Here is a 72,089-nt window from a genome sequence, read left to right on the forward strand (position 1 = left end):
CACACATCTTGCCCCTTGGAGTAATCAGCCTCTGAAGTGAATGGCTCATGGAATCGATCAACTTTTTCTGCAGTTGTTCATTGTTTGATCTTCCTTGATGCCAAATGTTTATTCACAAGTAAAAGATATTTGTTTTGAAGATGATAATCTAAATGCAATGCTTATGCTAGCTTCGAAATCAAAGTTATTAAAACAAAGTTGTGACATTCAGTGTTTGAATTATTTGTCATATCGATACCAACATGAATGGTAAGCACACATCTAGGAGTCAGTTTTACATAACTTGCTTTTGAAATAAACCCTGCTTCAATTAGGTCTTTTAAGGGTTGTAACGTGGTCTGGTTCACGGTTTTAGAAAGAAAGGATTTAAGGCTCAAAGTCTAACCTAACCCACCCATTCTTCGTGATGTTCTCCAGTCCTAAGTTCAACTTAACCTGATACGAGCGTCCATCCTTCAAGAGGAGTTTGAGATGGTTGAGGAATCAATGAAGTTCTTGGACATGGCAGCCATTTACTTTTTGTTTTTGGGGTCTGATCACACGACTTTGTTCTTTTGACGATGGTCTTTGTTTTGTAATCCTCGTTTTTCGCTTCTGCCTTCTTGTTTCCCTAACTTTTGCCTGGACAAATTCTTTTGAATTTTATTTTGGAGTCCAGCGGGATGCCCTAATTTTTGCCTAAGTCACTTGTTTTCAAGTTGGTGACTTAGCGGGCTCTCTTTTTTTTTTTTTTTTATTCACTTCTTCTCTTTTTTTTTTTTGAACGAGTCGTGTGATCCTGAATCTCTGATTTGTTGGAGGTGATTGTGACTGCCTCATTCTTTGGTTGATGAGGGGTTACCATTGTGGTATTCACTTTCCTCAACCTTTTGAAGGATAACCATTATCGTATCCTTAGATGCATACTCCTGATGAATTTTGAATGCTCGATCAGATTAATTGAACGCTACCCTGCCCCTGGGTTAAATGTGAGGGTTTTTTTCTTTGGTATAGAAAATAAACTCCTACTTCAAGGCTCAAAGGGGTTAACGAGGGTCTATCTCCCTTATATCTCCTGTGTTTGGGGATTTGAAACAATGCCTGTACATCCTCAGCGGGGTTTTATTCAAAAGCACATGATTAAAGATTTTTGCAATTATTATTTTTTCATCATTCTCCTTTTGATATTTTTTTGCTTAAACCAGAGTTTGATATCGATAGACAGAAATATGTGAGTGAACACGAATGGATTGATTTGAAACTAGTATATGCAGTGCATTTTTATTTTTATTAAAAACAAACAAGTTTTACATGGAAGTAACTTTTAACAAAACAAGGAAAATTACAAATGAAAATGCAAAAATGAATTGATGATTGCCATAGTTGAGGAGGCTTGACTCCGTCTGGACTTGTTGATCTTGAATACTTTTTGCAGCTCCTTACAAACACTTCAGATTACTTCAAAAGAAAACTCCGACGAAGTCACCCAAGAGTTGTAAACTTTTGCCTTACTTTAGGGATTCGAGCAATGCGAGTGACGCAATGCTCAAGATAAGAGTATGTCTTGCTTACCCCTCGTGCGGGAGCCCCAAGCATAGATGTCGGAGAAGTATTCGCCTTTATAAAATGGAAAGAATCTGGTATGGTCATCAAACTCAGGAGAGCTACTTGTGGTGAAGAAGACCCAATACTAGAATCTTAACCGATTGTGATTCCAACAAATGAGGAAACGAATGAGCACAAGGCTATAGAATCACGTCATATTCTTCTTGTCTCTGTTAACTAGCAAGGCCATTGAGAAGGAGATCTTGAGAAAAGGCAACTGATATATGAAGTAGAACCTTGAGAATGAGAAGCGTTGTGAAGAACACTCTTGATTACCACATGGAAGAAGATTTTGACAAAGTCACCCAAGAATTTGTAATGCTTTTAGGGATTCGAGCAATGCAAATATCACAATGCTCAAGATAAGAGTACGTCTTGCTTATCCCTCGTGCGGGAGCCCCAAGCACCATTCAATTTATGTGAAGACCATTTGGAGTGAATGATATCGCTTTGGATTCAATGAGATCTTGGACTTTGCGTTTCAGAATATTACAATCTTCAGTTGAATGTCCAGATGCCCCGGAATGGTACTCACATTTGGCATTTAAGTCATATCCTTGAGGAATCGGTGTTGGAGGGGGCTTAGCCTCCCTTAGTTCGACCAAAGATCCATTGAGTAAATGAGAGAGCAGTTGACTATAAGTCATAGGAATCGGGTCAATCTTTCTTGGTGGTCTTCTCGGCCTTCGTGGACCTTGTTGTTGGTAATTTTGGTGATAGTTAAGAACATGAACCTGAGGATAAGCAGGGACTTCCTCTACTCCATTCTCAGAAACTGCATCGGTCTCACTTTTCTCTTCTTCTGTGAATTCGGAAGCATTAGCAATGTCTTGGATTTTACCCATCCTTAAGGCGTTTTCAATTCGTTCTCCTACGACAACCAAATTTGAAAATTCGGAGGAAGCACATCCAATCATCATGTTCAGATAAGGATCTTTCAGAGTATTCATGAACATGTCTACAAGCTCTCGTTCCAATAGTGGAGGTTGGACTCTGGAAGCTAATTCTCTCCACCTTTGTGCATACTCTTTGAAAGACTCATTAACTTTCTGAGTTAAACTTTGGAGTTGTAGTCTAGTAGGAGCCATGTCACTGTTGTACTTGTAATGCTTGAGAAAGGCCTCTGCTAGTTCATCCCAAGTGCGAACATGGGTTCGTTCAAGTCGTGTATACCACTCAAGGGATGTCCCACTTAGGCTATCCTGAAAGAAGTGCATGAGAAGCTTATCATTTTCTGCATATGGTGCCATCTTGTTGCAGAATGCCTTGATGTGACTCATCGGGCAAGTGGTACCCTTGTATTTCTCAAAACTGGGGACTTTGAATTTAGCAGGAATCTTGATATCAGGAACCAGACACAAATCAATAGCATTTAAACCTGAGGAGCTTCGACCTTCTAAAGCATTCAACCTTTCTTCTAGGAGATGGAATTTTCTCTCATTTTCCTCGATCGGGAACTTGAAAGCTTCAAATTCAGAATCGTTCTCATGATGTGAATCCTCCTTATTAGGAATTTCCACGAGCACAGGTTTTGATCCCCCATTAGCAACAGTGGTCGGAGTACCATTAGTCAACTTAGCAACACTTTGTCTGAGCTCTTCTTGCCCCTGAATGACAACATGAAGAGTCTCCAAGAGTTGGGTCATCCTCTCCCCCATAGTATCCATGTCCTTACGAAGTTCAACCTGATTTTGCTCAAGACGGTCCATGATTCTCTTCTGATTAATCCTTGTATGATACAGATGTAGGGAAGTCAAATTTGTTGATGAAGCAGAAATCTGGATTGAAAGAGGACCCCAATAAGCTTCTGATAGAACTATGAGATGCATGATATTATGAATGCAATGTTTCGTTTATGAGAGATCCTAAAGTCTTTTCACAATCTTTCATTTTCTTTCTTTTTTTTTCTCTTTTTATTTTTGTATAGAATATCTTTTCCTTTCTTTTTCGCTTTTCTATTTCCTTTTTCTTTTTCTCCCTTTTTTTTGGAAATAGACTTTAGGATCTTTCATAAATGGAGTGGATACAACAATGATGTTATGCAATGCAAAGGCATGGGATCAAGGTCCATATAATCTTAGTAACCACCATACAAACTTCTGAATAACTGATACAGGTCAAATGTCACAGGATCAAAGGTCCGACGCCTTTTTGGATACCAGGAAAACCAATAGTCACCAATAGAACAGAATAGTCACCAACGGTACCTGTCATGTATACCCCACCCCACTCACAGGTGAATCTAGGTCAAGGTAGGTCAATGGCTTCTAGCGTTATCAGTTCTCCTGAAACACCATCATTGTCGCAAATACATGCCAACAATGGTATTTCATTTGAACCTCGACTGGTCGTGGGTCTCATGATCGCAATCAACAGAACCTGACATTCTGTTGGCGTCATGACTATCCACTCTATCCTAGGTATCCTATGTGTCACTCTGGCCTGGGTATTGGGCCTTTTACCTCATAGAACATCCCACCCAACCTGCAAAACAGAACAGAAGACCCCAAGGAACACAAAATATAATCCATATGCATGATGTACAAGCAGAAATAAACATGATGTGCAAGCCGAAAATAAACAGGACATGCGAAACATAAAACAAATACATAAAATAAATAAATGCACGTATAGACAAAACATAGCACACCCAGCAAATAAACAAACAAACGGATAGGCTAGGATCGACTCACTAAGGACGGACCAGCAACAGGTCTAGCAACATCCCCAGCAGAGTCGCCAGCTGTCGCACGCTCGCGAAAAATGAACAGAGTCGCCACCAATATATTTATCCCATAAGGGAAAGGAATATCAGAAAACCTAACAAAGGAAGGAACAGGGTCTTGCGACCAGAGAATCTAGGTGCGGGAGTCGGTTACGCGAGGGGAAGGTATTAGCACCCCTCACGCCCATCGTACTCGATGGTATCCACCTATGTTTGTTTCTATCTAAAGGGTGTATACTATGTCTATGTCTAAATGCAAAATGAATGCAAAATGTAGGGAAAATAAAAGTTGTACTCGCACGGGCCCTACCCCGCTGCCTACGTATCCTTTTCAGGAATCAGAGTTACCGTAGCTCGGCTAAAGATTTTCCATTTGTTTTTGTGTTTTTTAGTTGGGCGGTGTTAATGTTCACGTTCTTGCATAAGGGACGACCTACGATGCGTACGAACGGAAATGACATTGCCCTTAGGCGCCAACGAGGCAAAAGAAAAAGGAATGATTGGTTTGTGTCTTTTAGGATAGATGAGTGGTGAACAGTTCCCAATACCGGGCCACTCACCACTTTCTCTACTTTGCTTTAGTCTGAACCATTGTTAGGTGTTTTAAAGTGTTTTTGGTTGGGTATTTTTTAAGGGAATTTACTTCACGATTCGAATCACATAAAATGTATAATGATTGAGAAGCAGATTAGGGAATGAATCCCACTCACTTCCATCCCATTATGTAATGTTTGAGAAACAGATTAGAGAATGAATCTCACTCATTTCTCTCCCATTAATTAATGTTTGAGAAACAGATTAGGGAATGAATCCCACTCGTTTCTCTCCCATTAAGTAGTGACCGAGAAACAGATTAGGGAATGAATCCCACTCGTTTCTATGCCACTAAGTGATTGAGAAATAGATTAGGGAATGAATCCCACTCATTTCTCTATCACTTGCTTAATGTGATTCGCATCTTCCGTTTATTAATGTTTTAAAGAGTTGAAAAGAAAAAGAATGCAAGAAGGGAACTAATCCTATGTTCTAATCTACGTTGTCTATACAAGTCTAAATCCTAATGTCAACATGGGATAGATTCTAAAAGAAGCATTAAGATGGTATTAACAAGATAGGCCTAAAATAAGGCCAAAAATACGAGCAATAAAATCACACAAGCATCATACAAAAATGAACATGGAAATAGTACAAAACGATTCAAGCATTAGTACAAAAATGAAACTAAAAAAATACTACTATTTTTTATGGGTTTTTTTTTTGGGAGAGAAAATGAGTTCTAATTTGAACAAAAAAAATTAAAATGATTAGCCTAAAAACTAATATTTTTTATGAGTTTTTATGGTGAAAAATATCAATTAAAGTTCTAACAAAAATTATGATTTTTATTGTAACTGGTCACCAAAAAATAAGTGGAAAAACTATAGAAAAAAGGCCTAATTCTATTGAAAAATTATGTGAACCAGGGGTGTAAATTGAACGTGGTGACGTGGGTAGTAATGGCCGCAGGGCCCAAGCATGGCCCAAACAGATTTTTGTATCAGTTTTTCTTGGCCAACAATGGCGTGTCATGGGCCATGGTGGGGGTGAGAATCGGAATTATGGCCCAAGAGACGTGTTTTCGGTCCATTATCATTCAGAAGTTTACTCAGAGAAAACTTAATAGCTAATTAAAATAAACAAAAAAAGAAAATGAATGAAAGAGGGGAATTAGGGTTAACCGTGTGGCGCATCAACTTCTCTCTCGTTTCTTCTTCTCTCGTTTCTTCTTCAAACGAACACAGCGACGGCTCTCCGATTGTTACTCCGGTGATGGTTCGATCATGATGAGAAGAGCAACACGAATTGAGCCCCCTCCTCACCTCTTCGAATCTCCGATGTGCGAACGTAGACGCGGTTCGTCGTCGTTGCGGCGCGAGGACGTCGATTGCAGATTGGAAGTTCTCGATCCTTTAGCTTCTTACTCTTTTCGTTTTCGGACCCGTCCTCCTTGATTGATGGTGATGCGCCTTCGATGTGACGATTACGGATGTTGTTTGTTCGGTTGAAGACTATGATGATGCCGAGGCGTGACTGAAGATTGAAGTCGTGCTTGAATGGAAGGAGGCCTTGAAGGTTCCTTTTGTAAGTTCTTGCTTCTTTAACCTCCTAGCTTCACGAATCCTTCATCTTCTTCTACTCTTTCTTGTTTTTCCTTCTGCGTGCAGTTTCTGTACGATACGTATTCCTGAGTTGTTCTTGCGAGTCAGAATGAATTGTAGAGAGATGATGATTGAAGGTGAGAACTGAGCATGAGTTTGCAGAGAGTGAGAGTGATTGAGAGGTGTTGATGGAGATGACGAATGGTGAGATATCTGAGGGAAGAACTGAGAGTGGAGAGAGTGTGAGTTTGATGAAGAGTGAAAATGGTGGAGGATGTTGAAGATGGATGTGAGGGTGATGAAGAAGATGATTGAGAGAGGTGAAGGTGATGATGAGTGTGTGAAAATGGCGTGAGCTTTTGGATTGTGGAGGGAAGTTTGAATTTATAGAGGTGGAGGGAAGAAGTTAGTTAAGGGGAGAAGGATTCTGAGCCATTAGATTAGAGAGAATCGGTTAGGAGATTGAAGGGTGAGATCGAGAGTTGGTTATGATCAGTTATGAATCTGTTTTGGTTGTTAGAAGTGAGCTAGTTATAAGAATGAAGGCTGGTACTTCTGTTATCAGTTACTGATTCTGTTAGTGATGTCAGCTAGTTGTTATGTTAGTTACCGTGACTGCAATGTTAGTTATGGGTTGAGAGTTAGGTTGGTTTTCTGTTAGAGTTAACTGGTTAGAGAATAGGCTGAAGGTTATGAAATGTTTGGGATTGGTTATTTGATTGAAGGTTAGAGTATTTGTGTGGTTGAATTTGTAGAGCTGTTAGAAAGAGTTAGTTGCAAATGGTTTTGACAGTTAGGAATCGGTTAGGTTGTTAGGAATAACTAACTTCTGCTATGAGGTGGGGGGTAGAGATTGAGGTGGTTTGCAGTCAGTTAGATTGTTAGTTATAGGAGTTTGCTGAGCTGGAACTTTTCTGTTAGGTTCTGAGAATTGGTTAGGATCCGTCAAGACCAAAATAAATGGATGGCGGTTTGGTTTAGGAACTGTATGCAGGGCTGACTCGTTAGAAACGCTAGTGTGGGTTAAGTGTATGTGTTTGGACTGTATGCTGACTTTGTACATTGGTGAGTATTTTTGTGAAGTTTGATTGTTGGAAAAGGTTAAATTTTTATGGTTTTGTATAGGGCTGGTATGTGTAACTTGTTAGGGAGTTAATTGAATAGTCTGCAGTGGGATTTTGGATTGGTGTGTGTCAATGTGTGTGTATTTGGTTTTATTTGGAATAGCTTCTTTCTTCTGTCAGTTTTGTATGTGTGATTGGTTATTGTATGGATGTTGTTGAACTGTATGGTTTTACTGGGTTTAACAGGGGCTGAAGCTTAGATTAGTTAGTAGATTAGAATGTTAATTGATGGATGAAGTTCTGTTTTGAATTGTAAAGAAAGTGGCTGAGTTTAGGGACTGATTGAAACTGACTTTTGTGTGTGCTGCAGGTTTGGAATTAATGGGCAGGGTTCTTTTTGTGTTGCAGCTTGATTCGGGTCTGAAAATACTGAGTAGGTTGCTTCGAACTCGAGGTCAAATGGGTGATCAACTGTGGATATTTGTATTGACATGGTTTTGGTCATGGTTCATGGTGCAAAGCATGGGGCATGGAGCTTGAATAAGTTTGGCTTTGGCTTTGGATTAGCTTATGGTTTATTTTTCTGTTGAAATTTTGTAATGAGGTTTTTGGTATTGACTGTTTGTAATGGACTGTAATGAATGCTGGATTTTTGTAATAATGTGAGGTGTTTTGCCTTTTGAATACAAGAATGCATTTCCTCTTTTTCTTTCTTTTTGTGCGAGGCTTGATTAGATCTTGTAATGACTTTTTCTTGAGTTTCAAGTGGCATCATCCATGTAATTCCACAATTCTATGTCCGAAAAGAACTCCCTCCATTTTTACAAATTGAATTCCAACTCTTCCTTCATTTGAACTTCATGCAAGATTTTGAGTGAATTATGAAATAAGATGAAAATCTGTAAAAGTTTTAATTTGGATTTTGATCAAAAAGTCAACCGTTCCCAGTTGACTTTGATAGAAATCAACGCTATTATCATCTAGCTTTCGACGTTGAAATGATCCACCCAAATAACATAGAAACTCCAATTCTTGCATATAAACCCAAGTAAGTGACTTGCAACCCAAGTGATAGCCTGATCCACTCATTAATTGATGAACCTAACCCAAATGCTGAGTGAAAATACTTGATGATCTTAAGACCACGCCCCTAGATCCATCTGATAATCCCAGACACACGGAGTAGACCTGAAGGACCTCAGTTGAACAAAACTGCATAATGTAGAAACCTCAATCGCTGTGAAACCCTAGATCTTTCCATGACCGTTGATCCAATGTTCCAGGTGCCTTATTGATGAACGAATGCAAAATTATGCAAATGACCTAATGCAGGTATGCAGATGATGTAAAAGTCTAAGCCAGTTAAAATTAGTTAGGGGTAGGACAAATTTGGGGTATGACAGTGGGATGGAGGTATGTTTTCCTGCAAAACAAAATTTCCCAACCCCTCTCAAAGGTGTGATCTAGTACAAGGTAGGTCAAAAGGTCTCCAGCGTTAACAGTTCTCCTGAGACACCATCATTGTTGCAAATACATGCCAACAATGGTATCCCATTTGAACCTCAACTGGTCGTGGGTCTCATGATCGCAATCAACAGAACCTGACATTCTGTTGGCGTCATGACTATCCACTCTGTCCTAGGTAGCCTAAGTAACACTCTGGCCTGGGTATTGGGCCTTTTGCCTCAAATCAGAAACATCCGATCCCAACAGACAGCAGAATAATAATCATAGTATATGAAAATAAAATGCGATGCATAAAGAAATAAAGCAATAAAGTAATAAAGCAATAAAGCAATAAATAAACACCCAAAGAAAATAAAACAAACACAAGCTAGGATCGACTCGCTAAGAAGGGACCAGCACAGGTCTATCACATCCCCAGCAGAGTCGCCAGCTGTCGCACGCTCGCGAAATATGAACAGAGTCGCCACCAATATATTTATCCCATAGAAGGAAAGGAATATCGGAAAACCTAGAATAAAGAAAGGATAAGAAAAGGTCTTTCGACCAGAGATAGGGTACGGGAGTCGGTTACGCGAGGGGAAGGTACTAGCACCCCTCACGCCCATCGTACTCGATGGTATCCACCTATGTTTGTTGCTATCTAAAGGGTGTATAAATCTAAAGCTTAATGCTAAGGGAATGCATGCAAATGAAAGAAAAGAAACACGGGGAAAATAAGGTTTATAAATAGTTGTGCTCGCTTAGGCCCCGCGGCCTAATGCCTACGTATCCTTTTCAGGAATCAGAGCTCCGTAGTTCGGCTCTTTAGTTTTTGTTTGTTTTTGTGTTTTTTAGTTGAACAGTTACATTCGCACTCCGCTGCTCGACCTCTGGAGTCTTAAGCTGGGAATGGAGCGGAAATAACGTGTCCGATTAGGAGAAAGAATGCCCTGAAGGCAAGAGAAAGAATGCCTCGGAGGCAAGAGAGAGAAGAGAGAATATTGGTTTGTGTTTTTTAGATGTAATTCCATGATGAACAAAACCCAATACAAGGCTTCGCATCACTTCCTTACTTTGTTTAGGTCTGAGCCTTTATTAAGTGTTTTAGATGTTTTTTTGATTGGTGATTTTTAAGGGGAATTAACTTTGCGATTCGAATCACATAAAAATGTATAATGATCGAGAAGTAGATTAGGGAATGAATCCCACTCACTTCTATCCCATTATGTAATGTTCGAGAAACAGATTAGGGAATGAATCCCACTCATTTCTATCCCATTAGTTAATGTTTGAGAAACAGATTAGGGAATGAATCCCACTCATTTCTCTCCCATTAAGTAGTAACCGAGAAACAGATTAGGGAATGAATCCCACTCATTTCTATGCCACTAAGTGATTGAGAAACAGATTAGGGAATGAATCCCACTCATTTCTCTATCACTTTCTTAATGTGATTCGCATCTCTATTTGTTAATGTTTTAATGTTGAAAGAGAAAAAGAAGAAGAAAACTAGCCTATAATGAATAACTAGCTTAATGTTATAAAGGGAATTTCTAATTCCTAATGTTGTCATGGTTTCTACCTAAAGTTAGGAATTAAAGAGACATGAAAATAAAGTCACAATTAGAAGTCATAAGTAAGATACATGAGCAAAATTGAGTAAGGATACAATGGTACAAAATTATACACAAGCATGAAGTAACAAGCCAAAAAATATAGCACAAAAGTGGCCTAAAAATACTACTATTTTTATATTGATTTTTATGGGAGAAATTGAATTACAAATCAAGTAAAAGACTAAAATAAATAGCCTAAAACTAATATTTTTATGGATTATTATTTATATGTCAAAAATGTATTGAAGTCTAAAAACAATAAGAAAAGTCAGCAATTTTATTACTAAAAGAAATGACAAAAAATCTAATTAAAATTTAAATTGTTAATTAATTAAGAAGGAGACAGGGGGGTGCAGCCTAAATATCGGTGATGAAGAGCGACTGGGCGCAGGCCCTGGAACTTGGCCCAAAGGTGTTTTTTTGTTTCAAATTTTACTGCCAGCAATAGGCATGGGCCCGAGGGGGTGAGGTTAGCAGATTTGTACTAGGCCCAGGGTTATCTTGTTTGATCCAATTCTAAATTTATTCAGCTTTTAATTATTGGTTTTATTAAAAAGAAATGAATTTAATAAAATAAAAAATAGGAAAAAGGGAAATTAGGGTTAGTGTATGACCTTTCGCCTTCCACAGATTCAACTCCCTCACTCTCGTTCTCTTTCTCTCGTTCCCTCCGACGGCGGCGCGGTGGTGATGTCCTTTTTCGATCGAAATCCCGGCCATAGTTCTCTCTCTCTCGTTCCTCTCATATACATGTCTAACAACGAACAAGCTCGGAGACCGGCGATTCGTCCATCGCGGCAAAGACGAATGAAATCCAGAAACTCCTCGACAAGGTATGCGACGTCAATTCATAGTGTTCGTACCGATTTTCTTCTTTCTGAATCTCTGTTGTGAACTGTGAGTGGTTCTTGTTGTTGATTGTTTGCAGAGAGTGTGAAGATTGAAGTGTGTAGATGAATTGATGATGATGTTGCAGAAAGAGTGTGAAGATCGAATCAAAGAGATAAAGATGAAGGTTCTTCTGTCATCAGGTTGGTCCTATTCGATTTCCTTCTTGTTATCAGATTTTCTCTTCTTTCTTTTCTTCTGAATTTTCCTTGGTTATTGATATATGAAGGAGGAGAGTTGAAGATTGTAGTTGTGAAGGATTTGGAGATGTGAAGAAGAAGAAGAATGGTGGAGAGGGTGATCGAGAGAGAGATAGAAAGGTGAGAGATGATGAATGTTGAAGTGTGGCGATGGATGAAGATGGTTCAGAGATGGAGAAGAATGAAGGATTGGTGAGCGAAAGAAGAGATGGATTGTGAAAGTGAAGAGAGTGAAGAAATCAATTCTGAACAAAGATGGAGAGTGAAGATTGGTGAGCAATGGTGAAGATGATGAATGTTCAAAGAGTTGGACTTTGGTGGATGATGAAGATGGAAATGGTGGAGGTCAAAAATGGTGGAGGAGCTGAGAAATGAAGAATGGTTCTGTTATATAGATAGGAGGTTGTGAGCAATCAGTTGGAGGTTCAGCTCAGGTTAGTTGGCTACTCAATTTTCTGTTAGAATTTCAGTTACCAATCTGTTAGTTACACAAACAGTTAGGAATTAGTTGGTTACGGGTTGTTACGAATTTGTTAGAAATTGGTTAGAGGAGGTTATTTCTGTTATATGCTGTTAGGAGTAGAGGCAGTTAGGATAGTTATGTGGTTATAAGGTTGGTTAGAAGTAAAGATGTGAAGAGAAATTAGTTAGGGAAGTTAGGATTAGGATTATAAATGAGCAGGGTTTGAATATGTATGGAATTGTTTTGGTTTATGTTATAAATGAAAGTGTGGGGCAGCTGAAACTTGGTTATAGCTGTTAGACTCAGTTATGAACAGAGGTTAAATTAGTAGTAAATGAATGCTGCTGGTTTTTGAATGGTTTAAATGGCTGCGAATGGACGGTATAAACTGAACTGGTTTCATATGCGTAGCTAAGCTGAAAGTGTGCCTTTGGTTTCTTTGTTTCAATGTATGGCTGCTTTGAAAATGCTGAGCAACTTCTCTCTTTTTTTGGATAGTTTCATGAATAGAATGATGATGTTGTTTGCACTTGATTATGCAGGTTCAGATTGTTTTGGCAGCAGATTTGTATGCTGATGGACATATGAAGGAGACTTTTGGAGCATAAATAATTTTAACATGAAGGACATGAAGATTAGGACCGATCTCTTTTCCTTATTTGATATCTTTGGTGTGAAATCTTTGTGTAATAAGGGACTGGTTTTGTAAAGATGTAATAGTCTTGAAAAATGTAATGGTATTATACTCTTCACATGTGATATTTGAACTTCAGATTTTCCTTCAATGCTTCAATTTAAATTCCCAAATATTTCCCCACATTGCAATATAGAGTAATCCTTTTAATCAACTCTTGACAACACACAATTGTCTTAAGAACTTCAATTCACTTTGATTACCTCTGAACTCGAATCCACTTTGAACTTTAATGAACGATTTTCTAATCCATTTGTTTCTTCAATAAAGCTTTAATTAAAAAGAATCCATGAATTATATGTTATATCCTTGCCAACTTCTTGATTTGATGACAAAAATAATTCCCCTTAAGAAATTCCATCGGTGATGAAACTTGAAGACATGAGACCTTAATCTCATCTTTAATTGATTAAACTCAATAAGCTTAGGTAGAGAATATTTAAAACCCTAATATTTCAACATCCTTGATCTTCAGCCATATATTAATTGATGATGCATGATGTTAGATTACCTAATAGATGTATGCGGATGAAATGCGAAGCTTAAGCCAGTTAGAAGAAAAATTAGATGGGCAAATTTTGGGGTGCAACAGCTGCCCCTATTTAATCATCTTAAACCTGAAGGAGAGATTGGCGCTAGCCTTTCGATCATTCAAGGTGGAAGAAGATTAAATACCAAGTGAGCCTGAAAATTTGCCTGATGAGATAGGAGAAGAATGGTGTCAAATCCACTGAGGAAAATCGCATCAACTCTAGGTTGAACAAATTAACTCTGGGTTAGGAATGAAATAAACGTCAACTCTGGGTTGAAAAAGAAAAGTGGGTCAACTCTGGGTTGAGAAGGAAAGAAAGAAGATCAACTCTGGGTTGAGAGAAAGTAATTGGATAATGACTATGGGTTGAAGGTGGAAAGATGAACAATTAGAAATAACCGTCAACTCTGGGTTGAGTGGGAAGAAAAAAGGTGACCGTCAACCCTGGGTTGAGTGGGAAAAGACAAAAGATAACCGTCAATTCTGGGTTGAGTGGGAAGAAAAAAGGTGACCGTCGACTCTAGGTTGAGTGGGAAAGACAAATGATAACCGTCAACTCTGGGTTGAGTGGGAAAGGGAAAAACCGTCAACTCTGGGTTGAGAGGGAAATAAGAAAGGATAACCGTCAACTCTGGGTTGAGTGGGAAAAGGAATCAATTCTGGATTGAATGAAAGATGATTGTCAACTCTGGGTTGAGAAGTAAAAGATCAACTCTGGATTAAAAAAGGATAACCGTCAACTCTGGGTTGAGTGGGAAAAGACAAAAGATGACCGTCAACTCTGGGTTGAGTGGGAAAAGAGAAAAGATAACCGTCAACTCTGGGTTGAGTGGGAAAGAAAGACAAGGATCAACTCTGGGTTGAATAAAAGATAACCGTCAACTCTGGGTTGAGTGGGAAAAGACAAAAGATGACCGTCAACTCTGGGTTGAGTGGGAAAGGAGATTAACAAGGAATAACCGTCAACTCTGGGTTGAGTGGGAAAAAAGATAACCGTCAACTCTGGGTTGAGTGGGAAAGAAAGACAAGGATCAACTCTGGGTTGAATAAAAGATAACCGTCAACTCTGGGTTGAGTGGGAAAGAAAGACAAGGATCAACTCTGGGTTGAATAAAAGATAACCGTCAACTCTGGGTTGAGTGGGAAATACAAATGATGACCGTCAACTCTGGGTTGAGTGGGAAAGGAGATTAACAAGGAATAACCGTCAACTCTGGGTTGAGTGGGAAAGACAAAAGATAACCGTCAACTCTGGGCTGAGTGGGAAAGACAAAAGATAACCGTCAACTCTGGGTTGAGTGGGAAAGAGAATCAATGAGAAATACCCGTCAACTCTGGGTGAGAGGGAAAGGAAACAATAAGAAATATCCATCAACTCTGGGTGAGAGGGATAAGATAATTAACTCGGGGTTAAAAGATGAAAGGAAAATCAACTCTGGGTTGAACACAAAAACATCAACTCTGGGTTGAAGAAAGATGAACATGATTGACTTTGGGAGATGACACCACAATGGTAACTCTGAGTGATCTAGTGGAATATCAATTTGAATACTTGTAGGGACCTCATCTGATGAGTAACTTGGCTTATGCTTCACATGCAATGTTTGATTTATTTTATGCACTTCTGGAGATGCAATGGGATGAATTCTATATGCAGTGTACTGATTGATTGTTCAGGGTTTCTGCTTTGTGTGGGGAATATATTAGGTGGAGTTCTGACACTCTGTTTGAGAATCAAGGTAGAGTGGATGCCCCTGATTTATTGATGATTGGATTATTGTGGGAGAAATGTCAATGAGAATGCAATGATATGCATGATGCATGCATGACTATGAATGGAATGATTTGTTTCCAAGGTACCAGGGATGGATGGAGAGTGCCTTTGTAGAAATGTCATAGCTTGAAGGATAGCCCTTGTGAAGGTGAGGTGTTTAGCTTGACTCCTCGACACTTGTCTTGATATCTTACCCTTGATTGAAGATGAAGAGATGAATTGTTACTAGCTTGCCCCAGCGTGTATGATCTCTTGAGATAGAACTTTGATAATGCTTGAATCATGGAGATTTGCGATGGTCTGCCCCAGTGTAGATCATGGAATGGATGCCCCAGATTGAAAGGAACTCTTCCACCCAATGGATTCTTCAGATATTTGCTAGTTGATGACCAACCTTTGCCTTTGTAAGATTACTCGATGGAATTTCAATGTTGATCTTTCCTTGGTATCAAGTACTTACTTTCAAGTTTAGAGACAATTCTGTTTTGGAAAGATAATGAGAATGCAATGCACATGTTAATCTCAAAGTAAAAGTTTTTATTTGTCAAAATGTTGTACTGATACTAACACAAATGACACAGCAACATTAGCAGTCAGTTTTGACATGATGTCACAGTTTGTATGCTTTCAGAACGAACCCTGCTTCAATTAGGACTTTTGAGGGTTGTAACGTGGCCGGGTTCACGGTTTAAGAAACAAAGGATAAAGGCTCAAGTTCTACTTAACCCACCCCTTCTTCGTGATGTCCTCCAGTCCTATGTTCAGCTAGTTCGACACGAGTATTCGCCTTTCAGGAAGGATTGTGATGGATGAGGATCCTTTATGGTTTTGATGGAGGTGGAAGTCACCCTTTGGTGCTTTCGTTGATGATTATAACAACTTGTCCCTTGGAGGATTTTTGTTCTTGTTCTTTTCTTTTGCTTTCCCTAACTTTTGCCTGGACAGAAGGTTTCTTTTGATTTTGGTTTTTGTTGTCCAGCGGGATATGCCCTAATTTTTGCCTAAGTCAATTGCTTCAAAGCTTTTTTCTTTTTTTCTTTTGACTTAGCGGGCTATTGTTTCTTTTTTTTTTTATCATGATTCATAACTTTCTTTTCATTCTCTCTTTTTTTTTTCGTTCGGGAACAAGTTGTATGACTTTGTTGATTGACTTGACGAAAAGGTTGTGACTGCCTTCTTCTTAGTGGATGAGAGACATCCATTGTGGATTGTACTGTTCCTCTTTTTGTTGTGAGATCTGAGATATGATTGATCCTCTGATGGAATACCTGAAATTTGAGCGCTCGGTCGCACTAACTGAAGACTACCCTGCCCCTGGTTAAGATTGAGGGTTTTGTATTTTTGAAAAAGAAACTACTACGCCTTAGGCTCAAATGGGTTGACGAGGGTTTCACTCCCTTATAACACCGGTGTTTAGGAATTGAAACAATGCCTGTACATCGTCAGCAGGATCTTTGTTCCAAAAGCATACGGTTAGTAGTGCATGTATTTTTTATTTTCATCATTCTCCTTTTTTAGTTGCTTAAGACAAATGAGTGAAGTATCAATGAACATAATGACAAAGATGAAATGATTTGAGAAAAACATGTATATTGCATTATTTTTATTTATTCAAACAGAATGGGTTTCTTACAATGAGAAGTACTTGATAACAACAAAAGCAATACAATTGAAAATACTAAAGGAATCTATACAATGGCAAGCTTGGCTTTATTCTAATGCAAATGAAATGTTCTCTGACAAACATAAAGTATTTAGGCTCCATTGGTGGAAGGTACCCTCATGAGGAGGCATGATTCTCTGATAGTAGCTTGATTTTGTTGTAATTCCCCATGATTCTTTTTCTGTGAGCTCTTGTCAGATATCGGTGTTGAGGAATCGTCTTGACTGATCTGATGGAGAGGAAGAGTGGTAAGAGTCTTGGTAACCATGGATGCGTATGCATGAATGCAGAATGTTAATGATGATGCAAATGTATCATAAATCAGGATCAAGGATCAAGGCCTCTTGGATAACAGCTTCTCATGGTCAATAAGATATGGTCGACCCTCCAGATTCAGAGGTTCGACGTTGCTTTATGGATAAATAGTTGGTGCATAAGTCAAAGATGGTCGAACCCTCCAGATTCAGAGGTTCGACGTTGATTCTGATAGATAACTGATGTAGAACTTCTGTATAAGTCAAAGATGGTCGAATCCTTCAGATTCAGAGGTTCGACGTTGATTCAGGATAGATAACTGATGTAGAACTTCTGTATAAGTCAAAGATGGTCGAATCCTCCAGATTCAGAGGTTCGACGTTGATTCAGGATAGATAACCTTTGCATAAGTCAAATAAGGTCGAACCTTCCAGATTCAGAGGTTCGACGTTGATTATGATAGATAGTATGAATGGGCATAGGGTGGGATGGAGGTATGTTTTCCTGCAAAACAAAATTTCCCAACCCCTCTCAAAGGTGTGATCTAGTACAAGGTAGGTCAAAAGGTCTCCAGCGTTAACAGTTCTCCTGAGACACCATCATTGTTGCAAATACATGCCAACAATGGTATCCCATTTGAACCTCAACTGGTCGTGGGTCTCATGATCGCAATCAACAGAACCTGACATTCTGTTGGCGTCATGACTATCCACTCTGTCCTAGGTAGCCTAAGTAACACTCTGGCCTGGGTATTGGGCCTTTTGCCTCAAATCAGAAACATCCCATCCCAACAGACAGCAGAATAATAATCATAGTATATGAAAATAAAATGCGATGCATAAAGAAATAAAGCAATAAAGTAATAAAGCAATAAAGCAATAAATAAACACCCAAAGAAAAGAAAACAAACACAAGCTAGGATCGACTCGCTAAGAATGGACCAGCACAGGTCTATCACATCCCCAGCAGAGTCGCCAGCTGTCGCACGCTCGCGAAATATGAACAGAGTCGCCACCAATATATTTATCCCATAGAAGGAAAGGAATATCGGAAAACCTAGAATAAAGAAAGGATAAGAAAAGGTCTTTCGACCAGAGATAGGGTACGGGAGTCGGTTACGCGAGGGGAAGGTACTAGCACCCCTCACGCCCATCGTACTCGATGGTATCCACCTATGTTTGTTGCTATCTAAAGGGTGTATAAATCTAAAGCTTAATGCTAAGGGAATGCATGCAAATGAAAGAAAAGAAACACGGGGAAAATAAGGTTTATAAATAGTTGTGCTCGCTTAGGCCCCGCGGCCTAATGCCTACGTATCCTTTTCAGGAATCAGAGCGCCGTAGTTCGGCTCTTTAGTTTTTGTTTGTTTTTGTGTTTTTTAGTTGAACAGTTACATTCGCACTCCGCTGCTCGACCTCTGGAGTCTTAAGCTGGGAATGGAGCGGAAATAACGTGTCCGATTAGGAGAAAGAATGCCCTGAAGGCAAGAGAAAGAATGCCTCGGAGGCAAGAGAGAGAAGAGAGAATATTGGTTTGTGTTTTTTAGATGTAATTCCATGATGAACAAAACCCAATACAAGGCTTCGCATCACTTCCTTACTTTGTTTAGGTCTGAGCCTTTATTAAGTGTTTTAGATGTTTTTTTGATTGGTGATTTTTAAGGGGAATTAACTTTGCGATTCGAATCACATAAAAATGTATAATGATCGAGAAGTAGATTAGGGAATGAATCCCACTCACTTCTATCCCATTATGTAATGTTCGAGAAACAGATTAGGGAATGAATCCCACTCATTTCTATCCCATTAGTTAATGTTTGAGAAACAGATTAGGGAATGAATCCCACTCATTTCTCTCCCATTAAGTAGTAACCGAGAAACAGATTAGGGAATGAATCCCACTCATTTCTATGCCACTAAGTGATTGAGAAACAGATTAGGGAATGAATCCCACTCATTTCTCTATCACTTTCTTAATGTGATTCGCATCTCTATTTGTTAATGTTTTAATGTTGAAAGAGAAAAAGAAGAAGAAAACTAGCCTATAATGAATAACTAGCTTAATGTTATAAAGGGAATTTCTAATTCCTAATGTTGTCATGGTTTCTACCTAAAGTTAGGAATTAAAGAGACATGAAAATAAAGTCACAATTAGAAGTCATAAGTAAGATACATGAGCAAAATTGAGTAAGGATACAATGGTACAAAATTATACACAAGCATGAAGTAACAAGCCAAAAAATATAGCACAAAAGTGGCCTAAAAATACTACTATTTTTATATTGATTTTTATGGGAGAAATTGAATTACAAATCAAGTAAAAGACTAAAATAAATAGCCTAAAACTAATATTTTTATGGATTATTATTTATATGTCAAAAATGTATTGAAGTCTAAAAACAATAAGAAAAGTCAGCAATTTTATTACTAAAAGAAATGACAAAAAATCTAATTAAAATTTAAATTGTTAATTAATTAAGAAGGAGACAGGGGGGTGCAGCCTAAATATCGGTGATGAAGAGCGACTGGGCGCAGGCCCTGGAACTTGGCCCAAAGGTGTTTTTTTGTTTCAAATTTTACTGCCAGCAATAGGCATGGGCCCGAGGGGGTGAGGTTAGCAGATTTGTACTAGGCCCAGGGTTATCTTGTTTGATCCAATTCTAAATTTATTCAGCTTTTAATTATTGGTTTTATTAAAAAGAAATGAATTTAATAAAATAAAAAATAGGAAAAAGGGAAATTAGGGTTAGTGTATGACCTTTCGCCTTCCACAGATTCAACTCCCTCACTCTCGTTCTCTTTCTCTCGTTCCCTCCGACGGCGGCGCGGTGGTGATGTCCTTTTTCGATCGAAATCCCGGCCATAGTTCTCTCTCTCTCGTTCCTCTCATATACATGTCTAACAACGAACAAGCTCGGAGACCGGCGATTCGTCCATCGCGGCAAAGACGAATGAAATCCAGAAACTCCTCGACAAGGTATGCGACGTCAATTCAGAGTGTTCGTACCGATTTTCTTCTTTCTGAATCTCTGTTGTGAACTGTGAGTGGTTCTTGTTGTTGATTGTTTGCAGAGAGTGTGAAGATTGAAGTGTGTAGATGAATTGATGATGATGTTGCAGAAAGAGTGTGAAGATCGAATCAAAGAGATAAAGATGAAGGTTCTTCTGTCATCAGGTTGGTCCTATTCGATTTCCTTCTTGTTATCCGATTTTCTCTTCTTTCTTTTCTTCTGAATTTTCCTTGGTTATTGATATATGAAGGAGGAGAGTTGAAGATTGTAGTTGTGAAGGATTTGGAGATGTGAAGAAGAAGAAGAATGGTGGAGAGGGTGATCGAGAGAGAGATAGAAAGGTGAGAGATGATGAATGTTGAAGTGTGGCGATGGATGAAGATGGTTCAGAGATGGAGAAGAATGAAGGATTGGTGAGCGAAAGAAGAGATGGATTGTGAAAGTGAAGAGAGTGAAGAAATCAATTCTGAACAAAGATGGAGAGTGAAGATTGGTGAGCAATGGTGAAGATGATGAATGTTCAAAGAGTTGGACTTTGGTGGATGATGAAGATGGAAATGGTGGAGGTCAAAAATGGTGGAGGAGCTGAGAAATGAAGAATGGTTCTGTTATATAGATAGGAGGTTGTGAGCAATCAGTTGGAGGTTCAGCTCAGGTTAGTTGGCTACTCAATTTTCTGTTAGAATTTCAGTTACCAATCTGTTAGTTACACAAACAGTTAGGAATTAGTTGGTTACGGGTTGTTACGAATTTGTTAGAAATTGGTTAGAGGAGGTTATTTCTGTTATATGCTGTTAGGAGTAGAGGCAGTTAGGATAGTTATGTGGTTATAAGGTTGGTTAGAAGTAAAGATGTGAAGAGAAATTAGTTAGGGAAGTTAGGATTAGGATTATAAATGAGCAGGGTTTGAATATGTATGGAATTGTTTTGGTTTATGTTATAAATGAAAGTGTGGGGCAGCTGAAACTTGGTTATAGCTGTTAGACTCAGTTATGAACAGAGGTTAAATTAGTAGTAAATGAATGCTGCTGGTTTTTGAATGGTTTAAATGGCTGCGAATGGACGGTATAAACTGAACTGGTTTCATATGCGTAGCTAAGCTGAAAGTGTGCCTTTGGTTTCTTTGTTTCAATGTATGGCTGCTTTGAAAATGCTGAGCAACTTCTCTCTTTTTTTGGATAGTTTCATGAATAGAATGATGATGTTGTTTGCACTTGATTATGCAGGTTCAGATTGTTTTGGCAGCAGATTTGTATGCTGATGGACATATGAAGGAGACTTTTGGAGCATAAATAATTTTAACATGAAGGACATGAAGATTAGGACCGATCTCTTTTCCTTATTTGATATCTTTGGTGTGAAATCTTTGTGTAATAAGGGACTGGTTTTGTAAAGATGTAATAGTCTTGAAAAATGTAATGGTATTATACTCTTCACATGTGATATTTGAACTTCAGATTTTCCTTCAATGCTTCAATTTAAATTCCCAAATATTTCCCCACATTGCAATATAGAGTAATCCTTTTAATCAACTCTTGACAACACACAATTGTCTTAAGAACTTCAATTCACTTTGATTACCTCTGAACTCGAATCCACTTTGAACTTTAATGAACGATTTTCTAATCCATTTGTTTCTTCAATAAAGCTTTAATTAAAAAGAATCCATGAATTATATGTTATATCCTTGCCAACTTCTTGATTTGATGACAAAAATAATTCCCCTTAAGAAATTCCATCGGTGATGAAACTTGAAGACATGAGACCTTAATCTCATCTTTAATTGATTAAACTCAATAAGCTTAGGTAGAGAATATTTAAAACCCTAATATTTCAACATCCTTGATCTTCAGCCATATATTAATTGATGATGCATGATGTTAGATGACCTAATAGATGTATGCGGATGAAATGCGAAGCTTAAGCCAGTTAGAAGAAAAATTAGATGGGCAAATTTTGGGGTGCAACACCAGGATGAATGCTCAATCCACTCCGGTGTCCTTCTTCCAGAATACTCTTTCTGATTTCAGCAACATCGGGTACACACACTCGGTCTCCAAACCTTATAACACCATTCTCGTCAATTCGGAATTCACCTCCTCGACCTTGGTTAATCAATGTCAACTTATCTACCAAGCCAACGTCAGATTTTTGTCCGTTTCTAATTTCCTCAAGGATACTATTAGTTAACTTTAACATCCCTAACTTAACGCTATTAGAAGTACTTTCGCATACCAAACTCAAATCTTGGAATTGCTCAATTAAATCCAATTCTCGCACCATTAGCATAGACATATGCAATGACTTCCTGCTCAATGCATCAGCAACAACATTTGCTTTACCAGGATGGTAATTCAAACCGAAATCATAGTCCTTCAGAAATTCTAACCATCTTCTCTGCCTCATATTAAGTTCTTTCTGATCGAAGAGATACTTCAGACTCTTATGATCGCTGAATACCTCAAATCGAGAACCATAGAGATAATGTCGCCACAACTTCAACACAAGCACCACAGCCGCCGATTCCAAATCATGAGTCGGATAATTCCTTTCATGAATTTTCAACTGTCTTGAAGCATAGGTCACTACCTGCTTATCTTATATCAAAACACCACCTAAACCCATCAGTGAAGCATCACAATACACATTGAAAGACTTCTCTGGATTAGGCAAAATTAAGATCGGAGCACTTGTCAATCTTTTCTTCAATTCTTGAAAACCTTTTTCACATTCGGAATCCCATAAAAATACTTGTCCTTTTCTTGTTAACTTAGTCAGTGGTAATGCCAACTTCGAAAATCCTTCGATGAACTTTCTATAGTAACCTGCCAGACCAATAAAACTACGAATCTCTGAAGCATTCTTCGGCGTCTCCCACTGAGATACTGCTTCCACCTTCATAGGATCCACTGCGATACCGTTCTTCGAAATTACATGGCCAAGAAAACTTACTTCTTTCAACCAGAATTCACATTTAGACAATTTCGCATACAACTTCTTCTCTTTCAATAACTCCAATACCACACTTAAATGATCTACATGTTCTTCATCATTCTTCGAGTAAATCAGGATGTCGTCAATGAACACTACTACGAACTTGTCAAGATACGGGTGAAATATCCTGTTCATATACTCCATGAAAACACCAGGTGCATTAGTAACACCAAATGGCATAACAGAATATTCATAATGTCCATACCTCGTTCGGAATGTCGTCTTCTGAATATCTTCCTCCTTCACATGAATTTGATGATATCCAGACCTCAAATCAATCTTGCTAAACACACAAGCCCCAACCAACTGATCCATCAAATCGTCAATCCTCGGAAAAGGGTATCGATTCTTGATTGTCACCTTGTTCAGTTGTCTATAATCAACACATAGCCTCATTGAACCTTCTTTCTTCTTAACAAACAGTACCGGCGCACCCCACGGTGACACACTAGGACGAATAAACTTCTTTTCCAACAATTCCTCTAATTGTTCCTTCAGTTCAGCCAATTCCGATGCCGACATGCGATACGGTGCCATCGACACAGGACTAGTTCCAGGAATCAATTCTATAGCGAACTCCACTTCTCTTTCAGGTGGCAACTCACTAACATCTTCTGGAAACACTTCCGGATACTCATTCACTACCCGTAGCTCACCAGTGCTATCGCCCCCTTTCACTTCCATCGAAGAGCACAACATAAATACCACTGCTCCATCATTGACAGCTAAATTCATCTGTTTGACTGACATAGTCAAATCCTCAACACTAACCTCTTCAGGAAAGATAATCGTCTTCGTAAAACAATTGATATGAACTCGACTAAATTGCAACCAGTTCATCCCCAAAATGACGTCAAGTTGTTCAAGAGGAAGGCATACTAAGTCAATTCCAAACTTCCTACCAAATATGTCAACAGGACAGTTCAAACAAGCAGAAGAAGTAGTTACTGAACCCGACGTAGGAGTGTCAATAACCATACTTCCATGAATAACAGATATTTCTAATCCCAATCGTTTAGCACAATCCAATGAAATGAACGAATGAGTCGCTCCAGTATCAATAATGGCAACTAAAGGTGTGTCATGGATGAAACACGTACCTTTAATTAGACGATCTTCTGGAGTAGTCTCTGACACAGACAAGGCAAAGACCTTTCCACCAGCTTGATCCTTCTTCAGTTTAGTGCAGTGTGGACTGATGTGACCCTCTTCGCCGCAATTTTAGCAAGTCACAATCTTTATTCTACAATCAGAAGCAATATGACCCGCCTTACCATACTTGAAGCATTTCTTCTCTCCACTCTTGCACTCATTCCTTCTATGCCCAGTCTCACCACAGTTGTAGCATCTAATGGGAGCACCAGAATCTCCCCCACTAGGCCTCTTCCAATCCCCAGCTCTAGGATTTCCTCTACCGTATGGCTTACCCCTATCCATAGGCTTCTTGCCTTTCCTGTCAACCAACTCGCGAGAGTGAGATGACTTCAGCTTAAGGTTATCCTCATCGAAGATCCTACTACAGTCCATCAAATCTACAAATTGCCGAATTCTCTGGTACCTAATTCCTTGCTTGATCTCATCACGAAGACCATTCTCAAACTTGATGCACTTTGAGAATTCACTAGCCTCGTCATTGTTGTAGTGAGCGTAGTACTTCGCCAACTCAACAAATTTCGAAGCATACTCTGGTACTGTCATATTACACTGAGTCAGCTCCAAAAATTCAATCTCCTTCCTGCCTCGAACGTCCTCAGGAAAATACCTCCTCAGAAACTCTCTCCTGAACACAGCCCAGGAAATAGCTACACCATCAACATCCAATTCAGCCCTGGTAGCCATCCACCAGTCATCAGCCTCTTCGGATAACATATGAGTACCATACCTCACTTTCAGGTTCTCAGCACAATCGATGACTCTGAAAATCCTCTCGATTTCCTTAAGCCATTTCTGAGCACCTTCAGGATCGTGTGTGCCCTTGAACAATGGAGGGTTGTTCCTTTGGAAACTGTACAGCTGCCTGTCAGCACCAATACTAGCTTCGTTGACATTCCCTCCCAGCACACCAGCAATCATGCCCAGAGCCTCAGCAATTGCATCGTCGTTCCTTCCACCTCTTCCGGCCATTGTTCTGCTAAATATCAAACAATATTCATTAGAACAAGAAGTATCGATAGTGTCAACCTTACATTAATCGCATACGAGGGATTAACTGACACTAAGACTCCGACTCAAACGACCGACTATGCTCTGATACCACTACTGTAACACCCTTCTAAACCCCACGGCAATTTAATAATTAATCTGAGTAAAAACATATGCACAAGGGTGCCACAATTATTTAAAATACTTAAATCAACTAAGGTCAAAGTCATGCTTCATTAGGAAACGATTCCCCAAAACATAATCGTGTTTAACACAGCGGAATAAGGAACATCGTTAAATACAACTAATGGAAACACAATTCATCACCAATTAAAATAGAGTAATCTCATAAAAACTCTAAAAACTATCGTTACCCAGGGTTACAGATCAAAGCATGACTGACACGACCCAACATAAACGGATAAACTCTACGAGTCATCCTCACCAAGCACTAATGCCGCTACTCCTCAATCTGAAAATGACAACATGTAAGGGTGAGTCTCATTCTCCATTAGTAAATATTATGCAATTCGTAAGTAACAAGCATCATAATATACCGTTCACCCAATTATACAAATTCAGATTCACATCTATTATTCATTAAGTCACGCAATAATAGATTACAACACATAACACAGAAATCCATACGATCATGTTATGATAAAATGCATATGACACAACTGACACTATACATGTGGTACCAATAAACCGTGGAATCAATCCACCTAACCGATCTACGCCTCATCGAGATACGGCTCACCGACACAATTTCCGCACAATGGGAAATATGTCCACCAACGATCCACTCATCAACTGGATCCATCGTCAAATGCATATGAATGAATGAAACACACATAACATACTTAAAGACACACCGAATCACGATGAACAACTCATCTCAACACCACATCACCGAATAAGTATGCACATGTTTTCAACATCATTCAAGTAGTCATGCATTCATCACAATAATAATAACAATCACATCCAATTCATCATCATACCAAACACATTGTCACACCTAACTTATATGCACACAATGTTCAATCCTCATTAAGTAACTAAATCGAGTTTTAAAGAAATAAAGTCGGCTACTGCCAATATTCATCATTCATCATATAAAACATTTAATTACTTGCACAACGCCCAAAACGACACTAAGAAATGATACACGGATCAAAAGATACGTTATTTTGAAGTTTGAAAAAATTCACACACAGCAAGGTTCGCTCAGCGGAGAAAGGCAGAAGCGAAATCCTTCAGACCACCACTCAGCGGACCTCAAGCGACGTCAAATAGAAGCGAACTCCGTTGGGACCTCCGCTCAGCGGACCTGCGATTTCAGCAAACCCCAGGTCTGCGACAGACCCTGCGATTTCACATCCTTTTCACCCAAAAACGATCCCAGACATCGCATACAGGCATATAATCATCATACATTCAATCATACACCATAAAACATCATCAAAACTCATTATTAACCAATTAGTTCACACAATTATCATCAGTTCAATCCAATTATAACACCCTAACCTAACAATCCCAATATCTAATTGAACCAAACCATACATCAATCTACCTATTACCTAAGACCACATAAGAGATACTAAAAGGAAGAGTCCCCCCTTACCTCGATGAATCTCTTGAATGCTCTCCTTCCGATTTCACGTTCTTTCCTCTTTCTCTTCTCTTGCTCTTTTCACGTGTTCTTCCTTTTTCCACAAATGGTTCCTTTTTTCTTATTTTATGAAAATAAAATTAAAAAAATAAGATATCACAACTTAGTAAAGGGCCTAACCAATATAGCACCCCTCTTTTACTAACATCACATCATAAGCCCAATAGCCTTTATTCCATCATTTTCCAATTAAATCCAATTAAAATACTAAACTCCAATTATTTAATTTAAATCCAAATTAAATTAATAAACTGAAATTATGGGGTGTTACAACTCAAATATATCATGTGTTGTATCTCGGTTGGTGATTTTTTCATATTCTTCCTGAGAGATAGCACTCAGAAAGATAGTTCTGGCTTTGTGATGATTCTTGAATTCCTTCTCATGTTTATCATCCATGTTCTTCCTTGCTATCTTTTCACCTACACCTTCTGGATGATTGTAACCATTTACCACAATATCCCATAGATCAGGATCTTGTCCTAGAAAGAAACTTTCTATCCTATCTTTCCAATATTCAAAATTTTCTCCGTCGAACACAGGATGTTTTGTGTAGCTGTTGTTGTTTGAATCATTTGCCATAGTGTTTTCCTTCTGGATCTTTTTCTGACACGGTTAAGTGCTTGCACCCAGAACCAGACGCTATAATGCCAATTGAAGGTTGAGAAAACACTTAGAAGGGGGGGGGGGGGTTGAATAAGTGGGTTTTAAAAACTTTATGAAGGAAATATAATCAGAACACAAATATTTTTATCCTGGTTCACCTTCTCAATAAGGCTACCTCCAGTCCACCCTTGACAAGGCGATTTGCCTCTCTCAACAGAGGTCTTAATCCACTGTAATCAGAACCTGATTACACTTGCACGACCAACTGCCTGACTCATAATACAGTGCACGAGCCAAACTGCTGGTGACTAACGATCCCGCACAAGCCAACTGCTTGTGACTAACCAGTCCTCTAAGACTCAACTAGTCCTAGACTTCTTGAGACTTCTGACCCAATTGGTCTCTCAAAAACTTAGTTACCACGTAACTTCAGTTGATAGTGTATAGTTTTGCTTCTAGAAATCTGTAATCACCACTGTGATATTTCACTAAGATTAAGTACAGAATAATGAACTCAAAATATGAATGAAATAATTTAGTTCCGAGAGTTTTTCTTCACACTTGATGATTTATCAGAGTTGCAGCGTTCTTGTGTGTTCTTTCTTGTTTCTTTTTATTTCGCTCGTTGTGTTGTTTTTTTCTTCAAACGATCATGAGTATATATATATATATATATATATATATATATATATATATATATAGCTTCAGACTTTTTGAACGTTATCTCCAAAGCTTGCATTCAGCATTAAATGCTTTGCGTGTTGTCTTTGCTTTTGCTTTCTCCAAGAATTCGCATGTGGATAACTTCTTCAGTCAACCTTGGAAATTACGCTTTTGGAGTGTTGTAGCCATTTTGCTAATGATTATATTTTCAACGGTTTAATTTGAATCAATCTGCGTAAACTTCTGTTCAGTCTTTGTTCTTCAACTTCTGTTGTGGATATGTCTTCGGCGTGCGGTATTAGAAGTTGCTTTTCAGCGGTGTTAACTTGAATCATTCTTTATAATCTTCTGTCCAGCCTTGTTCTTCCACTTCTGTTGTAGATATGTTTGCATCGTGCGGTATCATAAGTTTCTCTAGCGTTAAGTTCTGATTCTTCAAGTTCTGATTGCTGGTACTGGTACATCTTCTGAATTTAGAACCATATGATTAGAGTACGATGTTTGCTTTATACAAAATTTGTTTGTTTGTTATCATCAAAACACTAAAGTATAATTAGAACCAAACTATGTTCTAACATACCCTTCCTATGACTTCTACCTAAGACTCACCTAGGTATGAAGCACTCCTCAAATCCCCTCAATCTCAAATCCCTGTGACAAAATAAAAGGACAAAGAATACCAGAAGACACTCTTCTAAGACAGCCACTCCTCGATGCTTAAAAGCTTACGAGGATGAAATACTCTCCTTGCTTAAAAGCTTCAGAGATCAAACAACATTACAGACCTACAGGTTTGTAAATGTATACATATGGAACTCTCACAAAAATAAGGATTCCTAAAACCTAAAACATATAATATCAGTTCTACCTAAAACTAAGTTACAGCCCTTCTATTTATAGATATATCATCGATTGGACTGGGCTTCAAATTGCAGCAATAAGGTTGCCAAAAATCTGCTACTTGTTCTCCAAGACAATAGGTCTTCAATCCAACCTTTCCTATATTGTCTCCAATAATAGAAAGTGTGGAAATCTCTTGATTGAATCAATCTTGGTAAAAATATCAGCTAATTAATTTCTCTGAATATTCTGAGCTGAAACATAAGATTCTTGTAGCAATTAAAATAGTCCAATTCACTTGCCATATCAGCTTCTATAGTCAAGATGTCATGCCTGAATCACCTGCCAGATTAGCTTCTGCAGTTAGGATGTCATGTCTCAATGCCATGACATCTTGTTCGACATGTTAAAGTTAGAAAGCTAAGTCATCTTGCATTTCTTTCAACATGATCTTCCTCGGTATGTTTTAGCAAAATGCATGCCAACCATCAGAGAACCTTCAATCTCCCCTTTTGGCACATTTTGGCTAAAAAACCAAGTAAACTTGTCAACAAAAATGCACCAGCGGAAAAAATAGGACTAGAAGCAGCTCCCCCTCAAACCATCCATCAGAGCTAGCAGCAGAAAAAAATTCTCCCCCTCAGTACAAGCGTACAAGAACCAACAACAAGAACCTCCTCTAGACTTACTTCCACTCCCCCTTTTTAGCCACAAAGTGACAAAGGTGGTAGAACTAAGCAAGGTACCCGTTCATCATCATCATATTTTTTTTATTATTATCTTTGTGTATTTTTTTCAGAAAACTAAACAAAACATCCTGGGCATTTAACCCTTACAAACACAAATATCAAAATAAATAAAATTAAAATGCAAAACAAAATAAAATCATATGACCAGCAGTCATGCACAAGCACCCACAATAGAATCTCCATTGTCTTCATCTATTCCACTAGCGGCTCATGAAATATTGCTATACTTCTTCATGAATGCATAGCCCGAGCTTTCCTCTCAAATCTTAAAATTGATTTGCGTCAAGAGCTTTAGTAAATATGTCAGCCAGTTGCCTCTCAGTCACTACATGCTCTAGAGTAACAACTTTATCTTCAACCAGCTCTCTTATGAAGTGATGTCGAATATCAATGTGCTTGGTCCTGCTATGTTGGATAGGATTTTTGGATATATTAATGGCACTCAAGTTGTCACAGAATAATGTCATAACATCTTGCTTGACATTATATTCAATCAACATTTGTTTCATTCAGACCAGCTGGGAACAACTGCTTCCTGCAGCAATATATTCATCCTCAGCCATTGGCAGAGACACACAATTTTGTTTCTTGCTGAACGAGGATATTAAATTGTTTCCTAGAAAGAATCATCCTCCTGAAGTGCTCCTCCTATCATCAGCACTCCCTGCCTAGTCAGAATAACAGTACCCAGTTAATGTATATCCAAATCCATGAGTGTACAGCATACCATAATCACTTGTTTCATTCACGTACTTTAGGATCCTCTTCACCTGATTAATATGGCTAACTTTGGGTTCAGCTTGATATGTAGCACATACTCCGACAACAAAGGATATGTTAGGTCTACTAGCTATGAGATATTGTATACTCCCTATCATGCTTCTGTACAGACTTTGATCCACACTAATACCTTTCTCGTCCTTAGACAGCTTAAGATGTGTAGGAGCTGGTGTTCTCTTGTGACTTGCATTCTCCGTTTCAATTTTCTTCACAATATTCTTGGCATTTTCTCTGAGATAGGAAGATGGAGTCTTCCATCTATTTGATTTGAAGACCAAGAAAGTAAGTTAGTTCGCCAACAAGACTCATCTCAAATTCTGATTTCATCTGCTATACACAGAGTTGGGCCATTTTTGTTTGACATTCCTCCAAACACAATGTCATCAACATAGATCTGATCAATCATAATTTCTCCTTCAACTTCATTAACAAAGAGAGTTTATCAATACCACCCTTCCTGTAACCATTTCCACTGAGAAATTATGTCAATCTTTCATACCATGCTCTAGGAGCCTGTTTTAACCCATACAGATCTTTCTTCAATCTATACACATGGTTCGGGAAACTTGGATATACAAATCCTTTTGGTTGTTCTACATAAACTTCCTCGTGTAAATAGCCGTTCAGAAATACACTATTTACGTCAATTTGGAATAGTTTAAACTTGAGAATGCATGCTACTCCTAAGAGTAATCTGATTGATTCAAGTCTAGCTACAGGAGCAAAAGTTTCATCAAAGTCAACACCTTCGATTTGTGTGTACCCTTGAGCGACTACTCTTGCTTTATTCCTGGTTACCACACCTTTCTCATCAGACTTATTCTTGTACACCCATTTAGTTCCAATGACATTTATCCCTTCAGGACGAGGAACCAGATCCCAAACTTCATTTCTTTTAAATTTTTCTAGCTCTTCCTGCATTTCCTTGATCCATAACTCATCAGTCAATGACCATGTTTATGGATTCCATCACCACTTTAGTCCTAGTTAAAAACCCTATAGGCTCTGTTGTTCAAGGAGTATCCTAGAAATATCCCCTTTTCACTCTTTGGATCCAGTTTTCTTCTTTGTTCACGATCAGCAAGAATTTAGCACTTACTTTTGAATACATGAAAGTATTTGACAGTAGGTTTTCTACCCTTCCAAACCTCATACAAAGTATTGGTAGTTCCTTTTCTCAGTGTGACTCTGTTACGAATATAACAAGCAGTGCTAATAGCTTCAGCCCAAAAATGATAGGGAAGTTTCTTTGCATGAATCATAGCTCTGGCTGATTCTTGTAAAGTTTTGTTCTTCCGTTTAACAGTCCCATTTTGTTGAGGAGTAATGGGAGAAGATAATTCATGGCTGATTCCTTTAGATGAATAAAAATTAGCAAATCTATTGTTCTCAAATTCCCTCCCATGGTCACTTCTGATTCTAATGACATTTCTCCCTTTTTCTCTTGGAAGCTTTTGACATAAATACTTGAAATCATCAAAGACTTCTGACGTGTCTCTTAAGAAAATGATCCAGGTGTATCTGGAGTAGTCATCAACAATTACATATGCATATTTCTTTCCACCAAGACTTTCAATATGCATAGGCCCCATCAAATCCATGTGAAGAAGTTCAAGTACCCTTGATGTGGTAAGATGTTGAACTTTCTGATGTGATGTCCTAGTCTGTTTTCCAACCTGGCATTCACCACATATTTCGCCTTCTTCTTTTTAAGCTTGGGAATCCCTCTCACAGCTTTTATTGAAATGATTATCTGTCTGCCCTTCAGATGTAGGTGTCCCGGTTTTTGATGTTGTGTCTTAACATCATCTTCCTTGCCAAGAGTACAAGTGGAGGAGTGACTCAATTCTTGAGGATTCCATAAGTAACAGTTATCCTTAGACCTGACTCCTTTCATGATAACCTCACTCGTCTTGTCAGTGACAAGGCACTCAGACTTGGTTAAATTTAATTTGTAGCCTTGATCACATAGTTGACTTATGCTAATTAGATTGACTGTAAACCCTTTCACAAGCAATATGTTATTAAGGTTGGGAATTCCTACGTATTCCAAATTTCCAATCCCTTTGATTTCACCTTTGGCTCCATCACCAAAAGTGACATAGCTGGAGGAGTGAGGTTTGACATCCACCAGTAAGTTCTTGACACGTGTCATATGTCTTGAACAGCCGCTGTCGAAATACCAGTCCTCTTTGGTGGAAACTCTAAGAGAGGTATGAGCAATAAGACTAGAAAACACACTCTTAGATGTCCACTATGACATCTTCTTGTTGTAGCCACTGGTCTTCTTGTATTTAAAGGGATAAGTAGATTTAGGAAATTCGTACAGCCTAAAACAGAACGACCTTGTATGTCCAAATGTTGTAGCCTCTGGTGCTGGGAGTTTATTGTAGTGTGACTAATGCTCCTCTTGTCCAAGTGTTGAGACATTTTACTAGACATTTGTGCCACACTTTTTTGGTCGCTAAGGTCTGAAGTAACTTCTACCTCCTTCTTGAGATCAACAGCACTCATGTTTCCAGCTACCCTTTTTCTTTGAGGAATTTCCTTTAGAACATCAGACCCATTATTTAGCATTTTGGCACATTTATGGGCTACCCTTTTTCTTCAATTATTTTTCTCTCAAGGTCATTTGACTTCTGGGTGTCAGATAGGATGTCCTTGACATTTGATCTTGAATTTCTTCCCATCTGCTTCACTAACCTACTAAATTGTCTTCCAAGCAAGACTATAGCATTGGAAATCCCTTCATCTGAATCCACATCACATTCCTCTATACCAACTTCAGTATTGGCAGCATCTGCCCAACTTCTTCACTACCCTACTAAATTGTCTATCATTGATGCTTAACTCAAATGTTTGAAGAGATCCTACTATGTCATCCAATCTCATCCAATTGATGTCTCGAGCTTCTTCAATAACACTCACCTTCATGTCAAATCTTTTGGGAAGAGACCTAAGCATCTTTCTCACCAGTTTTTCTTCAGGAATCTTTTCTCTCAGTGCACTAGACGCGTTTTCTATCTCCAGAAAATTCATGTGAAAGTCATGAATGCTTTCATCCTCTTTCATCCTTAGATTCTCAAATTGATTGGTTAACAGCTGGAGTCTTGACATCTTTACTTTAGAGGTGCCTTCATGTGATATTCTAAGGATCTCCCATGCATCTTTGGCTACTTCACATGTGTTTACCAGCCTAAAGATGTTCTTGTCAATTCCATTGAATATGGCATTCAGAGCCTTAGAATTGGCAAGCGCAAGTTCATCTTGTTCTTTGTCCCAGTCAACCTCAGGCTTTAGCACATTCATGGGTTGCTTGTGTGCTCCCACAATAACTGGATGTTTCCATGCTTTCAAAACTGTCGCCCAAACCCGCATATCTATGGATTTCAAGAAGGCCACCATGCGAGGTTTCCAATAGTCATAATTACTTCCATCTAGAACAGGTGGTATGTTCAAAAATCCAACTTCCTTGTCCATTGCACCAGAAAGTAACCTCCCTAGATCTCACTCAGATGTAGATCATAGTGCCTGCTCTGATACCAATTGAAATTTAGGTACCAGATATGAGATGTCACGACACAATATCTGAGCACTTTATCAGTTATGAATAAGTTTGATAGTAGCGATAATAAACGTGCAGAAAGTAAAGAACATAGCGGTATATTTACTTAGTTCGGAATAGTCCTTCCTACTCTGGGGGCTACCAAGCAAGAATGAAATCAATATACGATAGTATCAATTCGAAGCTAAACAGTCCCAGTTTACACTTCTCACTTAATCACTACCATTCCTATGACTTCTACCTAAGACTCACCTAGGTATGAGGCCCTCCTCAAATCCCCTCAATCACAAATCCCTGTGAAAAAATAAAAGAACAAAGAAAATCGGAAGACACACTTCCAAGACAACCACTCCTCAATGCTTAAACGCTTACGAGGATGAAATACTCTCCTTGTTTAAAAGCTTTGGAGATCAAACAACATTCAACACCTACAGGTTTGTGAATGTACACATATGGAACTTACAGAAAAATAAGGATTCCTAAAACCCTAAAACATATAATATCAGTTCAACCTAAAACTATGTTACAACCCTTATATTTATAGATATATCTTCGACTGGACTAGGCTTCAAATCGTAGCAATGAGGATGCCAAAAATCTGCTACTTGTTCTCCAAGAAAATAGGTCTTCAATCCAACCTTTCATATATTGTCTCCAATAATAGAACGTGTGGAAATCTCTTGATTGAATCAATCTTGGTAAAAATATCAGCTAATTGATTTCTCTAAATATTTTGAGCTGAAACATAAGATTCTTGTAGCAATTAAAAACGCCTGATTCACTTGCCAGATCAGCTTCTGCAGTTAGGATGTCATGCCAGAATGTTATGACATCTTGTTCGACATGTTGAAGTCTGAAAGCTAAGTCATCTTGAATTTCTTTCAACACGATCTTCCTTAGTATGTTTTAGCAAAATGCATGCCAACCATCAGAGAACCTTCATTGTTGATATGTATGAGATGTGGAATGTATGACTATGCATGATGATCTTGCTATATACTTATTATTATATATTATTTTATATTGTTGAGATATCTCACCCCTTCTGTTTGAATGTTGCCTCCACATGGGTAACGTGCCAGTAATCAGGATTAGTCAGCTAGAGAAGTAGCTTGGAAGATGTTTCTCTTCCTTTTGAATTTGTCGAGTCGATGTCATGCTCTGATACGTTACACTTGGTGGGGTGAACACTTAGTTTATTTTGATGTTGTCTTTGACGATTTGTTTGGAGTCTTATGAACTCCCTATTATCTGAATAAATGTCATCTATTTGTCATCATGTCTAATTGGATGTTTATTATTTTGAAATTTTTTCTCTGATTTTATATTAATAAACGCCGGGGAAATTAGGGTGTTAAAGTGTAAACCCTTGACTAACACCTTGTGTTTTTAGAGTGTTTGTGAGATATCTTGGCATTGTTCATCATCTTCATCCTTAGTCTTTTTTACATTGTTTAGGACCTTCATATCTAAAGATTGAGTATTGAGGGAGACTAGTAGTACATTAGGGTATCAAATGTTTTTGTGTGAAGTTTGAGGTTTGTTACATGTGCATATATCACTTCTTGAATGCGGTTTGGAATTTTTTGTTATTCATCAAGAAGAGAGTTTCATTATACTCCAAGGATGACTTTGGCAAGATCAAGTATCACCTATTCGTAATATAGAGATGGAAGTTGTACATATTTGGTGGAGTTGGAGAAAGATTTCTCACATACAAAATTGGGAGTTGTCAAGTCAACACTTAGATAATGGAAAACACTCAGACAAGAGATCAGTGGGATCAGGTGGATTGCCACATACGAATAATTTAAGCAAGATTATTGTGGATATCAAGGTTATTGGATCAAGATCTTTTAGAGATCTTGTTTTTGTTAGCAGTTGAGTGTCTGCATCAACATAGAGAATTACCGTTTGATAGTTCGTTGTAACCAAAATGCCCTTAATCAGACTTATCAAAATAGTGGAAGATCATGATTATTTTCCAATGGTTTTCAGCGCCATTGAAGAATGAAGTAGGAAAAATGAGAACGAACGCCGAACCACTATATATCTTTGTGTATCTTTTCTTCTTCCCTTGTCTCTGTTATTTTCTAGTATTCATTAATTTTTCTAGTGCATTAGTACATTTTTACACTGATTGTATGCCATATATAATAAACGTTGCTTATAAAGATTTAATGTATAAGCTTATCTTTGTAGTGTGTCAATCTTATTGAAGTATCATGAATCCAATTATGTCTTGAAAGAACATCTATGTAAAGAGTTTTCAAATCGCTTTGTCTAAAACGACTTTGATTATCTTGTGATTGTCTTATGATTGAAGCAATCAAGCATTTAGCAACATCATGTCTTATTTCACTAGGTTTATTTCACTAAGATGCTTCCAAACTCTCTTATTTTTGTATTTTTCTTCCGTGCTTCTTAAAATCTCTAATTTCGTATATAGGACCCAAAATGTTTTTGAAAATTGTCTTAAAGGGATAAGGGTCTATTCAAACCCCCCCCCCCCCCCCTCTAAGCCTCTTTGTATCCATATTTTCACCGAACAAAATTCTAAATGAGTATTGATACCATAATCAATTGTAAATAAGGTATTTGGTTCCCAATACTTTAAGGGCGAACCATACATCCTTAGCCACACATGAGCATGTGTAATCTTCAAATTTTCAAGTCTAAGTCCCGGCACCTAAACAAACATGCACATGATTGTGGGCTTAACATTCTGTGTCTTTAGACTCCAAATTTTGCTGAGATCCTCCCTTGATTTGAATAAAATTCAAAATAGCTACGTCCCAAAGGAGTTAAACTTTAGTCAGTTATTAGACTCCACAATTTCATGAGTTTGTCACATAATTTTGATGCCTTCAATAATATGTTACCTTTACTATTGATCAATATCCTATGTAAATTATTCATGTAGCATTCGAGTCCCGCTCTATAAGCCTTTTTAAGTATCTTGATCGAGAGACGATTTCTTTTGATGCAAGACTTGGCAAAATTAGAAGCTGGTATGTCGCACATATTTTGAAGACCCTGTGAAAAGGATCTTTTTTGTGTGCTTGATGTTGGTATAGAGGCATAAGAGCCATTTTAGGAAGAAGATCTGAGTATGAAAGGTTTTCCTATCGGTGGTCTTCGCTGGAGCCCACGCGGATTAGGTTTTCTTTCAAGCTCTAGCATAGCAATAATTTTACTAAACTTTTGATTTCTCCAATTTGTTGATCACATCAAGCATAGGTGGCATGTATGAGAATTTTCTTCACAGTTCTAGGATGAGAAGACAAAAAATACTTAAAAACCTAGTGCGGTGTGAAAACGATATCTCCCTCTTCAAATTTTTTTAGACAATTTGAATAGTTAAAGTATAGCACTATGTCTCACAAACCTCGTATCTAAAAATTAGTCTGCTTCAACAGTTAATCAATTCTGAATCACTATTTTTCTGAAATTAACAAGAGAAAACATAAATTCCTAACTCTAACTCTCAAGTTCGACCTTTTTTTTTTCTTAAATTTCCTAATTACTTCTCATCTCACTCTTTATATACATACGTGGGTAAAATAAATATTTTTGAAAAAAATGAAAGTATGCTTATGTTTCTTGGTATATGGTATAATACTTCATTTTAACTCCTAAAAATAATAATAATAATAATAATAATAATAATAATAATAATAATAATAATAATAATAATAATAATAATAATAATAATAATAATAATAATAATAATAATAATAATAATAATAATAATAATAACATATCAGAAATCAATTAACATGCTAGTAATTTTTGTGTAATTAACATGGTTGGTCCTGTAGAGAAGCAACAACCTCTACCACACATAATTCCAAAATTTAGAAAGCTCAAAATTTTAAAAGGATTAATTTTTGTAATATTAATATTAATAGATATAAAAAAATATTATATTAAAAATCAATAAATAAATAAATACCAAGATAAAAATCCAATACATAAAAGTAAATTAATTAAAAAGTCAAAATAATTATATTATATTATATATATACATATATATACATATATATATATATATATATATATATATATATATATATATATATATATATATATATATATATATATATATATATATATATATATATATATATTATTTTTAATTATTATGATTATATTTCCTTTAAACTTAAACTCATTTTTTAAGTTAGAACGAGATCTCCAAATTGATTCGACATGCATTAATAACTGAGATAATAATAATTGGCTGCCAAGTTTTTTTTTATTGTTGAGTAAAGATCGTTTAGTCCCATCACTTGAGAAATTATTCCATAATCAAACAACTATTTTGAAGTCTATTCCTGCCCATTTGTCGATACTTATACCAATTTGCTAACCGTGATTTGAAAGCCTAACCATTTTGTAACATCAAAACAAACATTTAAGAAGCCTGCATATATAAGGGTCCTACATGGAAGCATCACTCTTAATTAGAGTCCTGTGATTGTAGGGCAAAGGCAATAAACATGAGACAGGGGGAAGTTGCTAAGTAAATAAGTATGGGAACAAAAAACCAATTTTTTCGTGTCATATGTATAGGGAATTTTGTACAGTCTAGGCCCAGTTGTAGCAAGTGGGTCATATTTGGTATCTATATGTCTTGTTCATATGAAATGGTATTTTTAAAATTTGCTTTAAAGAATTAGGAGTGTCCCTAATAATTAGCCGGAAATAAAGACAGATTATTGTTACTATGAACATGAATTATTGATGTCCTTCTATTGGTGTGTTGGAAAACATGAATTATTGATGTAAAACTAAAACATTTTCATAACTGTCTCCATAGACCATGGATGTCAACTACTACCCCACCTTATCAATAATTTATATTGCTCTAAGAGTTTATCTCTAAATAGATATAGCTGATTAGTGTCTTTTTAAAAGTATGTATTACAAAATTGTAGAAAAGGATATAAACAATCAAATGTATGTTGATAAGTGATATGAAAAATTGCAATCTTCCAGTGGTGAAGATGATGAATTCTTCGACGGTGAATATTTTCTATTTTGTAAATACAATCAAATTAGTATACGCCTGATCTTCTACAGACTCATCTTCTGATGAGTTAGAGTCTTCCCAAGTTGTTATCATCCTTTTCTTCTTTCTTTTGAGAGCTTTCTTCTTGGACTTGTCCTTCTATAGTTCAGGACAATTGTACTTGAGGTGTCCTAGCTCGTTGCATTCATAACAAATGACTTCCTTGTCATAAGACTTCCTTTGGCCAGAAGTAGACTTGAAGCGACCATCAGTCCTTCTAGTACTTCTGAACTTGTTGCCTTAATTTCTCTTCTAGAGACAGTTAACCCTTATGGACAACAGAGACAACTCATCTTCGATTCCATCAGAATTTTCTTCAAAATCCTCGATCTCTTTGGCTTAAAGAGATTTAGACTTCTCGGAACTTCTAACACATTTGAGCATAATAGATTTTACCCTCTTCTAAGGTTCATCTTGTTCCAACTCAATTTTATGACTTCTTAGGGAACTCACTAGTTCCTCTAGAGAAGTGTTGTTCAGATCCTTTGCAAGCTTGAGCGCAGTTACCATAGGCCTCCATTTATATGGCAAGCTTCTGATAATTTTCTTCACATGATCTGAGGTTGAATATTCTTTGTTCATAACTTTCAGTCCTGCAACTAAGGTTTGAAACCTTGAGAACATCGTCTCAACTATTTTATCATCTTCCATTTTGAAAGCTTCATACTTCTGAATCAAGGCCAGCGCCTTGGTTTCTTGAACTTAATCATTGGCTTCATGAGTCATTCTAAGAGAGTCAAATATAGACTTAGCTGAGTATTTATTTGTGATCTTCTCATACTCAGTGTAAGAAATAACATTCAACAAAAGATTCTTGCCTTATGATGATTCTTACGATCCTTTTTCTATTTATCAATCATAGCTTTTCCTTCAAGCTGCTTTCCATTTCCATCTGTGGGATGTTCGTAGCCTTATACCACCATATCCCGGAGATTAAAGTCGAGACTTAGAAAGAAACTTTTCAATCTGTCTTTCCAATATTCAAACTTTTCACCATCAAAGATGGGAGGTTTAGCAGTGTGGCTTTCATTTAAAACTATAATAGAAGGTGGTGGGGTAGGATCAACCATAGTGTTTCTGAAACTTATCTAGATCTTTATCTGAAACGGTTAAGTGTATAAAACCAGAACCAGAGCTCTCATACCAATTGAAGGTGCGAGAAACACAAGAAAGTGGGTGATGGAATTGGGTTGCACCAAATATAATCTTTTTGCAACTCAAAAAGCAAGATTAACAAGTGAATAAAAATATATTGACACAATTATTTTTATTCTAGTTCACTGTTAACGAAGTTACTCCAGTTCACCCGCCAAGGTGATTTTGCCTTCTCAATAAGGACTTAAATCACTATAACCAAACTGATTACAGACAACCACACTGACCGCAATCAATGCCTTCTTGAGACTTCTGACTAGCACCTAGCCTTCTCAAAGAAACAACCACAATAAGCTCCGATCAACCTTGTTGACAACCCCAACAAGTTCCGTTGATCCTTATCGTGAAACCACTATGACTGCAACCACAGTCTTTTCAGGGCTTCTGACTAGCACCTAGTCCCCCAAGGAAACAATCAACCAAGATGGTTACAAGTTTATATTACAATATGTAGCAACCTACTTTAAAATTTACGTTTAAATAGAGAGTCGTCACCTTAATTTTATTTTTAAAGGAAAAATAAGGGAAAAACCTTTAAATAATGAAATTCGGGTCAGTAGATAATTTAGACAAAGGGTAAAATCCAAGGGTTTGGAAAATTAGATTATAATCTTGAAAACTAAAATCAAAGTGTAGCAACAACAAGATATAAAGGAAAAGGGAAGGCCTCGTGTGTCATTATTGGCCAAAAATAAAGTTTTGAAAACTGAAAACGAAGAGTGGTCTGATATTAAATCATCGGCCAAAAACAATTTTAACACCAAAACCAAATAAAAATAGTTTAACATCGAAAACCAATGGAAAAAATAAAGGGAGGTATGATGTAGAAATCATCGGCAAAAAAAAAACTAAAAGATAACACTAATTGCTAAAACCTAAAAGATAATACCAAGAAAATTATAAACAAACAAGAACCCAAGTGCGTGTGTGAGAGAGATAGTATGTTTTCGTGCATTAGGTTAAAGTGCGAAATAAGGAAAATGCTCACACCAAAAAAAGTCCAAACTTTGATTTTGAAAAAGGAAATAAAATTAGTAACAAAAACCAAATCAAAAAATGTGCGATACATTGTACTTACAAACTATGTTCCCTTACCAATTGTGCTATGTTTATTAATTCGAAATAGGAAACCAGTTGAAAGTATAAAAGGACGAGCAAACATTTGCTATTTTTTAAAATATAAATAGTTTTAAGTAAACCATCATATTTTTAAATAGACTTGAAAACGAATATTTATAAAACCCAAGATGTTTGTGTAAATAAACCAAAGAAACTTAAAAACCAAAAATGTTTGTGAAAATAAACCAAATAAATTTGAAATCCAATTTTAAGATTATTTGACTTTTTGAAACGGGATGGACAAATTTAGGGTATGACACAAGATGCTTCTAATAAGCATATTACACAATGTTTAAGTACAAAAGTGTTGATAAGCAAGATACGAACAAAAGCTCCTTACCAAAAATATAAAACTATATAAAGAATTTCTCTAACAGAGTTTGTGCAGCAATTTGGGTTAGTTTTAGATAGTATAATTTGTTCCTACCTACCGTAGAGCTCAATAAAACTAACTTGAACTTCAAGTTCATTATATACCACCAATGACAATGATGATGCTATTGACACTGGCGATTGGCGATGATGATGAAAAATATGATGGCGAAAATGATAAAGATGACCCACGAAAAAGAATGTGATACGATCCTCTCAAAACTGCACACTTAAGTGAAAGAGGTTATACTTTCTTTTTATTATTTTCTCTTTTTTGCTTTTTTTAATTTTTTTATGATAAAAGGACAACTACCACATTTAATTATCTGGTAACTGTGTATCAGACTTGACCTAACTATGATATACCTAACTATATTGTTGAATCAAACTCCTATGCTAATAAGTAGCACAAGTTATATTCGGTATAGTGACAAAATGTTGGAAAAGTAATATATATTACTCTTACTCTTTGTCTGAGTACACTCCTAACAACCCAAGTAGTGACAACAACTTGGCTACTAGATTTTAGAACACATGGCAATTTTAAGATATTATTGTGTTAAACAATTTGTAAATATTCAATTTAATATATCCGGTAAGAATTAAAAACATTGACACAACCATGGTTTTCTTTACTCTTGTGAACAACCATGTTATTCATGATACACGAAAACCACCTAATAGAAAAAGAAGATTATGCCTCTTTTCGCGGCAAGCAGTTAGAGGAAAAACAACTTATACCCTTGTCTAGGAAAAAATGATCTAATTGCTCAAAAACTTGTTTGTATTAAGATTAATCGCTTAGTATCAAAGGTTTATCTGGATGAAAAGTGTGTTAAGAAATGTATTTCACATAGAAGGATGTAATCGTGGTGAAATTTTTGGGAAAATATTGGAGCATCAAGTCATGAAGAAGGTGAATTCTTATCTACCCAACACAAAAAGTTGGGTAGAGTTATCCTTAGTGTAAAATATTTTGGAAACAACCAAAAAGTATACAATTCAATAATTAATTAAATTAAATTAAATTAAATGTTACAGTGTGATTGGTGGAAGGTACACTACCCAATTTTTTGTGATGGGTAGAGAAGTTGTCTCCTATGAAGAAACAACTCTAAAAGTTTGTAGACTCATTAGGCTTTGATATTCGTGATAATGATAATTAATTTTAGATGGTCAAATTTGATCTTGTGTTAGACAAACAACGAGTTGTTTAAGGCAGGAAGCTATAGCCCGCCAATATAAAAACTTTCAAAAACTAGTATTTTAATGTTAAAGGTAGGGTCATACTCTTTTACTTATAAGGGTGAAGTTTTTTAATGAGACGCTTTATCTTCTTAGTTATCTGATGTCATGATTTAAATGTATATGATTGTTGGATCTTCATTGAATGATCATCGTCGTTCTTAGAGGCAATATGAATATTGAACTTTTATTGAAGGATTCCGTCGAACTTAGAGGTAATATGAATGTTGAACTTTCGCTAAAGGATTCATGTCTTCTTGAAAGGCAATATGAATAATGGACCTTCAGTGAAAGATTCTTATCATCCTCAAAGGCAATTTGAATGATGGAACTTCACTGAAGGGTCTTTTTCGCCCTCAAAGGTTATATGAATGTTAGACCTCTGAAGGATCCTTATCGCCCCCAAAGACAATATGAATGTTCGACCTTCACTAGAGGATTCCCGGTGTCTTTAGAAGTAGTATAAATGTTAGGCCTCACTTAATGATTCTTGTGCCCTTAGAAGAAATATGAATGATGAACCTTCACTAAATGATCCTTGTCATCTTAAGAGAAAATATGAATGTTAGACATTCACTGAAGGATCCTTAGCGCCCTCAGAGAAAATAAGAGTGTAGAACTATCACTAAAGGATCCTTCTGCCCTCAGAGAAAAATTGAATGTTGTATAATCATTGAAGGATTCTTGTTTCCCTTCGAGAATAAATGAATGTTGGACCTTTAGTGAAGGATCTTTACCGCCCTTAGAGGCAATATGAATGCTTGACCTTCACAGAAGGACCCTCGCTGAGAAATACTCAGGAAATATTCTCAAATAGCCCTACACAATTATAAATTGTTAAATACCATAAATTCTCAAATAGCCCTACACAATTATAAATTGTTTATCACCACCAGTATAGTCCGATTCAGGGGTCATTTCTGGCATCAAGTGGTTCCAGCCCCCTCCCAATTGCAGCTGCGGGGATCGAACCGTGATCCTCATTACCAATTCAGCGCCAATCACCACTAAACCAACTAACGATTCGTCAAAACAACTACACGAATATTATATAATAAAATATAATTTAATAATATTTTTCTTCCTTTCTATTTATAAAGTTTACTTACATACGTATTTAGTCTATATATAATATACTAGATACATTTATAATTCACTAAATTAAAAATAAATAAATTTTCTTTCATAAAACCTCTAATAGACGGTCCCTATATAATAGTTCCATTTGCAAGTTGATCAACGTAGGTATAAATAAATAAATCCCTAACAGTAAAAGTAACAGTAACATGTTGATAGAAACATTGAGAAAAGATTACTAGTGGGGTCATGAACAAATTCATGGAAATCCTTGTCAGAAAGAGTGGATGCTGTTTTTGCCGTGACTCATTAAAACAAGCAAGTGGGTCGGTCGCCTGTCCTTTGTACGGACGTACGGTATTACGAAACTATTGACAACTACCTCGCACCTATATCTTCTTCCCACGCGCACCTCGTACCTGTTACTACACGCACTACCACGTCAGCATGTCGTAACTAGTTCAAACTGTTGCCACTTGCCATTATATATAATCCTTAGAATTTTAATGGATTAATACTACTTTACCTCCCTACCATATAGGCGAGATTCGGTTTACCTCCTCTAAAAAAAAACTTATTGGACAAACCTTGTAAAATAAAGATTCTATCAAATTTGACCCTGATCAATTTTTTTGACCAAGATTCTTAGAATCTTGCCTACATGGCATTTTTTGTAGTGTTGACTGTACGACACATAAGCAATGTGGCACAGTCAGCACTGCCACGTGAAATTTAATTTTTTTTTTAAAAATTTCTTTATTGATTTTTTTTTTTTATTTTTAAAAATTAATATTTTTTTGTTGATTTTTTTTAAAATTTTAAAAAAAAAAATATTTGACAGTACCTGCGGATTTACATACGAATTTGACAATACCCGCGGATTTACCTACGGATTTAAAAATACCTGCGGATTCACCTACGGATTTGACAATACCTGCGGATTTACCTACAAATTTGACAATACCTGAGGATTTACCTTTAAAAATACCTGCGAATTTGACAATACCTGCGGATTTACCTACAAATTTGACAATACCTGGGGATTTACCTTTAAAAATACCTGCGAATTTGACAATACCTGCGAATTTACCTGCGGATTTACCTACGAATTTGACAATACCTGCGGATTTACCTACAAATTTGACAATACCTGGGGATTTACCTTAAAAATACCTGCGAATTTGACAATACCTGCGAATTTACCTGCGGATTTACCTACGAATTTGACAATACCTGCGGATTTACCTACGAATTTAAAAATACCTGCGGATTTACCTACGGATTTGATAATACCTGCGGATTTACATACGGATTTACTTGCGGATTTACCTACGAATTTAAAATTACCTACGGATTTACCTTTAAAAATACATGCGGATTTACCTGCGAATTTGACAATACCTGCGAATTTACCTACGGATTTGAAAATACCTGCGAATTTATATATAATAAAAATAAATTTTAAATAATAATTTAAAAAAATATTAAATTTTAAAAATTGGAAAAATATTAAAATTTTTTTAAAAAAAATAATAAAAAAAACTAAAAAAATCAACAAAAAAAATTAAAAAAAAATCAATAAATTTTTTTTAAAAAAACATTAAAAAAAATCAATAAATTTTTTTTTAAATAAATAAATTCCACGTAGCAGTGCTGACTGTGCCACATTGCTTATGTGATGTACAATCAGCACTACCAAAAATGTCATGTAGGCAAGATTCTAAGAATCTTGGCCAAAAAAATTGATCGGGTCAAATTTGATGGAATCTTTATTTTGCAAGGTTTGTCCAATAAATGTTTTTTTTAGAGGGGGTAAACCGAATCTCGCCTATATAACAGAGGGGTAAAGTAGTATTAACCCAATTTTAATTATTAATTTTTATTCTTGTTTTAATCACTTTGTTTTTAATAAATTCCTTTTCAGGAGTACTATTTATTTATGAAAAAAAAGTATGTATTCCACTTGTGGAAATTGTATAACTTTGATTTTCTTGTAGTTTGAATCTTGACTGAAAATGTTCTTGTTTGAACGAAGGGAAATTATTATTTTAGAGTCAAACTAAAAAATATCTCATAATTTAAAAATTAAGTTAATAATTATATAAGATGGAAGCTTCTTCTTTTGGAACAAACATTGTCCATCAAAAAATATTTAATTATTATTTTTTAAAATCCTCTTACATATATTAAATGAAGAATTTAATTAAAATGCACCGACAGTGTAACAGGATTTTTATACAGTCAATTAATCATAGACGTCAAATGTTAGAAGAAATTTGACTTTTATTTTAACCACATAAAAAATAATGCAAACGGATGATAATGATTTTTTTTTAAATAAGGGGCTGTATTGCAGAGAAAAAACAGTACAAAAAGAGAGGGGGGACTATACCAATATCCTCTCAACATCAACCAAATCTAAAGAATGGCAAACCAAGCCCATTCTTAACAAAATCAGCCCTAAGAAACAAAGGAATAGAGTCAAAATAAGTAGCATCAGAAAGAGTTAATCCTAAATTAGCAAGGGCGTCTGCACAACTGTTCCCTTCTCTATAAATGTGAGAGACTATGAAATTCCAGTTAGAAACTAACTTAATACAGTTAAACCATCTATTTCTAATTTGCCACGGAACCTTAAAAGGATGCTTGAAGGCTTTAACCACTGCTGTCGAATCAGTTTCCAACCAAATATTGTGCCAATTCTTCTCATAAGAGAACTCAATTGCTGTCATAGCACCCGAGAGTTCGGCAATGAGAGAATTCCCCACGCCCAAAAAAGAAGCAAACGCTCCCAAAAAAACCCCATCATTGTTCCTAGCAATGCCACCACAAGCCGACAAACCCGAGGTAGAAATAGAAGCGCCATCACAATTCAATTTAATGAAATTACTAGGGGGGCTGCCAAATCACCTCCATAATATTAGGAGCTTTCGGAGGACGAATAGTCACCTTAAAGCTTTTAATAAGAACAAAATCCTGAATATCTAACTGGGGAGATGTAACCTTGATCTCAACCGTAGAAACAGAAGCCAAAATATAGGAGATGGAGGAATCAACATGAATTAAACAATCATTAAACTTCACCTGATTTCTAGCCAGCCAAATGGAATTAAGGAAATGGATAAAAGCCACTTTAAAGAGACTTTTACGATGCTCGGACCCCGAAAAACCACAAAACCGCCAAACATCCGACCAACTTTGAATCACGGAATTGAGGTTAAGCATATTCACCAACCAAGTCCAAAGTTTAGAAGCATAATCGCACTCGAAAAACAAATGAGAATCAGATTCCTCAGCTTTTTTGCAAAGATGACATCGAGATGGGAAAGAGAACAACCTTTTCTTCCATTGCTCATCTGTTGGCAACTTATTGTGAATCAAACGCCATACTAAAGAAGATTTGGACGGAGGAATCGAAAGAGACCAAATCCATCTCCACCACTCATTACGGAAACCTTTAACCCGTTTAAAATCATAAGCAAGCTTCAAAGACAAATCACCAGTAATTGAGGAGCACCAAATTCTTTTATCTGGCCGAAAATCAATAGGAATGTGACATTTTTTGATCCTCTCCTGAATAGAAAACGGGATAGGGGTTACCGACTTAGAGAAATCCCAAATACCATTAATAAGAATTGAGTTGACTTTATGATCCTCTATCATCAGAGGGGCATCGACGTCAAGAGCAAGCGGAGAACCGCACCAATTGTCATACCAAAGACTAATAGAATTTCCGTCACCGACACACCAAGAGGAACTATCCAAAACAGTAGGCATTTCATGTTTAACACTAGTCCAGATGGAGGAAAAGATGTGATGCTTTATGATATTGTTATTCCTAAAAATTCTTTTCCTAAGAAGAGCAGCCCAATCATCAGTGGAGGAAATGAGATCCCACGCAAGCTTCAAATTAGAAGCTTCGTTTATGGAGGTTAAAGATCTAAGCCCAATACCACCTTCATCTAAAGGTTTACAAATATGCTTCCAAGCTACTGTAATCACCTTACTTTTAGTAGTGTCTCCACTCCAAATAAATCTCTTCACCGCTCGCTCAATCTCCCGAATAAGCGATAAAGGCCAAGAATAAATGGACATACTATGAGTAAGCATACTTTGAATTGTGGACTTAACCAGCTCCACTCTACCTGCAAAGGAAAGCAAAGAACCTTTCCAAGAAGCCAGCTTATTAATGACTTTGTCGGTAATAGGCTGCAAGAAAACACTCTTAGGCTTGCCTTTGAAGATGGGTACACCAAGGTAATTGAAAGGAGTGGACCCTTTATTGAAGCCGGACATCCATGCTAGAATGTTCAGCCGGGACGATGACATGGAACCACCAAAAATGAAAGATTTGTTGCAATTTACCACCTGTCCAGAAATAGTTGCATACTCTTGGAACAAGGAAATGAGACATTTGATGTTAGAAATTTTCCCTTTGCAGAAAATGAAGACATCGTCCGCATACAAAATGTGAGAAGGCACAACCAACTTTTTAGACCCAGATATAAGCTCTAGTTTTTTAGCATCAACCAGATGAGAAATCTTCCTACTTAAGACATCTTCTGCTATACAAAACAAAAGCGGAGATAGCGGATCACCTTGCCGGACGCCTCGCGTACAAGAGAAATAACCGTGCAACACACCATTAATATTGACTAACATATGAGCTGAATGGAGAATGCTACTAATCCACATGCAGAACTTATTATTAAAACCAAAATTATGAAACACCTTTAAAATAAATTGCCAATTTAGAGTATCGAAGGCCTTTGATATATCCACCTTCAACGCCAAATTACCGCACCAAACTTTAGAGTCAAGCAAATTTATTGCTTCAGAGGCTAACCCAATACAATCATGAATGTGCCTACCTTGAATAAAACCACGCTGCTCTGTAGAGATCAGATTTGGAAGAATAGTAGCAAGCCTGTCTGCGAGAATCTTCGTTATAATTTTAAACTTGAAATTTGATAAAGCAATAGGCCGGAATTGATCTAAAGAATCAGCTCCCTTGATTTTAGGCATGAGCACAATAGTGTTGGAATTAAATCCCGGGAGAATCCATCCAGAACTGAAGAATTGAAGAACTGCATTAATGACATCCACCTTTATAATATCCCAGAAAGTTTGATAAAAGACAGCACCGAAACCGTCCGGACCAGGCGCGCTATCTTTATTAAGAGCAAAAACAGCGGCAGTAATTTCAGCAGTTGAGGGAATCATGGTAAGAATTGCATTCATGCTATCATCCACCATAACTGGAATGGTATCATCCACCATAGTAAACTCCTGCAAAACAGAAACATTAGTGGAAAAAAGAGTTTTGAAGTAATTCACCGTGGTGTCGGCAATAGCAACCGGGTCAGAAATCAGAATATTAATTAATGTAATAGAGCAAGTAGATGGAGCCTTTGAGGTAGCTTGGAACTGGTTTGCACAAAAATCTCTTGGGGTTGAGTTTGGAAGAAGATTAGGGTAAATGATTAGGGGGAGGGGGCTGTTTTGCTTAATCTGCAAAACGCGCAGTATTTCGGAAATGAACTTCCGAAATGCTGTTTTCGGAAATGAACTTCCGAAATAAGACAATTTTTTCAAAAAAAAAGGCGCTTTCGGAGATGCATCTTCGAAAACACCTTTTTCTTGCATTTCGGAAATGCATTTCCGAAGTTAGGGGTAGTTTGGGTTTTTCACCAGAGGTGACCAAGAAGACATGGGGGTTGATAAAGAAATTTTCAAAAAATATAACTAATTGATTAGTTTAAAAGATTAATTACTGTGCACCGTTAGTGTAAAAGGTTTTACACCTTCAATTCATCATTATCATTCGTTATGGCCAAAAGGTTCATCGCCGCTAATATTCTGCCAAAAGGTTCATCGCCCCTCCCCCTAATCATTTACCCTAATCTTCTTCCAAACTCAACCCCAAGAGATTTTTGTGCAAACCAGTTCCAAGCTACCTCAAAGGCTCCATCTACTTGCTCTATTACATTCAAAAGTCCTCCAATCTATTCAATCGGTAAGCATTTTGATTTTAAGATCTATGATTAAAATGTATATTAGGGTGTTTACAAATAGCAAAAAATGTATTAGGTTAGGTTTATACTGATATTTAGGATGTTTAGAATGTGTAGACATAGGTTTGATGTTTGGTTTAGGGGTCTGCCATGGAAGTTGCAGAAAACTTCCTCGCAGGGGTGTTTCGGAAGTTCATTTCCGAAAACACCTTCATCCCAGTTTCGGAAATGAACTTCCGAATTGTATCAGAAGTTCAATTTTTTTAGTTTTTTTCTTTTGTCTCGCATATTAATCGATTTCAATTGTTTACAGGAACATGTCAGGCAACCAACCAGCACGCATCAGACAGGGTAGGGAGACCTAGACTGCGTCGACTAGACGCGAGCGGGCAGCGGCGCAGCTGGCGTCGATACAGGGACGGGGGCAGGGCCGGGGACGACGTGTGCGAGTTCCCGTGGGCGAGGGAGAGGGTACATCTGCTTCAGGATCTAGGAGTCGGCTGGCTCGGGTATCTTCTTCCCGCCAGCGAGAGGAGGAGGAGGAGGATGAGGAGGAGGTGGCAGCAGTGCCCTACCACGAGCCGGAGGGGGTACCGGATGTTAACCCTCCAGCCGGGGAGGAGGATGAGCAGGAGGACAGCTATCCGGGAGGGCCCTTTGACACTTCCGTGCTGATTCACTACCACGATCACGTCGCTCGGCGTATCTGGGAGGGAGATGTATTTTTTATAATTTAACCGTTTATTTGTCACCATTTTTTATAATTTAACCGTTTATTTGTCGCTTATTTAATATATGTCGCTTATTTGTTTTTTTTGTAATAGGAGAGAGAGCCGTTGAAAATGGTGAACCACGCCCAGAAGATTTTCAGTCTGTTTAAACCAGCAGCTGAGTGGTTTAACGACCATGTGCGAGGTTCAGGGCTTAGCGGGCTCTGCATGACGGGGTACACCATCATCAGCACCGGCATGCAGGGGGCATTTGTGGAGCGCTAGCACAAGGAGACGTCCTCTTTCCACTTGCCGGTTGGGGAGATGACGATCACCTTGCATGAGGTGCAGTGTCTTCTCCACCTGCCGATTAGGGGGCCGCTGTTGCATCACTCCTGGATCCAGAGGGTCGAGGCCATTGAGTGGATGACGCTCTATTTGGGCATGGAGCACGAGGTTGCTCACTTTGAGTGCGTCACGACATCAGGGCCTCATGTTCGGTTCACCATACTGAGCTGCTATTTTGAGCACCACCTGGACGCGGCGGTGTCGCGGGCGAAAAACCGTTTTGTTCCTCTTTTTTGTGGGATGAGACACCTGATGCCTTCTTTGGGCTCGAGTGCTCAAAAAATGATTTTTCTTTGTATCGACCAAACTTTTTATTATTTCCAAAGAAGGAAAAGGAAAAAAGCTGCAATAACCTAAAAGTGGGGGGAGAGATCTTTGGGTAAGAGGGTTGGTTATACGAAGGGAAGGTATTAGCACCCAACGTATCTATAGTACTCTATAGGTTTCTTTGCTTTGTTTTTCATTCCATATTATTGAGAGGTTCTTATGAAATAGGTGGGACCTAAGGTGTTTGTTTGATTATGCTCGCAAAGATCATCGCGATCCTCTGCATACATATCCCCTAGAGGGAATCAGAGCATCTGTAGCTCGGGGTCTACGGGTGCTAAGGTTTGAATGGTTTTTTTTGTTTTGTTTTGCTCGCCAAGGATCGACCTTGTGCCTACGTATTCTCAAAGGGATGTTGAGAAAGTCAGAGCAATCGTAGTTCCCACTTATGCTAGTGGAAGCAAAGGAAAATAGACAAATGTCGTCTAAATGCTAGATGTATCTAATCTATATCATCACATACATCTGTTTGATTTTGTTTGAAAATCTTTTCATTATAAGCCCGGGGCCATGCCACTTAGGGTGCTTAGAATGATAAAGATGTTTTTGTTTAACCAGCCTTGTGGCAAAAGTTTCAATGAAGTCAGCCTTGTGACAAAAACTTTGATTAATCAGCCAGCCTTGTGGCAAAAGTTTCAATGAAGTCAGCCTTGTGACAAAAACTTTGATTAATCATCCAGTACGGTGGTAAAACAGTTTGATTGATTAGCCAGCCTTGTGGCAAAAAGTTTGATTGATTAGCCAGACTTGTGGCAAAAAAGTTTGATTGATTGATTGTTTGTGATGATATATAAGAGATACTCCTAGCATAGAGATGAAAAATGTCTAATCTCCTAGGGTATTTGGTTTTGGATATTGGGGGATGCTTATAAGAAGCCCGTGGGTCCTTGTACGAAGCCCAAGAGGAGGCTATCCGAGGGTCCTTGCATTGTAAGCCCAAGAGGAGGCTATGGGAGGGACAATCCAGGGTCCTTGCATTGTAAGCCCAAGAGGAGGCTATGGGAGGGTCACTCGTTTGTACAAAGCCCAAGGGGAGGCATGGTATAGTTGGTTTGAGCTCTTAGAGCGATTTCACCGGGAAACCATACTCTATGTCCTAACCTAAACTAGTGGAGATTCTTTGCACGAAGCCCAATAGGAGGCTATGGGGAACCTAGTGTTGTACTAAGTTGAACGAGCATATATAACACAGTCACAAGTATGAACAAGTACGAACAAATATGCACAAGTACATGAACAAATATGAACAGTTATATGAACAGATATGTATATATGACAGAGTGTGTGTATATAATGGAGTTTATGAAGGAAATATACCTGTAAGCATGCTCCATTTGTATACATAGGGCTCGGGACTCACACTCGGGGAGAGGTCCACTTGAATTTATTCAAAGCTATGTAAACAGGTATTTACAAAAGGGCTTGGGACTTATACCTACATGGAGGCCCATGGTATATTTTGGGAAGATTTAAAGAAACCTTCATTTTTGGTTTGTATTTCAAAGTTAAAAAGAAATCAAACTGATCGAGATATGTACAAAAGGCGTACAATGAAATACCTAATTTCATGTACTGGAGTGGGTATGTACAAAAGGGCTTGGGACTTATACCTACATGGAGGCCCATGGTATATTTACAAAAACATGGTTGATTGTTTATTTACAGACGCGAGGTTTGAAAAACCGTTTGAAAGTTTGTTTTGAAAGAGTTTTCTGTACAAAGAAAAACTGTATAAAAGAAAAAGAGTGGGTCTTATACTCTCTAATATTCGAGAGGCCCCTGTTTTATTTTCATAAAACAGGGTGGATGGATTTGAAAAAAAGATGTGAGATTTATTGTTTTAAAAACTGTTTGGAAGTTTTGGAAAAAGTTTTCTGTTTAAAAAAACTGTACAAAGAAAGACGAAAGGGACTTATACTCTCTAATATTCGAGAGGCCCCACATCGTTTTGAAAATCAATTGATCAATTAAAAGATTTAATCAATAGTTTCAAAAGAAGAAATGGTTTATCGTTTTTGAAAAGAGACGCGATCGCTCGTTTTAAAACGATTTGAATTTTGAAAGGAGTCAAATTAATCAAGATGAACAAAAAATTATCCTTAATTAACACTTAGATGATTAGGGTTTGCTCAAAAAATATTTACAAATGATTAAGTTTGAAAATCAAATGAAAAAACAATATTTAAAGTATTTAAAAATACTTAAAAATGTATCATTTTAAACCTAATTAAAAATATATCAAATGAATCTTTTTTTGTGATTTTTTTTAATATTGTCAAAATATGTATATTAAATAAAGAGTGTAAAAAAAATGAAGTGAAAATAATGAATTTTGATTGGTTAAATGAATGGTTAAAGTTTGTTAAAAAATGAAAGAAAATAGGTTGCAAAAAAATGGTTTTGTCTCCAATAGGGCTTGAACTCACGCCCTCTCTCTCACCAGCCAAAACACTTGCCAACTGAGCCACGCTTGTGGCTTGTAATACATACGCTTCCAGTTTAATATATTTTAAAACAACAATTTGAATTTTCTGAACCAAAAAAAACGCGCCAAGAACACAACCCTAACTGATTTTCAAAAATCTTCAAAACTGTGTTGTTTTGATCGATCAAAGGGTCTATCTCACTCGGTTTTGGACGAGGAACATGATGATGACCTTTAATTTCATTTATTTTTGCTCTAAGATGATTAATTCTCTGATGAACACGAAGAACCCTAATTCTGAGATTGATCATGAAATCGTGTATGTGCAAGATAAATAGCAATTGATTGAGGGTTAATGATCCTCATGTGTGCAGAAATGAGATGGTATGTTCATATTTCATTCATGATGCATGATTCATAGAGTTTGAAGTTCAAGTAGCTTACCTTCAAAAACGGCAAAAGTGAGAATCGAATTCTGCAAATGAGAAGTTCCAGTTGTTGTTTCTTAGTCTGGACAGCATCAATGGACCTTATGGAACATGTTTGAATGCTTGGAACAATTTGAATTCATTTGAGCAAGTTCATGGAACCCGATCTGCAGAGCTATGGTGTGAGGATCAAATTTGATGATTTTGATGTTTCAGATCATGGATGATGATTGGGATAGTTCATATATGGTACATGGATGGTGTTTGGATGATTAACTTGGTCAGAAATGAGCTTAAATGAAAATTGGCATGATAAGTCTCATGTTATGCATATTTGGAAAGTGAGGTAGTGATTTTGAGTTTTAGGTGTTTTTGGGGTGTATGGATGGTTCAAACACATCATATATGATGTTTATGGTTTGTGGGAAGCATCACTTTGGTCAGAACTTGCAAGGGATGGAACTTGCATTTCCTCCTCTTTGAAACTTTATGAAACTTGTAATTCAAGAAAGAAAGAGAAAGCCTATAATTTGTGAGACTTTGGTGTGTATTTGAATGAGGTAATGACCTCTATTTATAGGCCAAACATTCTGAACTCAGAGCTTTGCAACTTGCTTCTTCTTTGGTGATTTGGCACTTAAAGGATAGAAAGGAATCTTACCATTAAATGCACATGGTTAAAGTTACTAAACCATGGTTAAAATTGGCTATGCTTCTTATCTCTTTCCCATCTGTCTCAAATCAGAAAATATCTTCCAATTATTGCCTCTATGTATCATTACTTGGACCATTTGGCAATTTGGTTCATAACTTTGCAAAAATGGCTTGAAATTTCAAGTGAAATGGTCACTAATGTCAAAATTCAAAACCATAGCTACACTCCATATTTTTTCATGCTCTTGGACATTTTGGAAAGCTCATATTACACACTTCAAAACCCTAGTTGAAAGTTTCTTCAAGACCTTTAAGGAAATGGGTGAAAAAGATCCATGAACTTTGAGAAAAATGAAGTTTTAAGTGAAATTTTCAAAAAGTACCAACTTTGAAGCACCATATCTCTTAAATGGTTGATCTTATGGAAAAAAATTATATGTGACAAAGTTGTTCATTGGATCAAAATCTACAACTTTCATGTTGGAAGTTTTTTTCAGTTTGTAGGTGAAATTTTGAGTTATTCCCTTTCAAAGTTTGGAAAAAACCATTGAAAAACACTTAGAAATTTTTCTAAGTATGAAAGTCAAACTTTTGACTTTTTGATTCTTGATTGATTTTCTTGATTTTTCTTGATCAAATGACTTCTCATATCATATATTGATGATTTAAAACTTCAAAAGTCATGGTTGACCAAAATTCCCCAAAAGTCAATGGTGATCTTGTACAGTTGACTTTTCAGACGAATCGCGTTTCTGGAGATTTCAAATGAAACAGGCTATCCTCACCAAATGAGTGGTATGAATGGATCATATTGAAGCATTAGAGGATATTGAGCCATGGTTTGAGTTGTGGCACCATGTCCTGATTAAAAAGTCAGTTATTCAGTGAATTAGGTCAAAACCCTAATTGTCGACCTGATGAAATTGATGACTGTGGACCGTGAATTGAGATGCAATTTCCATGGGATATTGTCATAGGGATTATTTGAGGATGATTGAAACCTTTGATTGACTTCCTGGGGGTTTTTAGGGTTTCCCAAATGTGATCCCTGATTTTGGTCCCTGATAGTTCAAAACTCTGATCTGAGGATTTGTCTGATCAATCTTTGTGTAGGAGATGTTATGAGCCAATGGATTAGGTCAAAAATGATGTACTTGGGGTCTTGAGGTCATGTCCCAAGTCATTGGGTCACATCCTGAGCAAAAGTCAGGAGTATGCTATCTTCAGTCAAAACCCTAATTCAGTCGATCCAAAGCTGTTGAGCTTGTTGAAATGAATCTCTGAGGACCAAATGTTGATTATTGATGAAGATGATTCATTTGAGATGAAGGGAGAACAAAACCCTAATTGATTGTTTCTTGCACTGATGAGTGATCTCTTGATTAAACCCTGCTGAGCACAAGTAACAAACACAAGCTATGCAATTTTGTTAGAGATGCAAATGATGCATATGCAAATGATATGAGGTGGTATCTTAGGTCAAAAATTGGGGTATGACAGATGCCCCTATTTAAGTTTCTTCAACCTGAGACATGAAGATTGAAAATCTTCGTTTTGATAGGGTGGAAGAGACTTAAATATCAGAAGACGCAAATTTTGGACCTAAGATACCAAAATTGCGGATGATGCAAGGATATCTTTACCGAGGGATATCAAGAACTGACTCCACTGGGGACAAGAGATTGGGAAGGATGTCTCAATCCGTTTTAGGAAGAGAATCCGTTTTATCGGGAAAGCAAGTGTATGCTTCACCGGGGAATGATAGCTTTGCAAGAAAAGCTTACCTATCGACATTATCGACTATCAGCTTGGGGATAGACTTGTTTAATAATGCGAAGGTGAAAGGTATGAAACTGTGTTACCGACTATCAGCATGGTGACAGACTTGACAAGGTAGAAAATAGTTTCGAAGGTTCGGTTAATATTACCGACTATCAGTCATTGGGATAGACATGTTTAATAATATAACCAGAACAAAAGGTTACCGACTACCAGCCTCGTGATAGTGGTTTTGAAGACATGATCAATTATCAGCCAAGTGATAAAATGATCCTGGAGACTTTGCTAGGGAAATTACTGGTTATTCAGCCTTGTGAACAGTAATAAGGCCCTGATTTGTCAAATGGTCTTCATGATTGATTTCCTTAAGAGGAAAAATCTTTTGAAAGAAACATAAACTGCTCAGATGATGAGGCTATTGTTTATGGTCTGTTTTTTCACGATTCTGTTTGAGGAATCAGAATTTGAATCTTTGGTAAAGACAAAGTTCTAACCAAGAATGAATTGGAAAGAAACAGTCAAACAAACTTTGTACCCAATGAGGAATGAACTCGACTGGGGATTTTCTCCTTTGTTTTTAAGAGGAGACACTAAAGCAACCTTCTTCCACGAGGAATGATCTCAGTGGGGAACTGGAGAAAGAATATGTTTTTTTTTCTGCTTATGGGTGACAACCTACTTGGAGAGATGACACACCCATACCTGTTTTTTCCTTTTTTCGCTTTTTCTTTTTTCCTTTTTTCTTTCTTTTTTTTCTTTTTTTTTCTTCTTTTTGAGGATAAATATATCCTAAACAAGTGATTATTGAAAAAATGCAAGAATGCATAAATGATGCAAATATGTATGAATGATGAATGTCATGAATGTAGCAATGCATACTGACAATACTGACTGACAATGAAGTATATACTGGAGAAGGACCGACGTCGCAATACAACCAGATACTTGGCAAATGTTCTTCAACACGGTGTAGATAACACAGGTGATGAATGGTGTTGCGTGCTTTAAACTTCTCTGGGGATGATAAGCATCTTTTCTTATTGAGATGGAAGAACTTCTTCACTGGAGATGGAAAATCTTCGACACTGGGGATAAAAGACCTTCTTCACTAGGGATAGAAGAGCTTCTTCACTGTGGATAAAGGACCTTTTCCTATCATAATCTTTGATTCATCCTATGGAGACGACTGCTGATGTTCCTTCCGTTGTTCACAACTCAAAGGAAAATTTCGCTTTTATTTTGAAAAAGTGAAGTAAATTCATTTAAAACTTTTTTTTTCAAAAGTGAATAACACAATTAAAGCGTCATTTTGTAAGCTGAAAGAAATTAAAGATTGCAAACAAATGGGCACAAGGCTCAAATTTATTTAATAGGATGGTAATCAGCTAAAGGCGTGATTCCATAGAGTATTTACAAAAGTTGGAAATGGTAATTATGCGGAAAAGGCTACATTGAAAGCAATAACCACTATTCCCTATCAACTTTGAGTTCCAACTGCATTTGTCGCTTTAGATTGGCGATGATTTGTTTGAAGATCCTTTGATGAAAATGACTGTTCAGGTGACGAAGTACAGACTGATGCAGTTACTTTGTCATAATCCCTAATTTTTGCCTAGATTGCCCTTTCAGGTTTTCAATCTACCAGGATATTTTTTTCTGTTTTTTGTCTCTAATTTTTGCCTGGACCGCCCTTTCGGGTTTTCAGTCCACCGAGACGCTCATTTTTGCCTAAGTCGCCCTTTGCGGGTTTTCAACTTACCGAGCTGTTCTTTTGTATTTTTTAGACAAAGTATTTCTTGACTGCATCAGCATTCACAGGATGTGGGAGTTCATCACCATCCATGGTTGTAAGAATCATGGCGCCGCCAGAAAATGTTCTTTTGACAACATACGGGCCTTCGTAATTAGGAGACCATTTGCCCCTAGAATCTGGTTGAAAAGACAAGATCTTTTTAAGCACGAGGTCGCCTTCTTGAAATTCACGAGGTCGAACCTTTTTGTTGAAGGCTTGTTTCATCCTTGCTTGGTATAACTGTCCATGGCAAAGAGCAGTCATACGTTTTTCTTCGATTAAGTTCAACTGATCGTATCTGCTTTGACACCATTCAGCCTCTGATAACTTGGTCTCCATGAGGACTCTCATTGATGGGATTTCAACTTCTACGGGGAGCACAGCTTCCATGCCATATACTAGAGAAAAGGGAGTTGCCCCTGTTGAAGTACGCACTGAGGTACGGTACCCATGTAAAGCAAATGGCAGCATTTCATGCCAGTCTTTGTAAGTGACGACCATTTTCTGGATGATCTTCTTAATGTTCTTGTTGGCAGCTTCAACGGCGCCGTTCATTTTTGGTCTGTAAGGAGAAGAGTTATGATGCTCAATCTTGAATTCCTCACATAATTCTTTCATCATTTTATTGTTCAAGTTTGAACCATTGTCAGTAATGATCTTGCTGGGAATACCATATCGGCAAATCATGTTATTCTTGATAAACCTCACAACCACTTGTCTTGTAACATTGGCATAAGATGCTGCTTCGACCCATTTGGTGAAGTAATCAATTGCTACCAAGATGAAACGATGACCGTTTGAAGCTTTCAGCTCGATCATTCCAATCATGTCAATACCCCACATGGAGAAAGGCCATGGAGATGAGAGAACGTTGAGTAGAGTCGGTGGCACATGGATCTTATCTGCATAGATCTGGCACTTGTGACATCTCTTCACGTGTTTGTAACAGTCTGATTCCATTGTCAACCAATAGTATCCTGCTCTTAAGATCTTTTTGGACATTGCATGCCCGTTTGAATGAGTTCCAAAGGACCCTTCATGCACTTCATGCATTAACATATCTGCTTCGTGTCTATCCACGCATCTGAGCAAAACCATGTCGAAATTTCTTTTGTATAGCACATCTCCGTTCAGGAAGAAACTGCCAGAAAGTCTCCTTAGAGTTTTCTTATCTTTGTTTGATGCCCCAAGCGGGTACTCTTGAGTTTGAAGGAAGCGTTTGATGTCGTGGAACCACGGTTTATCATCGATGACTGCTTCAGTTGCAAACACATAGGCGGGCCTTTCAAGGCGCGTAATTCTGACTTTAGGCACATCATTCCAGTGACTGACTTTGAACATGGAAGATAGAGTAGCCAAGGCGTCTGCCATTCGATTCTGATCTCGAGGTATATGATGCAATTCAACCTTGTTGAAGAAAGTCAACAGACGTCTTGCATAATCTCTGTAAGGAATCAAGCCAGGGTGGTAAGTTTCCCATTTGTCTTTGATTTGGTTGATCACGAGGGCTGAATCTCCATATATGTCGAGGATCTTGATCCTTAAGTCAATGGCTTCTTCGAGACCCATGATACAAGCTTCATATTCTGCGATGTTGTTGGTACAATCAAATAGTAATCTGGCAGAGAACGGGATATGAGTACCCTTGGGAGTGATGATTATTGCCCCAATTCCATTGCCAAAAGCGTTTACTGCTCCATCAAAAATTAGGCCCCATCTTGATCCAGGCTCAGGACCTTCTTCAGGTAACGGTTCGTCACAATCTTTCATCTTCAAGTATAAGACATCTTCATCAGGAAAGTCAAACTTGAGAGATTGATATTCATTAATTGGTTGATGCGCCAAATGATCGGCGAGAATGCTTCCTTTGACCGCTTTTTGAGCACGGTATTCAATGTCATATTCGGATAACAGCATTTGCCACCGGGCAATCCTTCCGGTTAATGCAGGCTTTTCAAAGACATACTTGATCGGATCCATTTTGGAGATTAACCAAGTGGTATTGTTGATCATGTATTGGCGGAGACGTTTTGAAGCCCAAGCCAAAGCACAACATGTTTTTTCGAGCATGGAGTAACGAGACTCACAGTCTGTGAATTTCTTACTCAAGTAATAGATGGCATGCTCCTTCTTACCGGTTTCATCTTGCTGTCCAAGCATACAACCCATGGATTCTTCTAACACAGTAAGGTACATGATTAGTGGTCTTCCTTCAACTGGAGGAATCAATATTGGTGGTTCTAACAGGTACTCTTTGATACTGTCGAACGCTTTCTGGCAATCTTCAGTCCATACAACCCCTTGATCTTTGCGGAGAAGCTTGAAAATTGGCCCACAAGTAGCAGTCATTTGAGAGATAAATCTGGAGATATAGTTCAATCGTCCGAGAAATCCTCTTACTTGCTTTTCAGTCTTTGGTGCAGGCATCTCTTGAATAGCTCTGACTTTGTCGGGATCTACTTCAATACCTCTTTGGCTGACAATGAAACCCAAGAGTTTTCCAGATCTAACCCCAAAAGTACATTTGTTAGGATTCAAACGAAGCTGATATTTCCTTAGGCGTTGAAATAACTTCAAAAGGTATTCAATATGTTCTTCTTCTGTGCTGGACTTGGCTATCATGTCGTCCACATAAACTTCAATTTCTTTATGCATCATGTCATGAAAGAGAGTAGTCATTGCCCTTTGGTAAGTTGCGCCTGCATTCTTTAATCCAAATGGCATTACTTTGTAGCAAAAGGTACCCCATGGGGTGATGAAAGATGTCTTCTCCATGTCTTCAGGAGCCATCTTGATCTGATTATAACCAGAGAACCCGTCCATGAAGGAAAAGACGTTGAACTTAGCGGTGTTATCAACCAACATGTCAATATGTGGTAATGGAAAGTCATCTTTTGGACTGGCTTTGTTCAGGTCACGGTAGTCAACACACATTCTGACTTTGCCATCTTTCTTCGGAACTGGCACTATGTTGGCCAACCATTGAGGATACTCAGAGGTGACAAGAAAACCTGCGTCGAGCTGTTTTTGAACTTCCACTTTGATCTTGTTAGCCATATCAGGATGAGTCCTTCGCAATTTCTGCTTAACTGGCGGACATTCTGGCTTCAATGGCAAGTAATGCTGAACAATATTGGTATCCAACCCAGGCATGTCTTGGTAGGACCAGGCAAACACGTCAACATATTCTTTGAGAAGGTCTGTCAACTTACTCTTGATATCAGTATCAAGCAGCGATCCAATGGTCACTTCTTTTTTGTCTTCTTCAGAACCCAAGTTGATCTTTTCTAAAGGCTCTTTGTGAGGCAGAATGGCTCTTTCCTCGTGCTTAAGTAATCGAGAGATCTCGTCCGGGATCTCCTCTTCTTCCTCTTCTTCGGCTTCAAACACAGGAAACTCAAAGTTGGGAGAGGGCATAGGGTTATTGCATTCAATGGGTTTATCAATAGTAAATCTGCACATGTGATTTATATTTATTTCAGAAAATTTATGAATGCAGGAGTGTATGCAGATTTTTTTTTTTTTTTTGAAAAAGTTTTTTTTTTTTTTTATTATATTTTTTTATTTTGGTTTTTTAGGATTACCATTTCCAGAAAAAAGCAAAAATAAAACATATAATGTAGGGAATTCAAAATGACACTTTATTTATGATTCATTTTTGAAACAAAGCCCTAAACACAAACTCATTTGTCTTGGGCAGGACAAAGAGGGAAACTTTTAAAACAAAGCCCTATACACAAAGTTATTTGGGCGGAACATTTAAAAGCAAAGCCCTATAAAACATCTCTCTGCTTTGGGCAAGGCAGGAGGTCAAAATAACAGCGAGGTGATTACTTTGAGCGGCGAACAACATTCGGAACGTCGACAGCCTTCCAGTAGCAACGAACTCCTCTGTGCATTATGTATTCAGGAAAAATCTCCCCAGAATTGTCTTCAGTATTGACATTGACCGCAGGTCGAGCAGGATTTGAAGGTCCTGGTTTGTCAACCTTGTTCTTTGTAGAATTGAAACGGTCTTCTTCTACTTCTTGAAGAGCATAAGACGAGTCACAATCTTCAGAATTTTCAGGATGTATTTCCCAGTCTTCAGGATGAAGAGACTCATTGTCAGCGACACTTTCTGAGTCAGTTGCGGGACCATCTTCCCCTTCATCTTCAAAAATGGCATTTATGTGATAATAACCATCTTCAGGATTATGAACCTTGGCAGATGCATTGAATCCGAAATCTTCAGTAATTTCAGGCTGCTGAGAAAATTGACAGGGCTGATAGGCCTCTTCTGGTTGACTATCATATTCAAAGGAATCTCCCCATCCAGTTGGTTGGATATCCTCAATCGCAATCTTGTAACTTTCAGGTGCAGAATATTTCACCATGTAATCAAATTTTCCACTTGGTTGTCCCAAGGTGTCCCATATTTCTGCAGGAACAGGCTCAGTTTCTTTGCCTTTGGATTTCTCCGAAGGAGGATATGGTTCTTCCTGAGATATGTATCCCGAGTCATTGAGATAACACTTCCATTCTTCTTCAGTATCGGAGAGACCTTCTTCGATACATTCTTCGATAAGGACATTAACCTCTTGAGGAATTGGGTTAAGGAATCCTCCACTAATGAATGTTTCTTTAATCGGTCGAAGGGTTTCATCCTTCTTGGTGCAGTTCGAGAATGTTGGTGAACATCCGAGACCTGATCTAGTTTCATTCTTGGTAGGGATCACAACTTGCCCCCAGCCAGTGGTAGCTCCATCTTTTACTACTTTTACCGCCTCTTTGTAAGAAGAGATCGATGCTTTCTTTTTGGAAGATTCGTCTTCTAAAGAGAGACCTTGGAACTGAGTTCCTTCCACATCATCAGCACCAATGAAAGAGAAATTGGATAAATGGCTCATCATCAAGGCTTGTTCTCCACTTATTGTTACCAATTTTCCATTTGTTACAAACTTTAACTTTTGATGGAGCGTAGAAGTTACTGCCCCTGCTTCATGGATCCATGGTCGTCCTAACAGACAGCTATAAGCAGCTTGTATGTCCATGACCTGGAAGGTGATTTGAAATGTATGTGGACCAATTGTCATGGGAAGGTTGACTTCGCCAATAACCGATTTTCGCGATCCATCAAATGCTTTGACAACTACACCACTGAACTTCATAGGCATTCCTTGGTAAGATAAGCGAGCAAGAGTCGTCTTTGGCATCACATTCAAGGAAGATCCGGTGTCTACCAACACATTGGACAAAGAGTCTGACTGACAGTTCATAGAAATGTGCAAAGCAAGATTGTGATTTTTACCCTCCTCGGGGAGTTCTTCATCACAGAAGCTTAAATTGTTGCAAGCTGTTATGTTGGCTATTATCCCATCAAAGTGATCAACAGTCACATCATGATCTACAAAAGCTTGATCTAAAACCTTCATCAGGGCTTCCCTGTGAGCTTCAGAGTTTAAAAGCAATGAAAGTATCGAGATCTTCGAAGGAGTCTGCATAAGCTGATCCACAATCTTATATTCATTTCTTTTGATAAGTTTCAAAATTTCATCAAAGTCAGGATTGACATTGGTTCCACTGGATTGACCAACATCAGTGTTTGTATTACTGACAGGAGTTTCCACAGGATTCCCTACTGGTGTATTGACAGGATTTTGCCCGGTTGCAGGAGCAACAGGCTGTTTCGGAGGTAGCGGAGTATACACACGTCCACTTCTTGTTACACGACTTACATCAGCAATGTTTTCAACAGATGAGAGAGTAGGCAAAGGAACTTCTTGTCCATCTTTTATCATTGTAGCATTAGAGTTGTATGGAACTGCCTTGTCAGAGTTATAAGGAACAGGTCCAGGTAGACAAATGATCAAAGGAGCAATAGGAACCTTCGGCTTGTTGTAAGTAACTTCCATGCGCTCAGGCATGTTGAAATGAGGAACGATGACGTTAACTGTAGGCATTTCCGAGTTGATATCTGAGACTAAAAGCTCATGCGGATAACATCCTATCATGTTAACTTCATTTTCATCCCTATTTCTGTAGATCTCAATAGTACCATTATCTAGCAAAACTTGGAGATCTCTTCTCACAATCGAACACCCGTGAGGATCCACACAACATATTCTACAGGAACCGTATTGATGCTGGCGAAAATTCGGCCCCCGACAAAGAGTGGCGTGCATTTGTACCAAATCTGCTCTTGAGAAGTTGATATTATAGACTCGGTATTGGCCAGGACATCCATATACCATGTTTACAACATGCCCTCCATGATTGGGCAGCGGATTTGCTTGCACATTAGGATTCAAATTTCTGAAAGAGAGGAGATTAGATCTAACCAACCTCTGAACTTCATACTTCAAGGCTATGCAATGCTCAAGATCATGGCCAGGTGCTCCTTGATGATAAGGGCATGAGACCTCAGCTTTGTACCACCATGGGAGTTTCTCAGGTACTGGTGGTGGTGCTTTAGTTTGAACAAGACCTCTTTCAACCAAAGCAGGGTACAATTCTGTGTAGGTCATTGGAATCGGATCGAACTGTGGAGCTCTTTGTACTCGATTCTGATTATTGTTTAACTGCTGAGCCTGTGGTCGAGGCTGTTGTTGTTGAAACTGCGGAGTAAACCCCGGATTCGGTGCGGTATTAACGACTGGCGTGACAGCAGCAACCTGTCGTTGACGATTGACATTTCCTCTTGGCCTCCCTTGGGATACCATGTCAACACTTTGTTCTTTCTTCTTTGGGAAACCACTTCCGAACTTTTTGGTTCCGCTTGAAGATCCACCTTCTTTAGTTAGATGTCCGGTTCGGACTCCTTCTTCTAAACGCATACCCATGTTTACCATTTCGGTGAAATCACTTGGAGCACTAGCAATCATGCGTTCATAATAAAACGGACTGAGAGTATTCAAGAAGATCTTTGTCATCTCTTTCTCTTTTAACGGTGGATTAATCTGAGCAGCGGTTTCTCTCCATCGTTGGGCATATTCTTTGAAAGCTTCATGGTCTTTCTGAGCCATGGATCGAAGCTGATCTTTGTCTGGAGCCATATCCGAGTTATACTTGTATTGTCGGACAAAGGCCTCACCTAGGTCATTGAATGTTCGAATATTGGTGCTATCCAAGCCTGTGTACCACTTCAGTGCAGCACCAGTCAAACTGTCTTGAAAGTAATGGATAAGCAACTGATGATTATCTGCATAAGTAGACATCTTTCTGGCATACATCACAAGATGGCTTTGTGGACAAGAACTACCTTTGTACTTTTCAAAGTCAGGGACCTTGAATTTAGCAGGTATTTGTACACTGGGAACCAAACATAGCTCCTGGGCATTCTTTCCAAACAAATCTTTTCCACGGATAGCCTTAACTTCCAACTGCATCTTGTTAAACTGCTCTTGGAGATCTTCCACAAGATTACGCTGATTTGTGCTATCACCTTGATCATGATAAATCTCATTGCCATCATAAGGAACAGTGTGAACCGTAGGGGTCGGAACCGTCATAGTGGGTTGAGAAAGTGCCATAGTGATTTGGGAAAAAGTTACCCCTGAATGTGGAATAAATGCTGAGCCTTGTGCAGCAGGCGCTTCAGTTGTAGCTGTTTGAACTCCAGAGAAATTATGGCGGAAACCTGTACCAAAGCTGAAAGGCGGGCCCCAACCTTCGGGCATGGAGAAAGATGGAATACCGAATGAAACTGTAGAAACTGGAGTAGTGACTTCAGATGTTACCGTCGCTTGACTGTTAGGTGGCGGCGGCTGATTCTGTGCGGCCATTAAGGAGTCAACCAAAGTAGTGAGACTTTCCAACTTTTCCTGAAGAGTGGTCACTGTACCACGAAGCTCAATATTCTCTTGTTCAGAGTGTTCCATTACTCTTCTTCTACTTGAACGAGTATTGTATCTGTGATCTGATTGCGAGCGCGGTCGAGAAACTTTGAGACGCGACAGCTTGACGATCTAATGGAGAAAGATCCAAAAGATAAGACTCTATACAACAGACTCGATATGCAGAATGATGTATGTAAAAAGAAATTTATGATTTTTCCAAACATTTTAAAGATTATTTCCTTGCAAACATTTGAACACAAACAAATCTTTTATTCATTCATTTTTTTTATTGCAATAATGGGAAATGTTACAACATTGGAGCGTAGCTCCTTACAAAAGCAAATGATAAATAAAAATCTAAACAAATCCTAAGCATCTTCATCAGACGAAGAACCAAATGCATTGTGCAGCTTGAGCTTCATGATTTCTTTCCCATAGTGAGCTTTCAATTCGGGCTTTTCAGCTCTCAGCTTGTCAACAATATTCTTCCAATCATCGGGAGTCGGAGCGTTGCTTGTTGAGCCTTCAAGATTTTTCTTGCTTTCTTTGATGTACCTCTTGATTGCAGCGTCTTTCTGGCGAATCTTCTCATCTTTGCTCATGAGCCATCCATCTTGATAATAGAGAGTTTCTTCGTGATCTTTCACTCTTTTCTTCAACTTTCTATTTTCCACCTCAGTGCTACGAAACTTTTCTTCCCAAGCATCTTTTTCTGCCCTCATTTTAGCCAAAGTGCGTTGGTATTCCTCCATAGCTGGAATGTTGGGTCGTTGAGACACAGCAGGAAACATGGGTTTTTCATAAGCATAAGGCATTTGAAACTCTTTTGCTCTTTTCTTTACCCAGCAGGTGTAGGCGTCCATGGCAATGCAATTTCTTTCCTCACCTTTTTCTTTCCATCGGACATCGTACCAAGCTCTCACCATTCTTGCTTTCAACCTTTTAGGATTATCCCCTTCTCGGTAAAAGTATCCTTCCACTGAGGGACCAGCAGGTTTAACTGAATTTGCATACCCGAGTTGTCGTCGGGCTAGGACCGGATTATAGTTAATTCCTCCTTGTGTACCAATGAGGGGTACGTTGGCGAACTCTCCACAACTTTCAATGGTTTCTATACCACAGCGAGCCAAGGTATACCAACGAATATCATTATTAGTAAGAGACATAAGTCTTCGAGGCCAACGCAAGCCTTCTCGGTTTTCTGTGAAAATAGGAGACTCAGGTAAGTGTGAGACACTCCATTTGAACAACAAAGGTGCACAACATACAATGATTCCACCGCCTTGGCGATTCCTATGATGGACAGAGAAATACATGTCACCAAGCAATGTCGGAACAGGATTTCCAATCAGAAAGATCTTTATGGCATTGATATCAACAAAGTTGTCGACATTGGGAAACAGAACCAACCCATAGATGAGCAAGGCTAGTATAGCTTCAAAAGCTATCATGCTACCAGTTTCAATGAAATCAAAGGCTTTCTTTATCAGGAAGTGTGAGGTTAATCCCGGGAGGTTTCCTTTGGTAGTCCAATTACTCTCTACTTCAGACTTTTTCATGTGGATACCTGCTGCAATGACGTGTGACTTAGGAATGGCTTCCAAACCATTGAAGGGTATTTTGTCAGACACAGGAATACCTAAAAGATTGGCATATTCTTCCAAGGTCGGTACCAACTGGTAGTCTGGAAAGGTAAAACACCGGTAGACGGGATCATAGAACTGAACCAGAGTTTTGAGAAGTCCTTCATCAACATGAGTGTTCAGGATAGGCAAAAGCTTTCCATAACTTTTCCTAAAATTAGAAGGATCTTGTACAGAAGATGCTAACTCTATCAGTCTTTCTACATCAGGCGCTTTGAAACCGTACTTTTTGGTATACCTTTTTTCCATAACTTAATCCTATAATGTTTGCAAAGAAAATTCTAAAAATTTTTTTTGGAAAAATCATGTTTTTTATGGAAAAAGATGGGTTTTTTGCATGGATGTATGAATGCATGGATGCATGGATGCCACATATTCAAACATGGTAAAGCGAACATGGTAGCGCAAACATGGTAACATGGTACTACAAACATGGTATACAAACATGGTAACGCAAACATGGTAACGCATAAGTTCAACGGTCCAGCGTCACGAGCATGAGGTCAGAGAACCAAAAATGGGATAGATCTAGTTAATCACCTGCATGACATGTTCTACTGATACGTCAGAGTCTACATTTTTCTTTCGGATATTACCGGCCTTCCACAATTAAACTCATGAGCCAGTAATATTCTCAAGAAAAACTCGTCTGAGTGTGGTTCTCCGCATGACAACTAATCCAAGTCTTCACCTGAATAGTTTCTGCACCACAACCTAATAAGGCCAAGATGGGTTGGGGTTCTACGGTCTCTCAGCTTCTACAGTTCAATGAAAGTAATAATGTCTTCGCTACGAAACATGCTAAACATATATTACCAACAAGGAACCTCCATTGAGCGGAAGGATTCTCACGTGCGCCTGCACATGACTATACCCTCCACCTAATTTCTTATGTGTACTTAATCCGGGTTAGGATTTGTCCATAATGTATCACTTGTAACAGAACCACGCAAGTAACAGAACCAGAACCACACATATAACAAAAAATGAAATGAAAAATAAAGCAAATAGAATTAACCCTTCCTTTGGAAACAATAAAAAGATGGTCCCCAGTGAAGTCGCCATTTTCCTGTCGCGGGCGAAAAACCGTTTTGTTCCTCTTTTTTGTGGGATGAGACACCTGATGCCTTCTTTGGGCTCGAGTGCTCAAAAAATGATTTTTCTTTGTATCGACCAAACTTTTTATTATTTCCAAAGAAGGAAAAGGAAAAAAGCTGCAATAACCTAAAAGTGGGGGGAGAGATCTTTGGGTAAGAGGGTTGGTTATACGAAGGGAAGGTATTAGCACCCAACGTATCTATAGTACTCTATAGGTTTCTTTGCTTTGTTTTTCATTCCATATTATTGAGAGGTTCTTATGAAATAGGTGGGACCTAAGGTGTTTGTTTGATTATGCTCGCAAAGATCATCGCGATCCTCTGCATACATATCCCCTAGAGGGAATCAGAGCATCTGTAGCTCGGGGTCTACGGGTGCTAAGGTTTGAATGGTTTTTTTTGTTTTGTTTTGCTCGCCAAGGATCGACCTTGTGCCTACGTATTCTCAAAGGGATGTTGAGAAAGTCAGAGCAATCGTAGTTCCCACTTATGCTAGTGGAAGCAAAGGAAAATAGACAAATGTCGTCTAAATGCTAGATGTATCTAATCTATATCATCACATACATCTGTTTGATTTTGTTTGAAAATCTTTTCATTATAAGCCCGGGGCCATGCCACTTAGGGTGCTTAGAATGATAAAGATGTTTTTGTTTAACCAGCCTTGTGGCAAAAGTTTCAATGAAGTCAGCCTTGTGACAAAAACTTTGATTAATCAGCCAGCCTTGTGGCAAAAGTTTCAATGAAGTCAGCCTTGTGACAAAAACTTTGATTAATCATCCAGTACGGTGGTAAAACAGTTTGATTGATTAGCCAGCCTTGTGGCAAAAAGTTTGATTGATTAGCCAGACTTGTGGCAAAAAAGTTTGATTGATTGATTGTTTGTGATGATATATAAGAGATACTCCTAGCATAGAGATGAAAAATGTCTAATCTCCTAGGGTATTTGGTTTTGGATATTGGGGGATGCTTATAAGAAGCCCGTGGGTCCTTATACGAAGCCCAAGAGGAGGCTATCCGAGGGTCCCTGCATTGTAAGCCCAAGAGGAGGCTATGGGAGGGACAATCCAGGGTCCTTGCATTGTAAGCCCAAGAGGAGGCTATGGGAGGGTCACTCGTTTGTACAAAGCCCAAGGGGAGGCATGGTATAGTTGGTTTGAGCTCTTAGAGCGATTTCACCGGGAAACCATACTCTATGTCCTAACCTAAACTAGTGGAGATTCTTTGCACGAAGCCCAATAGGAGGCTATGGGGAACCTAGTGTTGTACTAAGTTGAACGAGCATATATAACACAGTCACAAGTATGAACAAGTACGAACAAATATGCACAAGTACATGAACAAATATGAACAGTTATATGAACAGATATGTATATATGACAGAGTGTGTGTATATAATGGAGTTTATGAAGGAAATATACCTGTAAGCATGCTCCATTTGTATACATAGGGCTCGGGACTCACACTCGGGGAGAGGTCCACTTGAATTTATTCAAAGCTATGTAAACAGGTATTTACAAAAGGGCTTGGGACTTATACCTACATGGAGGCCCATGGTATATTTTGGGAAGATTTAAAGAAACCTTCATTTTTGGTTTGTATTTCAAAGTTAAAAAGAAATCAAACTGATCGAGATATGTACAAAAGGCGTACAATGAAATACCTAATTTCATGTACTGGAGTGGGTATGTACAAAAGGGCTTGGGACTTATACCTACATGGAGGCCCATGGTATATTTACAAAAACATGGTTGATTGTTTATTTACAGACGCGAGGTTTGAAAAACCGTTTGAAAGTTTGTTTTGAAAGAGTTTTCTGTACAAAGAAAAACTGTATAAAAGAAAAAGAGTGGGTCTTATACTCTCTAATATTCGAGAGGCCCCTGTTTTATTTTCATAAAACAGGGTGGATGGATTTGAAAAAAAGATGTGAGATTTATTGTTTTAAAAACTGTTTGGAAGTTTTGGAAAAAGTTTTCTGTTTAAAAAAACTGTACAAAGAAAGACGAAAGGGACTTATACTCTCTAATATTCGAGAGGCCCCACATCGTTTTGAAAATCAATTGATCAATTAAAAGATTTAATCAATAGTTTCAAAAGAAGAAATGGTTTATCGTTTTTGAAAAGAGACGCGATCGCTCGTTTTAAAACGATTTGAATTTTGAAAGGAGTCAAATTAATCAAGATGAACAAAAAATTATCCTTAATTAACACTTAGATGATTAGGGTTTGCTCAAAAAATATTTACAAATGATTAAGTTTGAAAATCAAATGAAAAAACAATATTTAAAGTATTTAAAAATACTTAAAAATGTATCATTTTAAACCTAATTAAAAATATATCAAATGAATCTTTTTTTGTGATTTTTTTTAATATTGTCAAAATATGTATATTAAATAAAGAGTGTAAAAAAAATGAAGTGAAAATAATGAATTTTGATTGGTTAAATGAATGGTTAAAGTTTGTTAAAAAATGAAAGAAAATAGGTTGCAAAAAAATGGTTTTGTCTCCAATAGGGCTTGAACTCACGCCCTCTCTCTCACCAGCCAAAACACTTGCCAACTGAGCCACGCTTGTGGCTTGTAATACATACGCTTCCAGTTTAATATATTTTAAAACAACAATTTGAATTTTCTGAACCAAAAAAAACGCGCCAAGAACACAACCCTAACTGATTTTCAAAAATCTTCAAAACTGTGTTGTTTTGATCGATCAAAGGGTCTATCTCACTCGGTTTTGGACGAGGAACATGATGATGACCTTTAATTTCATTTATTTTTGCTCTAAGATGATTAATTCTCTGATGAACACGAAGAACCCTAATTCTGAGATTGATCATGAAATCGTGTATGTGCAAGATAAATAGCAATTGATTGAGGGTTAATGATCCTCATGTGTGCAGAAATGAGATGGTATGTTCATATTTCATTCATGATGCATGATTCA

Source organism: Vicia villosa, linkage group LG4 (genome assembly GCF_029867415.1).
Source record: "Vicia villosa cultivar HV-30 ecotype Madison, WI linkage group LG4, Vvil1.0, whole genome shotgun sequence".
Taxonomy (NCBI): domain Eukaryota; kingdom Viridiplantae; phylum Streptophyta; class Magnoliopsida; order Fabales; family Fabaceae; genus Vicia; species Vicia villosa.